The sequence below is a fragment of the Numida meleagris genome, chromosome 2, assembly GCF_002078875.1.
Source record: "Numida meleagris isolate 19003 breed g44 Domestic line chromosome 2, NumMel1.0, whole genome shotgun sequence".
NCBI lineage: Eukaryota > Metazoa > Chordata > Aves > Galliformes > Numididae > Numida > Numida meleagris.
Genome location: NC_034410.1, coordinates 14,646,244 through 14,718,332, shown reverse-complemented (window position 1 = coordinate 14,718,332; position 72,089 = coordinate 14,646,244). Strand labels below are relative to the sequence as shown.

Genomic DNA, 72,089 nt, shown 5'->3' with positions numbered 1-72,089 from the left:
CCTGTTCCCTGCTGCCCCACTTCTCTTTTGTTTAGATCGGCTATCAGCTGCCATGTTGGAAAGAAAAGCAGCTCCCAGCACTTTCATACTGATAACACAGCGTGGGCTGTGATGAAGTAATTTCCTCCCATATTTACTTTTATTTTTTGGCTGAATTATTTTTAATGTTTGTTGCTTTGTACATTCAATAACCTCTACATAATATGAGTCCATCTTTTTAATTTGTCCTTCCCATCCCTGGTCAGTATCTTTATCTTCTACAGTGCTCTTACATACCACTTGCTTAACCCACAAGCTCCTGGAGGCTTCTGGAGCGTCTTTAATCTCTGGTTTATCTCTTTTATCTTTGGTCTTTCTCATGAAAAGCATGTTCTTCTACCCAGCACTAAGCAGCAGAAATTCAATCAAATTTTTCACCCTGATCAAGACGGTGATTTATTGAAGACAGAGAAAGGGTTATTTTCTGGGACTCCAGATAAGCTTTGGGCCAGGAAACAGCTTGCAGTCATCTCTTCAGACTCATTTTGTCCTTACCATGGTGTTGCATGATTTCCTCCCATGCTATCTTCAAGTGTGCTGTCAGGAAGAGGCAGCTCAGTGTCCTCAAATTGGTCTGTTCCCATATCCTGATTGTGCCTGCTGAGCACAGCAAGCCAGGCTGCAGGCATCCTGCTTTCCCCACCCTGGCAGCACATGAAGACATTGTCCTTTTCTCCCACTCAGCCAGGAGGGCTCCAAGAGCTTTCTAATCAGCTCACTGTCAGCCTGCTTCCTCTCATCATTTAAAACAAGCCCATGATATGTTTACAGCTGCCAAAGCTTTTGCTTGGATTCAAAACATGGAAGTACTGGAGGGGTAGGTTTTAGCTGCCAGGACAGATTACCAAGGAGGCAGCAATCTGGGGAAGATGGCCCCTTTCCTCTTGCTGGAAGTACTCTGAGAGGATAAGAAATCATCAGCCTGGCTAGCCAGTTCTGCTTGCAATTGCTCATATTTCATTGACCTGTTTCTGCTGCTCCAAACATGAATACTGGCATGGCTATGATACACCCTGGCTATGAAAAGGCACAGTTCCAGCTTTTATTCACATGTGTTCAGGGTGCCTGTAAGGATTATGAAAGCCAGGCAAAAAAATGTCAAGAAAGGATTTGGGGAACTACTTGTTTTGTGTCAGCTCAATTTTTCAGAGGCTGTGCCTTTCTTCTCCACGTACAGCATGCAGCATAGATAGCAAAAAAAGAACAGTAACATGCAAAATCACCAATTTTCCTTTGAAAACCTTGACATAAACCACTAACTATTACTGCAAGCACATCTCCATAAAACTGAGCAATTTTTTTCATCTATGAGAGACTTCTTTCTAGATTAAACATGTTACTGAGAGTATACCAACTTCTGGTATTCAATAGTGAGCTTTCTTCTGCCTCCTCTCCACCCTTCCCTTCACATGAGGGTGGAGGTGGCCCGCATTGACAAAGAGCAAGAGCAGGTAACATGGTGGTGTAGCCCTTTGGAGAACCTTGGTGAAGAGTGAATGCCTGGAGTGGATGGGAATGGGACAGCAGACAAAAAATTCATTTTAGGTCTCCTGGTAGGAGACCAGGACCAGTCTGAAGGACAAGTTGGAGCCAAATGTGTTCTGCCCTTCTAACAGGTAAAGCTGCATCCATCCAATGCAAGATGTGATGCCTGACTTTTCTGGTGGTTCCCTACTCATCCTTAGTGTGGGAAGATGATTATATGCTGGAGGAGGGTGAAGTGCACCAAAGGGTTAGGGTCCTGATTTGGAGCACTGGAGATATGGACTATGAGGGTGGTGGAGGTTGTGCTGGCAAAGGGTTGAGTTTGGGGTGGGGGAATGTGGAATAAGGACTCCTGGAGGTAGGCTGCATGGGCTGGAGGGGGAAGGTGGGCAAGACTGGGGTCCTAGGTTAATGGATATGTGGAAATGCCACCTTTGAATAGTTTGGAGCCACATAGGATCTACATCCAAGTCTTTCTTGGGGCTGTGCACCCTCCTTACATGTTAGTGCATGCTTTTAGGGAAACTGTTGTGCTGCTAGAACCCTAAAACAAAACCCAAATGCCCTGAAGATCATAGCTATACAGAGTACACTGAAAATGACAAGATGTGGGCCCTTGTATTGCCCTATACTGCTTTCAGTATTTATAAGATGTATTCTGGAGTAATGGGCTTCATGTTGTGGGCAATGATATTATTCCCAACACATTCCATTCATACCATATTAATGTGGAAAAAAATTCCTTTCTGCTGGTATGTCACTGACATTTAGCATCAATTATTGAGGTTAGTTGATGTGTTAGGTAACAAAATTCATGAAAATCAAAGTAGATATCTTAGTCTTCTTAAAACCACTGGACAACTTCAAAATCATAAATTGCATGTATACACTATGACCTGGGGTTTACATAAGAAAATGCTGCAGCTGAAAATATGCCCTGATATAAACCTCTCTTCTTCTTTTGTCTCTCCTCTTTTGCTCTACTTTGTCTGTCTGAAAAATATATAGAATCTATAGTAACATGAATTTTAAAGTGATGATACCAACACTAATAGGACAAATTATGATGCAATATTTAGGCTTCATTAGTTACTTTAAAGCACTTCTTTCACATTACAAAATTTCATTTTGTAAAACTGGTTCTGGTTTTTGATGTGGGTTAATTCGCCTCCACCTGTGATTATTGAGTTTACTATGTAGAAAGAAACAACTGTTCTTTCTAACACCAGACTACTTACAGGATCAGCAAGTTGGCTTAATTTCTTCTGGTTCTAGAAATACATAAGCTTTAATCATGAATCAGATACACGCCCTCTGAAATGTGTTAGCTCATCAAAGCCAAGGGCCCACTAGCCTTTAAAGAGAAGACATTATTATACATGCTGCATACTACCTGATCTTTATATTATATAGTTTGGTTTTAGTTATACAGTTTGATGTGTATATACTTGTGTTTGATGTGTGTGTATGTATATACTCTGGTTTCAATCCAGGTGTAATGCTGACCTACAGAAGGTCAGGCTGGGCCTTCTGATGTTCCCTTTTAGCCTTCACTGCAAGTGTGGAGAAGTAACATGGATGCTCTGCTTATAACAATTTTTCAGGGATTTTATATTTTCTCAGTCTTAGTAGTGGCTTGAGTTTATTCAGGGCCATTTTTCACAGTGTCTATTCCACAGGCTGAAGAAAATATTCTTTGCTCCCCTTTGCTACGCTACTGTGTCAGGAAAACACTTTCCTCAGTTGCATTTGCAAAAAGCGCTGCAAAACATTGTCCATCTTGTCCCACTTTGTGCAAAAAGGAGAGTGAGGTTTACTTGTGCAATGGATTTATTTTCTATTTTTAAAAAAAAATTGGCCCATTGTTTGCTTCTACAGCAAATCATCAGAGCGTCTGAGTCCATCTGCTTTTAAGAATCCTTATTGTTCCTCAGGGAACAATAAACAGCATGCTACCAAGAGCCCATGAAGCTGGATTATAGTCTTTATGTATTTCTGTTCCCAAACACACAAGCAACTGAAATGTTTGAGTGCAGTGGAAGTGCTGCTCAGGGTTTGCCTGGAGCTGTTGGCTATCCCTGGCATTCTGTGCCTGGCAGGGAATGGAGTCTCTCACACAAGGCTGTACCTTTTGCAGGGAGCTCCTCCTCACATCATGGGCTGTGCATCAGTAACTCCACTGCTGGCCCTATTTGAGTGGCAAGGAGCTCCACTGGGCCTCTCAGGGCCCAAAGCACTTCTCCTGGGGCAGGGCCTTCTCTGGGCTTGCTTATCTCCAGACAATGTCCCTGTCTTTGACATCCTCACTCAGGGACCTCCAACACCAGACAAAACTAAAATGAGGTGAAGATTTACTTCACCAAAGTGGGGGGGGGGGGAGGGCTGTCTCATTGAAAAGTCATAAACAAAGGGTCAGAACCCCAAATATATGAATATTATTAATGGGTCAACGCTTAACCCCTAGGTTGTCTTGTGCTGCTTGCCCACAGCTTCTGAGACCTGCCCCAGCTCAGATCAAGCGCGGGTGGGGCTCCTTTTTCCCTGCTCTCACTAGCTACTGAATGAATGAAATCTACGTGATCCAAGGGACTGACAGATGCAGAGATGATTTCTTTTTTTCAAATAACTACACATTATTTAACCTCAAGGACTGATGGATGTGTGGAGTAGAAGGGCTGCTGCTGAAGGTCAGCACTCTCAGACATTCAATTAAAGTGTCTGAAGTCACAATAAATTTTCCAGGCAAGCAAAATGAGGTTCCAAATAAATCAAAAGCATCTTATCAACCACATCGTATCTCTTTATGCATCATAAGGAAGCAGAAATAGCTCAAACCTGTGAAATAATTCCCAGCTATTCGCAGTTACTTTGGGGGTCTTTGACTTGGTTCATTTGTGAATGTCACGAAATTGTGTCTGTAACGCTGCCAGCCACTAGTATGGGAGCAACTCTGCAGGCATAAATTGAAATGTGACCTAATCAGAGAGCTGTGGGAGAAGCAAGCTGATTAAGAAGGAAGCACACTGGGTCTGACAGAGATCAGAGCTGACAGGAAAGGAAAGGGCTACTGGTGGTCTCCTAAAGGTGGCTTAAAACCTGTCCTGTCCAGCTGGAAAAGCTGGAACAAATACAGCAGTAAATTCTGGAATGGGATGAGTGCTTTATGTCAAAATAATGTAACAAATTCCAGCCTCAAATAAATGTAGAAACCCAAATTCTATGCTGTGCCCGAGGCCCTGATCCTGAAGACGATTACATGCATGAAAAAGCCCAGTGAATGCAGGTCTATTCATGCATGCACAAACGCTCACGAGATTGGGGTTTTGTGGTGCACCCCCTGCAATCCACTGGACGGGATAGTCATCAGCCTCCACTGCAGCCCATGTTTTCTCAGGGAGAGCTAGAAATCTAAACAAAACACATAACAAACCTGAGGCACATTTCACATCTGAGTCACTGAGAGTTTGTACAGTAAACACATGTATACAAAACTGGACAAGTTTATTTTCCACAAGACAAGCTGGTTTTGTAATTTTTTTTTTACTTATATGGAAAGGGAGGAAATTCCTCCTCCCCCCTTCCCTGACCATACATTTTGTGAATCTTTGGAAGGCTATGAAACTGCACCAGAAGCAAACAAGGACTTTCTTTAATGAATAAATATTTACCACAGCCAACTTGGATACCTAGGGTTGAGGCTGATTTCCCTGAAACATGCACCAGGGACTCTCAGGGCTCGATCCTGCCCAGTCTGAGACATGCTTCCTGCAGCAGCAGCTGCTCCTCATAGTGCATGGATGAAACCCTGGGCAAGACCACAGAGCACTTTGATGGAGCTGGGTTGGCTGATGTGTGGTGGATAATTCAAACCTTTCTACAAGTGCCGTTTCACTTTACTTGGTATCCCTGATGAAATTCTGTATGTAAAGTTGTTAGTTTGTTTGGCCAGAGAAGCACACTGAGCAGGAGTCTGCAAATGGACTTCTCCATAGATGCCCTTAAAAGAACTCCTAGTACTAGAGGAAATCTCTCTGTGACGACAGAAAGAAAACACATATTCTTCCGTGCAGTTTTTCTTTCTTGCCTTTAGCAAGTCTAGGTCTAGGGAGGTGATCATCCTGCTGTACTGAGCTCTGACACGGCCCCATCTCGAGTACTGTGTTCAGTTTTGGGCCCCTCACTACAAGAAAGACACTGAGGCCATGAAGCACGTCCAGAGAAGGGCATCCAGAACTGAGAAGGGTCTGGAACACAAGTTTTGTGGGTAGCGGCTGAGGGAGCTGGGATTGATGAGTTTGGAGAAGAGGAGGCTCAGGGGAGACCTTATTGGTCTATACAGCTCCCTGACAGGAGGTTGTGGAGAGGTAGAGGTCAGCCTTGTCTTCCAGGTAACAGCAATAGGAAGAGAGGGAATGGCCTCAAGTTGTGCCAGGGCAGGTTCGTGCTGGATATTAGGAAAAGTTTCTTCTAAGAAAGCATGGTAATGCATTGGCACAGGCTGCCCAGGGAGGGGATAGAGTCACCATCCCTGGAGGTTTTCAAGAAAAGGGTAGACGTGGCACTGAGGTACATGGTTAGTAGGCATGGTGACGATGGGCTGATGGTTGGACTGGATGATCTTAGTGAACTTTTCCAACCATAATGATTCTATGCTTCTGTGAGTCTTTCCAAAACCAAATGTAACCACAAACCTGGTTCCCAAGAAAGGCTTGGGAGGAGGCTGCAGAACCAGAGTCCCTTACCCCTTTCCTTGGGAGGTCCCTGGTCAGGCACAAGGCAGAAACCCTTAAGCTGAGGCTGTGGGCTCTTAATGCTGAACTACAGGTGGTACCTCTGCTAGTCACCTGAGGAAAAATTCCAGGGTACATCAACGCTTTTCCTTACGTCCTTTGTCAGTTCTGAATTGTGGATGGTAGAAGCATTGAGATCAAGGGGCAAAATAAAATCTTTCATTTGAAGCAGTAGAAATGTCGAACAAATTAAGAACTTTAAATATGATTTTGATAAAAGGCTGCTGGTAATACACAAAAAACAGAAGATCATTTGGCAAGTCCAAAACTGCAATGTATTATGTTCCCAACTGAGGCATATTTGTAAGGCTACTGGAATGCCATTATATGAGGAGCCCTCCTTTTTATTTATGATTGTGACTCTCCACAGTGTACAATTTGAGGTCTCATCGAGTTGTGTAAAGGGCACAGGATCAGCATTCACAAGACATGAGATAACTTATTTGCTCCTGCAGCGGATGACCTTGTCAGCCAGCCCGTCACTTCCCACTGTTCACCCTCTGCTCCCTGAAGAGGAGGAGGGCAAGCACTGGGCTAGGGCTGGAGGGTCAGACTTTGCATGGAGCTTCATTTCAGTTCCCACAGCTAGATACAACTGCAACCCACTCAAAAAACTCGGATTCTATTTCCTATAGATGAGATACTAGCATCCTCAGACCCTCTAGATCTCAAGCCTAGGAATGAACCTGAGAAGATAATGCATAAAACTGCCCACATATGACCAGAGAAGAAATGGTGAGGGGGCTACCTGCCTGTGCTGTAGGCAGTCTTTGCAAAAATGACTAAGTGCCCTTGTCTGAAGGTTATCGTGTCATCATTTTTTTCCCTCTCTTTTTTTCTTTATCTCCTTGGAAAATTTTAGTTGCTTGATAGTTTAAACAACAAGGGCTTATGCAGAAGGTAGAACCCCTTACCTCAGTGTATTATGAGGAAAATAAATCACCCCAGGTTTATTTCCACCTTCACTCCTCAGCTGCCTCTACTCTGTGCACTCAGATGCTCTGACTGTCGCTCGGAAGCCCAGCCCTGCTGCCACATGGAAGCACAGGCAGCCAGGAAGGATCTCATCATGTTGAGAAGCCTAACTCATCACAGTGGAGCTGGAAAGGTCTCCTGGTTCTGACTCAAAACATTTCTAGATGGAGTTTCTGGGCTTATTCTGGAGTGTTTTGCTGCAGCCAGGCTCTGTCCGGGGTCGCCAAACTCCTCCTCACTCATTCCCTCAGTGCCAGCTCACAGACTCTTGTGCCACGATCTCAAACATCTCCATTTCTCTTTGGCTCTTTCTCTCCTCTGCTTGTCACTCAGCACTCTATTAGCCTAAGGGAAGGTGCCACATCTGCCCTTCTTAGTGCCCTTATGTCCTCCTCCCCACCCACTCTGGCAGCCAATGCCTTTGTGATCACACCAATTACAAAGGATGGAAATAATGCTGAAGAGACTTGTCCCTCCCAAGTTACCACTGTGAATGTGCCTGGATCCCTCTCCTTGTAGGCAGCCTACATCTCCTCAGTTCCCTCCCCTCCCACCCTTTCCTCCTGGTCCCCTCATGTCTGTGCAATCCCTTTTAGCCATGGCAAGCAACTGCTTCAAATGTGGCTTAAATATAGAACCTGCCACACTCCTGTTGCAGAGAGCTTCAGCAGCATCACATAGTTGTGTACACACAAATAAAGTCTACAAGTTTATTCTATACATTTAACGATTTTAATTCTCCCCCATGCTGATCTCAGAGGTGCAAGTACCAGCTCCCTGCTATGGGCTCTGCAGCTTCTGATTCTATCCCACTTGCCCATGCACTGCTGAGTTTGTAACAGGGCTGAAAAGCACCGTCAGACAACTTATTTCTCCAATAGCCACAGGAACATGGTAAAACAGTTAGTTAACCAAAAATCAGTCCAAACTTTAGAGCATGATAATTTAGTGCAGATGTACCCCTTGGATACCAAACACTGCTTCCCTCCCACAATGCAACATACTTTTAACCACATTTGTCATTGAAAAGCTTTCTTTAAAAAGGGAGAAAACAGATAGGTCAGTCCAAAATGTGTACTGAAGAGTTCTCCTTTAACTCTGAAATGGCAGCTAAGTGACACAAATGCCTTAAGAACAGGGAAAGAACACTGTAAATCGCCTTCTCACTCAGCAGGTTGTTACTATGGAGTGGTACAACTGCAGGATACAAGACTAAAATAAGAAAACAAAAAAGGCGGAAGATAGTAATGTGAGCCAGCTTGTTCTGTGTATTAGACTGTGTCCTGCTGTAACAACCTCTCCTGACATTTTCAAGCTGAAAAAAGCCAAAACTATACAGTATAATTAGATTATTAAAAGTATCTTATTATTCCAAGGGGGATCATTATCTCCCAACGTGAGTTTCATGACATAAATTGTCCCCTGTTTCTGCTCATCCTTTGGAAGCATGATTGTACTGAGAGTGCCTTGTTCTGCAGTTTGCAAAGCTTCATTTTCTTTCTTTCTTCACTTATTTTGTTATGCAGGTGCTGCATGCTGGGAGAAGGGTTGAACCTGGAGATAAGGATTTTTAGTTTGGGGGTACTCAGCCCTGCACAGGTGGAAGGGTCCATGTGCAGGAGCCACATGGCTTTCGTGTCATGGTTTGAGACACCTCCTGCATCTCACCACGCACTAGAGAAGCACTTGTGTTGACCCAGTGCTACTGGTTTACTTACTCACCCATGCAACTCAAATGACTTCAAAGAGGATGTGTGCGCAGCATTTGTTGCAAGCACAGAAAGCTACCTGATCAAGTGGCCCTTTTTCTCCTTTAAGATAACACATCAGAGAGAAATGTATGGTTAGCCTTGCTTTTTCTCAGCTTAAGTGCATACTTGCCTGGTGTCTGACTATCAGCCATGTCCAGCACGAAACATAAACCAGCTGTACTGCCACTCTGATAGGTAGCAGTCCAGGTTTGCCTCTGGGCAGATATTTACTGCTGCATCTGGCTTTGCTTTGCCATATCATTAACCTCCCTTTTCCTTTCTACATTTGTTTTGTTTTTATTAAATTTCCCGTCTGAATCTTCTAGTCTGTATTTCTAATGTCAACAATTGCTTTTATCACAGATAATCACTTCCTTTTACAAAGGCTGTACCATCCTACATGCATTTCAAATTACATTTTATGGACAAACACTGAAGTACAGTATTTGGCAGTACATGCAATTGTATATATTTATAGTAATCTAATTCTAAGGTATGAGAGCCAAGAAGTAAGTTAGTTGCCATTTTCTTAATCATGTATTTAGTTGACAATGTAGTTACTTTTACTAAAGCCTAATGAAGTTTGCATTGTGATAGTGATACTTATGAAGTAAATTATGTGGTATGGTTAAGAACACTATAAACAGTCATAAAAACACAAACCATTTGTTTAGCTCTCCACAAGTAAAATCTGAAGTCTTTAGAGAGGATAAACACCTATTGACAGATAGGTTGGAGAAAGAATCTGTACATCTCCAAATAAAGAAGAAAGATTACTTTGTTTTTGTTAACAATGATCCAGAAACCATTTCTTGTCCCATTTACCAATATTGCCACTGATTTCATACAATTCTTTTACCCTTTCAGGGCTTTATTTTCCATATGTACAATATGTGGGATGGAGTAGTACTCACAGGAAACATGCAGATTTTCAGAAAGGTACAAGAACAGGCTTTATTTCTGTTTCATTCATTCTGGTTGAGAATTTAAGGCGATAAAGCCATTTCTGGCAATCTTCCTGTGGGATTCTTCCTCTGAAATAGTACTGCCCTATCCTAAATGGTCTGAATCCACCCTGCCAACTTGTATTTGCTTCACAGGCACATGCCATAGTGAAAAAAAGTAGGATACCCATGATCCTGCGTGTAGTTACAATATGTTAGCACAGACAGATCGCGATGGTAAAGAGAGATGCCTGAGGTGAGCATTCAGTTTTCTTTCCACTTTACATGTCCTTGCTTCCCTTGCTTCAGAGGAACAGTTTCCTCATGTCACTCACATCAGCCTGACTTGACCTCTACTCTTCTGCAATCTGCAGTAAGGTTTATTGTCTTCTCTAAATCCACTGCTTGCTATAATAGTTAGTTCTTTTCTCAGACATTTTAATTGCTAACTGGCTTCCTTGTGCTCTTTGCAGAGCATTGTTCCATGTTGCTGATGAGGTCACCGTGCCTCCAAACAAAACCCCACCTAGCACTGAGGTTCCTGGCAGAGTTTAGGATATGTTGCCGGGGCCTCCCCTTGCTCAGAAACACTTTCAACAACATCTCATCCTCAGCAGCCTCCCCAGCAGTGTACCTGTGGGCAGACAGGGCTTCCCCATCAGACCCCTGTGTTCCGCAGCAGCTGACATATCTCCTCCTTGCTCATGTGTAGCTTAAAAGTTAAAGCTTTCAGCCTAAAAAATCATCTTGCCATTGCATGTTCTCCCCTCAGCTCCGTATAAATGGTGCTCTTTCCCATGTGCTGCTTTTTCTTGCAGGCATTTTTCACATGCTTTCTCAGATCACCTCTGGACACCTTCTTCTCTTCCTAATCTGCTTTGTGCTGTATCAGGTTTTCTGGGAACACCACAGTTTGTGAAATAGCTTAACATGAATAATGGTCCCACTAGCTTTCAGGCTGAATCCTTTTGTTGTCAGTATCTCAAGTATCTGTTGCTCTGGTGACTAATTCCTTGATGCTCTTCTAATACTACTCATATCGCTGCCCAAATATTAGACCCATCTGCCACTGTTTGGTGTTTCTTGTGGACTCTGATCTTGAGCTTGACACAATTTTATGTTTTGGTTCCCTTTCCTGGCTATTGCCTGGTTCTGATTGCAGAAGAAAGAGCAAGTCATTTTGGAGTGTCTGGGCAGTCTCCTGATTTGAGCATCTTCTCCTGGAATCAAGGCCATCTCCAAATGGTAAATGATTCTGCTCTGGTGGGATGTGTCTCACCCTGGTGTCATCTTTGGAAGGCCAGCAGAGGAGTGAGTGGTGAGGGTACCACACCGTTCTTGAGCTCCTTTCCCATTTACACACAGGCTGTATTTGTCACTCTACTGTACACTTTGTTGTGTTTCAAGACCAACAGCCACACAGCAGGGAGCTTCCCGTTAGTGCCAATGTCCTTGTACTTACCTTATACAAACCATGTAGTAGAGATGGCTTGGTTTCACTGTGACTGTGACAGTGCTGAATTACTTTTTCTGCAAGAGTTCTGCCTGTTTCCTCTAACCTTTACTTTCAGTCCTGCCGTGTACCTCTCACCATACGAGATGGTTCACCAATTTGGAGGCTGTGCTATGAAGATTTCAAGAGTAAATGTGGCCTTAGAAAGTTAGAAAAAAGATTTTTTTCCTATATTTTTAAGGCTGATTGGGATCAATCTGCATTAAATCTTGTCCCATGAACAGTGGTGCTGGCTGAAAGTCAGGGGCAGTACAATACAGAGCCAGATGGAAATGAGAATGGACATCACATTTGGGATGCAACCCAGGACAGGTAGCAATGTGCCCTGCTCTCTGCCACTATGCCATCAGTGTCGTGGCTCTTCCCCACCTAGCAGCACGACCTGGCCCTGGGTATGCACCCATCACTCAGCAGCAACTGGAACTCTGGCCAAGGCAATTCCTCTTCACTCAATGCAGTAAGCCAAAAGGTTGGACATCCGTGTTTTATATCATGGACCCACAGCTGATGCCAAGCTGATCTGCACTGTCTCTTGTAAGGTGAAGAAAAGTCTCCATCCCATTGGGAGCATCCATAGCATTCCTGACCACATCATGCAGTGGGATCTGAGGATTTGTTGACATCACTGGGAAAAAATGAATCCTCCCTTCTGGTGCTTTCTGCGTCTCTGTTTTTGTGCTCTCAGAGGTCACTGATGCTGCTGTATATGCTCTGCCTGGCAACACATGAGAAGTTTACAAGAGGGACAAACTCTGCATTGTGCTGATGAGCTCAGGGAAATGGGAGTGGAGGGCAGGTTGCTGCTCATCGCCAGAGATCTCCCGAGTCCCTCCCTGGGGTGGGGACCTGGAAGGGAATAGCCTCTGTGTATTAGGCTTTGCTTAGAATAAATGTGTGATAGATGTTTTGGGAGTCTGAGATGGGCAGACTAAAAGCTCAGAGCTCTGGAAAAGGTTTGTCAGTTTAAGTCCATATATAAAACCGAGCAAAACAAGTGCAAAATGGTTTGTTTGACAAGTAGGCTTCCTGGGCATTCAGACTTGCAGTGACAGGGAAATTCTGCCCTCAGGACTCCACCAGTCCTTACCTGAGCCACACTGGGTGTGACACGAGGCCAGGACTTTGGCTGCCCTGTTGGCATGTCTTCTGTAGACCCTTACTCTCTACAACTCAGATCTTAAAATTTGGGTTGCAGGGCTGGCCCAAGCAGTGGCATTTTGATTACTTTTAATTTTAAGGACACATTCATATTATTTCCCAGATGTTGCTGTTTGTGTTTGAATAACAGCACATTCATTTGACTTGGCTGACATGTGGTTCTATATTTCAGTCTGTGCTGTGTTTGCTGATACAGTTGATTTTCTTATCTGGTTCCCAGACCAGCTGAAAGATGCTCCTGAGGTCTCCAGTAGCCAGGGAAAGATAACTATTTAGAGAGTAGATCAGCAACTCAATGAAACTGAAGAGTTTTAGCAAATGCTTAAAATTTGATTTTCTCAGCCACCTATATCTGGCTTTGGTATCCTCAGAAACCATTAGGCAGTCATGAAATATATTGGCTGAGTGTAAAGTTCAGATTGTACTCTGTCGTTTCAGATTCACATTAAGAAACCTAGTGGCTAGGTCTTTTCTGCACGATCTGCAGAGACACTTTCTCCCTCACTTAGTTGCCTCTGGCTCAAGAACATCAAAAGACTGGCTCCTAGCACTTCCAGGAGCCTCTCTTTTCATACGGAATGTATCATGTGTGGGGAAGTGCAGGGGTTTAAAATCAGGTTTCCACAATTGTGTGGAGGAGGAACACAGAGGACGCAAAGAGCCAAGAACATGACTGAAGCAGTATCGCTTCGAATCCAGAGGGAATATCCACATTGTTGGCTCAGTTTTAGTTTGGAGCCCATCTGACAAAGCTTGTCTCTCACTCTTGATATAAGTTTAATGTTTGCTTTCAACCCAATTAATTTATTCTGCAGGTTGCAAGTGCATCAGCCAAGCTGTCTTCATTATGGAAGCAAATTCTTGACACATCCTAGCTGATGATGGCAAAGAGACAAATCCTTTGCTGTTTTGTTTATTCATAAGAATGTTTGAGAAATTCAATTCCTGTCCCTAACGAGGAGCTAGTTTTTAAACATATCTCAGCCTATCTCAGAGCATTGCAGCTCAGGAATTGGGGAAAATGTGTACACTTTAGAAGTGTAGAAATTGTGCTCTTTTTTGGTGCTTTTCTATTGTGTTTTCCTTGTGGGAGTTGAATGTTTTCCTGCTAATCTGACTAGCTGAGCCTGGAAAAGCAAAGCAGGGGCAGTGAAGTTTCACTCACTCAACTTAGCTCTGGCATCTGGAAGTGTCTGAAGCACAGGAACCGCAGGCACTGGCCAGGTCAGTGCCTCTTGCTGCCACTGTCCCTCAAGCAGCTACATGGGCTGAAATCTACATTGACCAGCATGTAGCTTGGCTGTGTTTCAGGGATTCCTGGGTTTGGCAAACATGTTTTATGGGCTTGCTGCTGCAGCTGTTATTGCTAACAGATTTCCCACCACTGCATTCAAGCAGGGTTATTTCATACCTCTCTTTGCAACTTGGCATGATATGTCCTCTTGTAAGAATGGCGTTTTATGTTGAGACACTTCCAGGCTGCAGATTAGAAAGTAGGGATATACTTAAATCTTCTTGTTAGAATAATGGCAGTGGGCAGCTGAAAAGATGAGAGACGGAAAAAGACTTTCTGGCCAAAGGGTCCAGGTCAGCTATACTACTGCTGTCACAAACAGTCACACACAACCACAAGCTGACTTCAGCAGATAAGAAACCAAACCATGGCTCTCTTCATAACCTAAGCCTTCACATCACCCATTAATGCCAGTGAACTATGTGCAGGTGTGAGGAGCTCATTGAGAAAGGGCTGTGCCTTGAGAACCATCACAGTGCCCTCCCCACCCACTGCAGAGCTGTTCTCTGCCCTCTGATGCAGGATTATGACCCCACTTCATGGCATCTGAGCCCAGGCACTGCCTCGTGGTTTCCCTGAGAGATCTGATCAGCTAACTAAAAATGGTGGGAACCCTCTTAGTTTTGGATAAGTGCACTGTCAAAGCTTACACCTGAGGTAGGTAGCCCAGATTCTCTTTATCATCCACCAGAGAAACAGGTGCTTCTTGGGAGGTAGGTATTTTAGGTACCTGCTTTGAGAGGAGATAGCTTATGCCTGAGATGTCATGGCTATGCTGATGAAATCTTCACTGCCTGTGGAAGAACCTTGATGCTGCTAGTTCAGATGCAGACATCTACGCTGGGACTGAGTCCTGACTAATTGGGAGTGAGCTATCCATGTATTTCAGGAGAGGAAGACTAGTGACTCCAGGGGATGTCACCCCACTGCCTCACAGATCTTCTGTGTGTTGCCCACAGAGGTGACTATGGTGGCCCCAGCAGGCTGAGTACTCAGCCTTTAGATGTCAGCTGAGTTGTCACCGCATCAAGCGATCCCTGGATCCTTTGCAGTAAGGCAGTGTTGGACACAAGGGTAATTCCATACTGGAAATGGTAGCGGTTCATATTAAATTAGATGTGAACTTAACTCTGTACAAGAGACTCCCTCATGCCTTACTTCTGCAGTCAGGAGAGGGCTTGAACCTTTTCCCGTCGTGTTACGAAGCAGCACTGGGAGACATGTCTGCTCTCTGAAGCTGAGGGAATCACTTAAGGGCTGTTGGTGGGAGTAAAAGCTGAGGGAATACAAAAAGCTGGGTTCATGCCTCTGGATAGAGCTTCCTGTGTGTACCATGGGAGAAGGCTGTGTGTTCAACTTGCCCTTCTGCTTTAATGAAAAATGCATTAGGGAGGCCAAAACATGAGGAGCTCTGTAAATAAAGGGCTAACAGATAAGATGGAGTTTCCTATGATCTCTCCAGAGCCACATTGTCTCATCTTCATCATTTAATTACAGATGCAAAGTTGAGCAAGTTGCCAAAGTAAACTGTCCTGGAACAGAGCAAATATTCTGGGTACAGAAGCAGTCTTTTGATAAGATTTCTTTCTTTTTTTTTGATAAGGTCTGTGAAAAGAAATGAGAAGAGAGTTGCTGGCAGCACTTGTGCTTTTTGTAAACTATGTGCGCTTCTTTTGGGGTTTGTTTACCAGCTTGGGTCCGCTATCTGTGTCTGAAGAGCCCTTAGCACTATTATTATATTTTGACGGAGCCCTTGTAACACCATAATGTATTTGTTGCTGTATTTCAAATCACCTTGACTGTTAACTAAACAATTCAGAATGTATTTCTCACAGCTTGCAAACATTTCTGTAAACAGTTGACTTAATTTCTGTTCACTTAAAACCACATTCAGGAACCTTGCTCATTATTTTTGTCTAAAACTCAGCTTGAAAGATTTGCTCTGAATTAGATGTTGGGGGAATAGGTTTGAAACTTTTTCCTGCTAGTTCATTAACCTAGTTTAATAGATTCCGTGGGAGATTATTTTCTCTATACGGTGGTTATTTAAGCAATAGTTTCTATTTTTTCCAAATATTTATAAACCAGTTAGTTCCTCTGATATATTTATTGGTACCTTGGAGCAACTTATTGCACATATTATGGAGAGGAATGGATAAAGTTACATCTACTATAAAACTAGGGCATTTTTATTTGTACTTTAAATACTTTTGTGCAACTTCTGAAGCTGGTGTACAAAGGAGAGGGTTGTGCTCTTGTACTTGTTTATCTTTGCTTTGTTGTTAGTGAATTCTTTCTGGTGTCATGCTTTGTGCATGGCTGAAAAAAGTCATTAGGATTAGAGTCAAACATTAACCTTGTGACCTTCTTGTTTATATACCTACTGTAAGTCTGTTCTGCTTGTATTTCTGCAGTCAGTAAAAGCAAACTTGTGTGCACAGTCCCTGGATGGCAGTGGGCAAACTGAGATGTTTGTCAAGATCACTGATAGCACATCCCTCCAAACCCAAAGCTTCAAAGGCATGCCCGTGGCTGAGATTAACCCAGAAGGTGGCTTTTAAAATGTGTGTCTCTGTCCTTTTAAAAATAGGAAGCTGACAAAAACAGCATCTTAGCCCACAGTGGTGATGCATAGTGCAGCGAATGGAAGGCAAATACATGTTTTAAGATCAGCCCAGCTTGGTAAATGAATCCAGGCCATAAAATTCAAAGGAAACAGATATATCATCTGTCCCTGCAACAGTCCCCTAGACAATGTACCTGGGAAAAGACTGAAAAGGGTTAGAAACCCCAGATATCCCTGTATTTCTTTGGAAAGAACAAGTTATTGTTCTTTCCATTCCTGAAGGCTTCTTGGAATGTGTTCTCCATAAGGACAGCATGTGGGAGAGGGAAATCACTGACCTCTCGTAGGGTGGAAAAATGTTTGCAAGTAACTACAGTGGATAAAACCAAAGGATGGTGCCTTGGCACCATCTCCAGGTAGGGGTGTCAGGTCCCCTGAAAAGGAATACGTTCAGAGAGTTGTGTGTGCATGTTTACCAGCACAAAAGGACAGCCCCAACAGGAAAAGCTCACTGTGCTCACAGAGCCGTTCTGTGAAAGCAGGCAGTGGCTGAATGCAGATGCTGCTGCAGTGGAAAGGTAAAAGACGAAAGTCAGACTTCAGTTGGAACTAATGTATTACTACTCACACTGTGACAGGCAGTACCAAGCTTTCCCACTTGATCAGAGGTGGCTGAGGAGGTGCTGAGTGCAAGCAGCTGCTTGCTCAGGGACATCCCACAGACCTGCCCTGATGGTGCTGGCAGTCTGGCTGCAGGTCAGCATCTCTGTGCATACCTTGAATGGGTACCAATGGACATAATTCTACTTCTTGTGCCAGATGCTGCATCTTATCTCTGTGAGAATGAGAGCAGGTGCTCTCCTCTGAGAGGCTGTCATCAGAATGAGGATTGCTACAGCCCCATGGCCAGCCAAAGCCCACCAGGCCTCCCTTTTCCCCTATACCACTCATCATACATCTGACTGGGCCACCCTGTCCCCACAAGACCTGCTGTCAAGGCCACAGCTGCCTTCTTTGCTGGCTTCCCCTCTGGTCCCAAGTCAAACTCATCTCGCTCTCCCCCTCCCCCTGCCTCATGTGTAGGCTCACATGTCAGCTGTGCCAGATACAGAAGAGAATATTTGATTGTAGCAACGTCTTTATAAGAGCAGAGTGTTCTGTAATTCCATTATCAAGTACATCATGTGTTTTGATCACATCAGAAATTAATTCAGTCTATCAGTGCCTTTTTATTGTCGGTACAAATCTCAGCAAGACTTTTTGAGAAAAATCCCTAACAAAGCAATTTCTTTTTAAATCAGGACATTTTAAAATTGATGGGCTTTTTTCAGTCTGTGAAAGTCAGCACTGTTAGTGCTCCCCAAGCACTTCACAATCCTTGAAGATACCGCTGAAGGCATAGCAAATTTTGAACATGTCCTTGGTGGATATGCAATACAGTTACGAATGCAGAAAGTGTTTGAGCAGAGCCCCTCCATGGAAAAGCAGTGTCAAGCAGAGGTAACTTGCCAGTAAAACAGAATCTTTCTAAATAACGGTTGTGCTTTTTAGTGGATCAAGGATGTTGTTTCCAGTGTAGGGCCTCCTTTCAAAGAGCAAACAGGCACAGGCCCAGCCTGTTCTGAACTGGGAAGAGACCTTGGAAAGCATGGGGGCTGTAAAATCAAATTAAATTCTTGCTCCAGTGGAAACTAAGTGATGATTTTATATTTCTTTAATGTTTTATAGAGCAAGATCCTGAGACACAGAGCTTGTTTAATTTCTGCTCGATCCCCAGCAGATGTGAGAGTGACAGATGGAGAAGTATTCAGTGACTCCTGGAAGTCTTTAAGAGACAACAGATGCCTCCTAACTGTAGATGAACTTCTCAGAGGTACAAAACAAAAGGACAAAACAGAACAAGGAGCCAGCCCTGCTTTATCAAAGTACTGATGCAAAATGGAGCTGCGATGGCAGAGCAGGCTGTGCTTGGGACGCCTGCAAACATAAAAGGGGATGCAGAGATGGAACAGACAAAGAAGTAAACCCGGGGACACAATGTGCCTCGGGAAATGCTGCCAGCTGTCTGCCCCTGTCCTATTCTGTCCTGCCAGAGTCCTCCTCCCTATTCTCAAGTGCTCATTTGACCCATGCAAAAACTTTTGTCTTTACCTCTTGTGACTATTTAAGACATTAATGATGAGCTCCAGTTCTGGGTCAGATATTTACCTTCTCAGTTAGAAAACAGGAATACTTGCTGTGTAGAGAAAAGGTTTAGGTTATATAGGCAGTCCTTCTGTTTGTGTAAAAACACGAAGAATGCTGGATAAAGAATAGCTGTTAATCATGTAAATGAGATAATGTAGAGAGATAATCTAGGTGTGTGTGTATGTACATTTGTGTGTAATCCCACTGCAGCCCTCCACTGGGACCAGACTCCTTTGCAGTCTTACAGTAACTCTATTGGAATGAGAAAACAAAGGGAAGTATTGTTTTCTAGCAATATTTTAGCATTGTAAAGTAAATACTTGAGCAAGTATTTACTAGCAGGAATACTATTACCATGTTTAATGAAACTGTAATCAGTAAATGGAGCCAGCTATAAACATCTTGGTTTTTTTTTCCTGAAAATATCTGAACATCTTGATATATGTTTTCATCCTTCAGCAAAAAATATCTATTTTTAAGGCTATAAAGAGCTGGGGGGCATAGGAGACCCTGAGGGCTGTGCTACAATAAAAAATGCTATATAAAATGTTAGTGAAAAGTATAAAACTTCGCTTCCAGCATGGAGGTCTAATATTTTCTAAGTGCTTTGAGGTGTTAAAAAGGAGTGCGAATCTCAGAAATGCTAACTATCAAGAATATTTAGGATATGTGGTAAATGTCTGTTGTATGTTAACAATAAGTGGGCTGTTGAATAATTGGCCTAAACTCTAATGGTATTCTATGCTGGACTGAAGGGCTGAGGGATGTTCATCGAGGGATGCTCATCAAGGGATGCTGATCGAGGAATGCACATTCAAGGATGATAAGGGGCCCCAGTGCCCAGCTCCTCCACCACCAAGGATGGTTTTCTGCCTGCTCAGGGATAAATGGCGCAGAGAGGATTTTCTCCACCTTCTTTCTAACACGAAACTGTCCAGTGGCCAGGTGTGGAAGTGGCCTTTGGAACAGGGGCCTACATGTCCCAGCACTGTAGGAGAAATACCCCTGGGAACTCCAGATGTCTAACACTAATGCTCTCTGGAGTAGCAAACCTCTCTCTGTTGACTGCGGAGGGAAATCAGGATCTCCAGTGCAGGGGCTTTAAGCTGTACTTTAGTTGAACTTCTCTGGTCAGTGGCTTGAATAGCTCCTCCTGTAAAAAATGTCCTAGACATCTCCAAACACATCTCCCTCTGGTGCTGCTTCCATTACATGCAGATAATTTGGTGCTACATTATCAACTTATTAATGGTTTTGGGGAAGGAGAAGAAACTTTGCAGCCAAGAGTAGTTTTCTTAAGTTTGTTTTCCCACTGAAGCTCCCCACGTCCTCAGTTGTGTTTATGAAAAAGTATTTTTGTTTGCATGGAAAAACAAACCACAGGAGTTTTCTCATCTGTCGTCCCTCTGTTTCTGCAAGAACACACATGTCCTTGGTGAGAGCCCTGATCACCAGCTGGCTGGGCTTCAACGGCAGTGCCATATGTCTGAGAGGAGCAGGCTGCAGACTGCGAACAGTCAGTGCAAACGGTTAACAAATGATCCATAGGACTGCTTTGCCTCACCCATGGTGAATCCAGCACCCAGCTAGGACACTCTACTGGTATGGGGAGGGTTGATTCAAGTTCATAAATTACTTGCAATTAGTTCAGTGATAATTAGATGTCAGTCCAAAAGTGGAACTAACAAAAACAGGTTTTCCCCTGCTATGCACGAGCCTTTCAAGTAGGGTAGCAAAGCTAGTGCTGTATTTTCCATTTTGAATTCCATGGTGAAATCTGTGGCTCAGACCTTTTCATATACATCAATGAGACATCACATCACCATTGCAGCTAAAGGAGCTCGTTTCCCTGCATTGCCCAGCAAGGTCTGCAGGAAAAGCCCCACAGTGAGCAATGCAGAGCTCTTGGGCAATGGATGCGAAGGGGATGGTTGTGTGCAAAGAGTGAAGGGCTTGGGGTCAGGGCTGGTCTCAGCTGTGGCAGGCCATGTAGAAGTAGGTCTTGCCTGTTAAATTCAGCTACCACAGAACTCAGAAAATACGGCTCTTTTGGCTAGAAATTCTATTGTAAGTTGTTTCAAATCAGAGGCTGGTTTTGGTCCAGTTCCAAGCTGCAGAATATGGTTTAAAGTGTCATATTCTTATAAAAAGGTTTAAAAGGCATTATTCTAATGTCATATATTTCTTCCAGTGGAGTAACATGCATCTCTTTGCGATCTCCAGGGATGTTGCAAGAGGGCATTTCTGAATGCCAGACAGGCATGTAACTTAATAAAATCTTTTCTTTTTTTAGAGCTAATTTGTATTTCATGCTATTGGTTCCTCAAGCACATACTGGAGGTGAAATCAACTATGTGCCTTTAGCTCCCCCAGATCATGGAGAAATTAAGAAACAAGTGAGCAAAATGAAGAGAAGAAGGAAATACTGCTAACAACAAAACAAGAAGAGGAGATGGAAAATGCCAGGAAAAACAAAGAGAAGGGAGAAGTAAAGGGAGATATCTAAATGTTCCTGCCCACGAGAGGGATGCTGCTTCCCGTCATAGCAAAGAGCACTGGCAGACGACCAAGGGAGTCAGTGCGCTCACGTGGGTGCAAATAGCTTTTTTTAAAAAATATTTTTTAAATTAAATTTTTAAGTATCACAAGGAGTTGTACCAGTCTGGGACCTTTGCTGGGTTAACTCTGAACTTTCCATACCTTCTGGCTGTACAGTTGCTGCTGGATTTGATTGTGTCCCGTGCTGGTGGGTGCTCTATCCTTGGGGCCTCCCCTTCTGTCACCCCAGACACCCTGCCTCGGGGCTAGCCTCCTCCTAGCAGCATGCAGTAGGCCTGCACAGATGGGGAAAGGAGTTGGAGAGATGGTGAGACAGATCTAGGTGAACACATTTGGATTTTGCTGCGCAAACAAGTCCTGCAATGAAGCTTTTGCTTTTTATGCCGATCCATCAATGGTGCTGCGAGGGGACAGTGCTGGCAGTAGCTCCATACCCCTCCACACCAGCATCTGCAGAGCTTGCTTTTCGTGCTGTCTAAAACTTGGTAGCTCCCTAACAATGAGCTTTGTCCTTGTGGAGGACTTTCTCCAGTTTAATTGCGCAGCCTCCTCCCTCCCTCCTGCCTCCAGCCCTGCCTGCCATGCGGCCTGCTCCTCAGAAAGGCGGAATGCTGTGGCCTGTGTGTTGCGGGGACAGTGGGGAGCCTCAAAAGGAGGGGCCCCCATTTGTGTGGAAGAATGGCAAGAGCTTCAAAACACACAGGAACACTGGGTGTCCTGGTGCTAACAGGATTGCAATTCAATATGGACTCAGTGAGAGCAGTGACCACTAAGGGTCGGTTCTCCTCTGGGATGCAGCAGTTCAGACACAGAGCTTTGAAAGTACAGATAATTTGAGGCTCAAAAGGACTGCTGAAGGCAAAAGCTCAGAACAGCCTTTGAATTGCTGTCATCGCTCTTCCTGTGTCTTTTGTGCTGAATCCGAAGCATTGGTGCTACATGAAAGAGCCACGTCCTGGCATCGTGCGGGGCGCTTTTGTTCATGCCAGTAAGATGCATTTTCCAAGCACAGGATTTGCTGTCAGGGCTGCCCGATGGCACCATGGTGGTGGCAGAGGTCACTGTCACCTCATTCCCCAGCGCCCCAGCCCAGGTACCAGCAAAGAAGCATTGTCTGCATCACATGCTCCATTTTCCATCTCACTTCTTTCTCTCTTTCCCTCTCCTGCTGTTCCCTGGTTTCATCAAATCTCAGAGGGCCATCCAGCGAGCAGTGCCACAGCAGTGCCAGCGCCGTGTGGTCTGAACTCTTGGAGCTCACTGGAAAGCCTATGGCTTTAGTTTGGCACAGTGGTTCTGCCTTTTGCACCAATAACACATGGAGCTGATGGCTGGGGACATCCACCAAGGGAAGGTGAATGTGGAGAAGAGGTGTCCCTTGCCCAAGAGCCTGGGTGATGGCTGCGATCCCCACGGCCACAGGAGTTAAGCAGGAGGACACAGTTAAGTGCTAGCAGGGACGTGTGAGCACATGGAAGCATTTATGCCCATTCTTTAAAAAGAAATAAAATAAAAACACAACCCAAACTCAGCTCTCAGTTCACAAAGTAATACCAGATTTTTCCTATGGCAGTGTTTTATTCAGGACATTTACAGTTAAAATGCTGTTGGAAGTTGGACAGGAAAATCAAATTGAAGATAACTAACTTAATTATGAAGGGAAAAATGCTTCTTTTGAAAATGTAAACATATTATCCTATTTCCTTCTTACTGGGACAAACTCACGTTTCATGGTCTATGTACATTTTCCCTTAATGTGTTGTAACCACTGGTCATTTTCCTGAAGTTCACTGCTACCTGAAGAGCTGTCTTCATCTTACTTCCCTAAGTTATTATACAAGTCTATAGTGACACATTCACCATTTCAGTTGCATCTCTCCTTATTTTTGCCATTTCAAACCACTGAAGAACATACTCATTTTAAATAATGAAAACTAATTAAGGAGAATCTAAAACATACAAATTATCTCCTTTCCTGACATGAGCTACAAAATATTTCTTCCGCTGTGAGTTTAAAGTAACATGTCCTCTTACAATGCCAGAAGTTGTTACTGATTTGCAAGAGATTACTTCATGAGCTGCTTTACAGTTCTAGCTTCCGCATTTCACATGTATGACTGCGTAACAAAACAGTCCACGTTATCTCTTTACAGCATCCCAAGCAGAGTTTGGCAGGGCTTACCCAGTACCAAACAACTCTCATTCATGATAACAGAGCATACATAAACTAGTAAGGTGATCCCTTAATCCCACCTAGTAATTTAGATGTGAGCTTCCTGGTAGGCCCAACAGCATTCACACAATAGCTTACATCTCCTGTGGAGATCTAAAATCCAGGAAGAATTTTAAAAGTTGATTACTACAGTACATGTATGAGAAGTGATCTGCCTCAACGCAGGGTCTGCTACAAGATCATGACGCGTTGCTCAGTGATCCATCTAAGTTCTGAAAACCTCCTTACTATGAGAAAACTTTCCTTATGTTCAGTCAAAACCATTTCTGTTTCAGCCTCTGCCCGTTGCCTCTCATCCTATTGCCGTGCACCCCAGAGAAGAGCCTGGATTCATATTCTAGACAAGATCCTCACACTCTAATGCATCATTTGTCAGGTTGATGAGGGAGCTGTTTCTCCAGTCTTTTTTGCATGGATGAGGGCTACTCAAGAAATTTCCCTCTCCAGAGTGACTCAGGCAATTAAGATGATCCAAAGTGAGGTAGAAGAGAGATATGAATATTTGGGATCAAAAGAAAAGCACTCAAAGTCTTCTATGAATAACATTTTGGGGCGGTTCTATTGCAGAAATAACACTTTAGCTGGCTCACTGCAGCCTTAATTTTGTGCAGAGGCTTGCAATGCAATCATACTGTAAACAAATGCGAAGGTATTACAGGGTCAAATTGCCCCATAGTTTGAATAAAAGGACTTTTGAAAACATCTGTGGACTTTTTTACTGTAAAGCTTTCAGTGAGATGCTTTGCTTTTTGTCACTTTTATATTGGTTATGAGTTAATCCTGTGAGGAATGGAGGGAGAAAAAGCAGAACACTTTTACTGCTCCATAGCAACACTGAAGACTGAGCTCTCCGCTGCTCTCTCATCTGAGCTTTCCTCCACATCTGAGCTATATCCAGCAACCAAACCCATAACACCTGAAAAGACTCAGCTACCTAAACTACTCCTAGCTACATTCTTCTCTGTTCACATTTGTGGAGAAGACCTAATCTCATTGGAGTAAAAGGACTAGCCAAACTGCAAGGCTGCATGTGCTGGTACACAAGTGCTTATGTTTTTGTCAATTGAGATGATAAGTAGCCTTGCTGTAGCTCATTTTCTTTTGGGGTAAGTTTGTAAAGGAATCAGGTGTGGTAACTCAAGAAGTCACAGTGAATTTACAAGCTCAGCAAATAGTGGGAGTTAAATGCAGAAAGCTTAGTAAATCAGGTGCAGTCTCACTGAGTATTGGTACAAGATGCAGGCCTCTGTTGAGGAACCAGGCTCTTATGTTAAATTCATGTACCCTCAGGACTGTATTTAAGAAGGTATACTTGGCTTAGAGCCCTCAGTGAGCACTGTCTGGAACATGGGTTAAGTCCAGGTGCTGCTTGAACTCTGGCATACTCAGTGCTGTGACCACTTAAATAGGTCTGCAGCCTATGACTCCTTGACAACAAAGTGATTCAGACTATGAATTGTTCCAGGTTGTTTCTTTCAGTGCAAAATGAGAAATACTTGGATGGCTCCAGTCTTTTTTAGGACCCAGAAAATAAGAGGTATGTATTGCCTGAGTATGTGGACTTTTCTGCTAAAACTGTACTTTTTAGTGATCCAGAAATACTCACTGGAAAAGAAATCTTTCATATTATCTCTTTGGTGTTCACAAAGTCTTTGTCCTTCTTTTTGTTTGTTTGTTTTCTTATAAAACTAAGGCTTGAGGGAACAAGATAAGGAAATCTATAAAAAGAGGAATTGTTTTCAATTAAATTAAAATGAGAGAATTTTCTGCCCCAGTGTATTCTTCTTGTTGGTACCACAAAAATCTCCTGGTTGGGGAGAAGGTGGAGGAAAAATAGCTGCAAGTGCTACTATTTTTACATTTTCTTAATATAAATTCATTTCCTACTTTCTACTTTTACTTTTTCTCAGTCTTTCACTTTCCTGCTAACATCTTAACAGATCTTAATGACTGGCAAATCTGAAAAGGTTTGGGTATGTTTCAGATCCATTTCTCAAGGGCAGGATTTCTTAGAAAACTTTATCCTTTACAGTCTGGGGGATTCAGCTGGAAGTCTTGTGAAGGCATGGATTTCTTGTGGGACTTTTCTGGTGTTTCCTTTGGTTAGAGAAGTGAAAGGAATGAACGTTTCTCACTGCAAACCGTAGGGAAGCTGCTCCCAGTCCTGGCAGAATCAAAGGAGACAGAAATGACTAAAATTGAGAAAAGTGAGGAAAATAAAGCTTAGCGGGCTTTCCATTGTTGAAGGGTTATTGTAGGACATATGCTTAGATCTCTTTAATCCACCCTGCTTCTTGGTTAGTGATTTTAAAACTTGGATTAATTATTTTTTCTTGCAGTTTTCATATGATTGTTTTCCTGATAATTTTTGAAAGGATAAATCAGGTTATCCTTATTAATAAAATAGCTCTATCTTCTTGTTGCTGAGATAAATAACATAATTCTCTGTCTTTAACCTGGAAGTATTTGTGGAGCCTGTTCCCAAGACTTCAAGAAAAAGAAGACTAAAGATAATAAAAACATATGTCAGCATCTCGGGCTTTCTTTCTGCTGCTTTGTTGCCACTTCAGTGATCAAAAGGAGAAAAGTCATTATTAATATTTAATCTAGCTAATATTCTGTTAATATTCCAGTATGACTTGGCTCAGTTTATCCCACTTGCTTTGTCTGCGGTAGGCTGATGTTTACCACGAATCTGTAGTCTCAGAAAGCAAAATTATTTATTGGTTGTGATGGATAAAACTCAAGTGACACCAAAACAGGGTGAGGTGAAGAATTTCATTAATCTGGACATGTTGAAAATAAAATGATGACCTGAGGAAAGAAACTAAACAAGAGCAAGCAGGACTTCTGTTACAGAGCTTTGATTTTTATATTATTTGAAAAGCAGCTCTGCTTTCAAAAAAAAAACATGAGCAGGGTTCAGCACAGCCATTGTTCTGGGAGGTATCTTCTAGTCCGGATTTGGATGCTTGTCACTTATTTTGAAACACTGCATTGTTCCTAATGGTGAGGTTATGATTGTTCTGGGCTAGGAAAATCTCTTGTGGTTATGGAGTTTCAAACTGAGGAAATGGAAAGTGTTCCCAAATGCATGTTACAAGGGATGGGCCCCTGACACAAAGGCTATTCTGACCTTCGTGAAATCCAGGAAAGGGTACGTCACTGGTGGTCGCTTGTGCATGTGAGATGAGAGGTTCATTGCCTCTGCGGCGCTTTCATAAAATTGTAGAATATCCTGAGTTGGAAGCAACCTACAAGGATCATCAGTCCAACTCCTGGCTTTTGGGAGATATGGGTTGAGATTCACTTGGCCTACAAGCATGGCCCAAACTACACTTCTGGGATCCCCATGCATTTGTGTGAGTGAGACTGGCATCTCCAAAAGACAATCCCTCCCAGCTGGAATAGGCACCTTCCCAGGGCAGGAATAAATAAATAAGCTGCTTTCCAGAGGCTTTCTGTTCTTCCTGGCTGAAGATGAAACCTAGATGGTTAACATAGGTAAGGACCGAAATATGTTTGCTTCATCTATGGGTGTCTTGTGTATGTGCACCTGCAAAAAAACCTTTATTATTGGACAAGGAGTAGCAAATCAGTGTCTGAGATCTTTGAAAATTGAGGCATGAGATGAAATTTTCTCATGAGGTGTCTGTGGTGGCCCACTCCGTTGATGGCCTGTTGATGATGCTGTGTGGGCATGCTGTGATGGCCAGCACCAGGGACAACTTCTTCCAGACAATGGAGCTAGCTCCAGTCTCGGTCAGACAATATGTTCTAACAGCAGGAAAGGCTTCTTTATCTCTGTGGAAATGGAAGACAGCAGAAATTTGCTGAGTGCCCAGCACCATGGGTTGCACTGGGGATGATGGATACTCAGCACGGCTCAGGATTTGACCCTCATTGTGGAGCAGTCTGATGGCTTTGGCATTCATTCTGCCATGTGAGACGATGCATCTGTCCTTCCTGCTAGGCTGCAAAATACTTAGTGTTTTCATTAAGATGAAATGTATAGGGAGCAGTGGGAGGGAGTGTCTGTGCTCACAGTGGATTAGGCTAATAGCCTTGTACACTGCTGAGGTATTTAGTGTGCTTGTGGTGCTTGTGATATTAGCTGGAAGTCCAGACAGCAAAGCCCCATGATTACATTTTGCACTTTAGCTAAGTATTTCATCAGAAATGTTAATAATCTCTCGATTAAGCACTTTAACAGCAGATTAGGTTTAACAATGGGGCTTTTGCAGCCACAGTCCTATCATACTACAGCTGCAAGACTTGTGTCTAAGGGAAAGCACTTCTGATTAACCCTTGCAGCAGAGCTATTTGGGAGTGCAGCTATACCAGTAAAATGTTGTTCCAAATTGTTTTGCGACTATATGGAATGACCACGATATTTTAACCACATGGTGCCCAGAAGGCTGAAGAATCTGACCTATGATTGGGGTCCCAATTATGAAGAATTGGGATGCTATATATTTTTTGTAGAATTTTTGAAGAATTTGTATGTTATATATCTTCAGATTTTTGTCTATGGGAGTAGAAATTAGTGAGTACAGGCCCAGTTGTCATCAGTGGCTGTAGTAACTTGTAGTTCTGTAGGATCTCAAAGCAGAAAAGTCAACGTCTCTTTTGTCAGATAGGAGTGGCAACTGCTGTTCCACTCAGGGAGTGGGACACAAAAGGCTGAAATGGCACTGAAGGTCCTTGGCTCAGAGATGCACTGCTGTATGGAGGGATGTGCTATAGGATGTGCATTGAAGTGTATATCCTGAAACACCCATAAATTTCCGTTTGGCACTAGCTAAGACCTCAATGACAGCACTGTGTGCTAATGTAGGACATCTGGGAAAGAGCCGGGAGAATTATCTCAGGTCTACAGAAGTGGCCCATACAAAGGATTAAAACAGTTAGTGTTGTTCAGCCTCATGAAGAAAACAAGAAATGTTAAATGAGAAGAGGAAATAACCTCTCTGTGCCCATGCTAAGTAAGATAAGATATAATCAGCCTGAATTATAGCAAGGGAGAGGTGGCTTAGATGTTGGAGAACTTCTTCAAAGCTGTGGTAGTGAAGTCTGTGTGGTGAAGTCAGCTGGCTGTCTGGTGTGATGGGCTCCTGTCTGGCATGGAGGGTTGGCTCAGCGGGTGCCTGCAGCGTGGGTGCCCCACAAGGCCGCTGCCTTTGTCCCCGTGCTGCTCTCCCACTGCAGCCTTCAATGAACCGTGCTGATGAAATCAAGTAGAAAGAAAAATGGATGTCTTTTAAAAGTTTCAGAAGTCACTGACACTTCTTACAATATTTAGCAAGCAGCAGACCTAGATGTCAGAGAAATCAGACATAATGCTACGCTGTGATCTTTTTCCCAGAATGTGTTCATAATGCATTGAGAAGCACTTCAAAATAAGGAATGAAAAAAAGAAGTATTTTTGAAAAAGAAACAACCTTCCACCTATTTCTTCTACAGAATGGAGGTTCCATGTATGCCTTGGGATTTTTCCTAGCTCTGTGTGGGACTGAAGGAAATGACCTACATTTTAGGAAGGCACAAGATTTTCTTCATGCTGTCTGACCTCTGTCCTCAGGGACCTTTTGAACTTATAGTTGTGTGTCACATTCGGTGTACTCCTTGACATATTTTTTCATTTTTTTTAAAAGTGTGGAGGGGAAGTAATGTTAGCTAATGCCCTTGTTATAATGACCAAGAGACAAACTTCATTAATGGATGGGCATCAGATTCATTTGCTGTTAGCATGCATGAGAGAAAAGATTTAATATTTCAAACCTCTAAGCTCTACAAGAGAATGTGTCATTAAAACATGGTTCACTGATCATGGATTGCTTAGAGCTCTGTAGGAGGACTGTGAATGTTTTAGACTATAGAGAATTGTCTGATATTATTAGTTTAAACAGGCCAACACTTACTGTGACTTGAACTGTTAACGCTTTCTTTTCTCTTTGTTTCCATGTTCTGCCCTCCCTCCATGATTGTTAGGGGTAGAACAGGAGACCAGAGCTGTAACCTGCTCCCTGTCTCTGGGCATTAATCAGTTTGGGGCAATAATTTCAGAAATCTATCTGAAAATAAAGGAACCAAGAACCAGCAAGAGCTATTGACATTAATTCTTTACCTAGCTGTTGCCTTGGAACTAACACCCAACTTGGCTGCTGCTTGTTAAACTGCAGTGCAAAAAAACATGAGATAATAATAAAAAAAAGAAATCTTATTACGTGGACAGGTCTTCAGCAAGTAGTCGAATGATTTAGTTGGAGTGTTGTGCCTTGATGTGGCTAAAAGGAAAATAATGAAGCTAAGCGGGGGGTCAAGAGCAACGCGAAACAGTGATTAAAGCTGTTTATATCTCTTTGTTGGCATGGATACAATCAAATAAGCTCATTAGACATTCTGAATTGCAGAAACATAACTCGGAAAGTGGCCTGAAATAAAGCCTGCTATTGCACTTGTGCGTAGCTTCCCTCTGCGCTGTGCCAGCTAGCTGTAGCCTTCCGATACTTGATATGTTCTTTAAAAGAAATAAATGAAGTGAATGCAGATATGAAGGTTTTTTGAGGAATTCACACTGGGCATGAACCTGATGTTGAATGAAAAGCATTTCAGATGTTAAGATACTAGAGGAAAAATGCTGAGAATTACTTTCAGAACAAGTTGTTTTTAATGGAGCTTTTTCAAGGTAACCTAAAGAAATGAGATCTTCCACATGCATGCTTGTGTATGCCAAACTCCTATGCCTCACTGGCAACTTTGCCCTTAAGGGGTTCTAAATTAAACTAAGTTGGTGCTGGAGTAGTCATTGTGACCAAAGGTTTCCTAAGTTGTCCCCAGGACTGCTGAAATACAGGGGGAGGACAGAGCTGTGCTCATGTGCCAATAAGCTTAGTGCTGAAAGTAGATGGCTTTTGTGCTATATCCTTTAACTGCACCATAATTTTTGTGCCCCTCTTAATTATACTTCCTCCCCTGTCCTTCACATGCTCTGTGTGTAGGACTGGATCTCATTTGTGACTGTTTTTTGGAGGGGTGGTGAGACTTATGCCAGCAGTAATGTAAATGAGTAACTTGAAGGTTAAGCTATTGACTGTAAGGCCCATAAAGCTCAAACAACGCGTTCTCTCTCTCCATGCTAAGCCTTGCACCCATCCGAGCTCACTCACAATTACAGTGGGGCCTTTGCTCGTTTCCTTTAGCAGCTGGGGCAGAGAAATATGAATGCCAGCAGCGCTGTGCAGCCATGCATCGGGCAGGAGGTGTGCTGCACTCTGAGTGTGGCTTTGTTGAAATCTGAGTGAAGCCACAGGACTTGCTGGGTGAAATCTGTGACTGCCTGCAGGTTGTGCTGACTTCAGAACTGTCCTCAGCATTTTGGAGAGCAAGATGTGAGCTTGCTGCCTTTTGACAGATTTACCTGCTCTACTTTCATCTACCAGAGCTGATCTGAAACAAAGATTTGAAAAGGTCATGCGAAGTGATGCTTATAAGGAACACTGCATGGGCTTCCCTTGAAGGAAGCCCCTAAGCTCCCATGCACCAAAGGAGATCCACAGCTTTAGACTATCCAGAAGTGGATTAAAGCTGATTTGGACTAGTAGCTACAAAGTGGTACAAGGAGGGATTCTGTGCACCCAGGCAGCAATATGCTGGACACAGGACTTAAATTGGTTCCTTTCACCACAAAGACCTATGAGCTCTACCTGAGATCTGACTTCCTTGATCAGCTGCTTGAGATCAGACAGCGGCCCACATGTACTGTTTCGAATGAGACAACCATTACGAAGGAACAGCCTCCACCTCTCTCAGAAAATCTGAGATTCTTATGTTTCCAAAGCTCTGAGAAACTTTCTGAGGTTAATGCAGCTGCTTCCAAGGAAAGCTCAGGACTGCTGCCTCTGCAGCACAGTTTCTGTTGTGCAGAGTGACAAACACCATGTTCTGAGCATCAGTTGCCTCCTGGCTCACCTCCCCACACCAGTGCTCCATGCTGCACTCTTCTATTTGGCGGACTATGAATCCCTTTGGTCACAATGCAATATCTCCCTGCCTTGCAACATGTGTGTAAGCCACAGTTGTGAACGTGGGTCTTTGATAGGCTCAAAAGACATCCAACTGAAATGAAAAAGTCCAATCTTGGGATATGGAATATGGGAGAGCTGTGAAATTCTTTGGTTCAGTTGCCTCTGCAGAAGGACTTGTTGGTCATTACACCATACTGATGAAATTAAAGAAGGGCCCCTTTGAATGGGTTGAGGTCTCTGCTCCAGCCCTTATGCAAGGGACGCAATATGCTGTTAAACTGCTGTTCCTGAAACGCACTGCAGCCTTACTTTGATGCCCTGTAGAGGCATCAGGCAGATAGGAGCAGGAACAGATAATGCAAGTGAAAAAAGGCACAGTACAGATAGGAACTGGGCTGGGAATGTCCTAGAAACCGAAGCTATGCCTGTAAAGTTTCCAATTAATTCAAGCTTTTTTTTTTTACAACTGATGTGGTAACTTGTTTCCCCGCTGTAACTCAGTTTGGATTTTCCTAAACTTGACAGTGTGGCTTATGTGGTCACAGATTTTATACGCCACTGTAAGTGTGTGCATTTAATGCCCCAGCAATCAAACAGGGCTCTGCCGATGGCAAGCACAGCAGTGAGCTGTGTCACTGATGGCATGTGCTAGTGCACTGAGCAGAGTGCCTGTGTTATATGCTGCAGAAATAAAAGGGGCTAGGGGACAAATCAGAGGACTGTGGGACACAAGCAGCGTATGGAAACTGCTGCTTCAAGGCAGCTTGACTTTGATGTGTGCTCCTTGTATCATTAACTTGTTAGCGAGCTGACAGGAAAATGCTGTGGTAGGGAGATGGAATGACTCAAAAACAAAACGTTTATATCATGGAGAGCAGAACTCAACCATGGATTGAACAGCCAGAAAGGCCTGAGGCACTGAATGCAGCCCAGGAAGCCTGGAAAAGGAAATCCCTGAAGGGACAATCCATCAGTACAGGGCTGCCTTTGAGCAGTGGTTGCTGGTGGTGGGAGCATGGCTTTTGCCCTACTTACACTAGCCAGGTTGGGGCCAAGGCAGGGACGTGGGGACTGTTCAGGGCAGAAGTGGGAGGATGAGGCTGGCACATGGTGATGCTGTGCTCTTTCTTGAGATGTGCCCTGTAACATTTCTGCCCCTGAGGTCACACATGTTATTGCTTGGGCAGTGTGTCCCATCCCTGTGGCCACCATGACATTCCCACCTACTTTGGGAAGCGTCCTGCCTCATTTGGTCTCAGCTGCAGCTGGGAACAAGTATCCCCTGCCCTTCTAACTAATACTATGTGCCCATAGTTATTAAAGTATATCTAATGCTTGCCAGAAATAAAAGCAATTACAAGCTTCAGGCTGGCACCTTTCTGACTACCTCCTGCAAATATTTTAATCGGGATTTTGTTACCCAGTGCTTTTGGTAATTAGTTGTTCGGTAGTATTTTTCCACTGCTAACATGTAGCTGCAGATTATGAAGTCCAAATCTCCCAGTTCAGTGCCCAGAGGGGCAGATCTGAGTGATGCTCTTAGTTCTGGTCCCTGTTCCAGGAGCTCCTTGCAGATTTTGTGTGGCTGCCCGTGCTGGAAGGAGATGTGTTTGCATGTGGGACTATTCTGGACTTTGTTTTTTCCTTTTGCACTGCATTGTCATAAAGGACTTTGTCTTTTCAAGATTTTCTGATTTTCCTATGCACGCATACGCTTTTTCTGTAACATGCTATGATCACAAGTTTCACACAACATTTTTATTTAGCAGGAAATGCTTTTGGCCAGCAATTTATGGATAAGCAGTCAGTGGCAGGGAGTTTTATATGCATATTTTTAACATAACTTTCCAGCCATTCCACAGTAGGGAAGTTTTCTTTGTCTCCTGACCTGTAGCAGTCCATCTCAGTCCTCCTGGGCGGTGGTAACCCCACAAGGGAAACCAGTGGTGCCTCCTTCAAATGAAACATTTCTGGAGGCTCTGCTCTGGTTCTGCTCCAGCTTTCTCTGAGCCCTTGGTATTTTAAAAAGTGTTGGCTTTGGCCATGTAATCATGGATCAGATTTTGGTCTTACCCTTGGGTGAATCAGATCCTCTTCTCACATGCTAATCTTCTGCCATTAAACATCTCATTGAGACTAATTAGCCTGTACTTTCTTTGCTGTGCAGGGTACAAGATGAGTGTCAACTACCACTGATGATGATTTCTTATAACTCTGCAGCAGAATTTGCTTTCTAGAACGTATACGTGGAGAGTGAAGGGGAGGTGACTGTTGTGCAACTTCCCTGGCCAGTGTGGATGCTGGCAGCAGATCTGGGGCTGTTGCCTTGTGCCTACCTACAGCAAAGTGGTGCCTTCTGTGAAAAACACACAAAGTGCAGCCTTATTCTGGCTTGTGATGCTAACTGCCAGGTGCAGCAGCTGTGCTATGAAGTGGGCTGCATTCAGTGGCCCTGCAGAAGCATCAGGCTCATCCTGGCTACGTGAACGTGACGTGATGGATGGCAGATCTGCCTCCTCATTGCAATAATTCTGAGCTTGCTGATGCCTGTTGGAAAGTGGAGATTTTACAAGTGTCAGACTTTGTATCTCTCACCTCTCCCTTACAGAGAACTGTATTAAAAAAAAAAAAATCATCCTGCAGATCCCCAAGAAGATGTGAATAACATACCTTGGCAGCAAAGCGCTTCAAGAAATGAAAACTTAGAGAAATCTTGCCAACTCCAGAGTTATTTCTAACTTGGTTTCCATCATAGTGTGGAAAAGGTCTCAGCAAGGCGGCTCCTAACAGGAGCTGAGCTCTGCAGGCACAGGCTGCCAGCAGTGACAGTGGGTCACTTGGCACCCATGGTGCGTTGTGCAAATACGGTGCTTGGAGCAGAAGGAGAAACGGGCTGCAGACATGGTGAGAACAAGTGCAGGTGGGATGGAACAGCAGGACCAAGTTAATGAGACTTTCAGTCTTCACAGATGCTTGTGCATCTCTCCTGTGTTTTTATGTGATTGGTTTTGGTCACTCTCTCCAGGAAGCCACCAACAGCCTGCATAATGTTGTATATAAATTTTTGAAGGGCCCTTGGGATGGCAAAGGGAAGAGAAAGCTTTGGAAATCCGTAGAGGATTACTGGAGCTGTGATGGGTAGTATATTTATTCAAACACTTTTATATTTGCTTAAGAAAAGCTGTTTTTCCTCAGGATGGCCACAAAAGGATCTATTAGCAATAGAAGTCCAAGGTGGCTGTGCAGCTTCCAAATGCTTTCCTAATAAACCCTAATGGGCAGCGTGCACTTTCCAGGCTCTCATTATCTTCACTGGGATAGGAAATGCAATAAAAATTATAATTTTAAGTCTTGTAGTTTATTAAAATGGAATAGCTTTTGGTTCATTTCAGAATTTCAAGGTGCAGTAGAGACCCCAAAATAAGACACTTCAAAGTACAGCTGCTTTAAAAGCTGCTGGGGAAACAAAGACACTATTCATAACATCTAATGTTGACACTTATCTACACTGAGTCAATTTATTCTTCCTCCTGATATCCTGGCTCTGAAACTCATGGGTCTTACATTTGTCTCTTCATACAGTATGTGGTTGGTAATTAACAACTTAGGTATGTTTGAGGCATGATTTAAAACAAAACAGTTTTTGTGAAAGCAGCTTGATGTCTGCGTGTATTGATCTTATTTCACTGTGTCCCACATGAAGGTTCTGTTATCTTTGATTGATGCTGCTGGGCTCTGTTTACTCTGCTGTGCATGGGTGGCTGACGGAGCTTTGCTTGGGCAGTGGGGTGAACTTCCCCTTTTGGCAGGGGTCCTCATGTAAGGCTTCTCAGTGCAAACTAAGTGGCTAATAAGAACATTGGCAAGGACTGTGCTGGTAGTTGTGCAGTGAGGGAACAAAACTAGACTTGTCTCCAGCACCCAGGGAGATGCAGCCCCTGTCAGCCCCAGTGTGAGCTCCTCCTACAGCAACTTCTCTGCAGCAGAGTGAGTTACCTACATGAATGGGCAAAATGGACGGACCGGCCCTGAATTTCAGCTATCAGTTGACTACAGTAAGCTGCTTGTAATGGGTACAGAGGCCAAGGATTACTCATGGAAATAATTCCACAATGAGTTTTGAATAAGCAATAACTATAGGAAAACTGTAAGCTGTTCAAACCGCTCAGAAAAAGGGCCTTATGGCATGCTATTGACTCAGCTTCTGCCCAGGGGTTAATTTCATGCTTTGATTACTGTAATCTCCAGCTCTGGGGATTTGACGACTCCAAACATGCACGAAGAAAGGGAAGGCTTCATGATGCTGTTTTCTGAAAGTGCTCTTTTGCTCCAGTCTAGCTGATACTGTCCTTGCAGGCTTTGTCCCATCACCAGCCACATGTGCATGTGCCATACTGACATACATGGGAGCAGGCCTTCCCTTGCACTGACATTGGAGGGCAAAGTCCCATCTGGTAGACTGGTGAGGATACCTTCCTCTGTGAGCTAAGTGAGGCTGCATGATCCAGCTGTTGCTTGTCACCATGTTCTCCTTCACTACCCACTGCATGGGGAGAGAGCTGTGTTACCCCAAAAGCTCTGCTGTTGCTATTTTCCTGGGAAGCCCTGTAATATCCCAGTGGTCTTCTGGGGCAATGCGATTCTTTTTTGTTACGATTTATCTTGGTCAGCACCTAAGGGCGTGTTTAGAGTAGGCGAAAAGTTGTTTTAACTTGTATGGGGAAAAACCCTATCTGGGCCAACTAATGGGGAAAGCTAACCCTGAAGTTACCTCACACCAGCAGTAAAACAGCTAGAGGCTGAGTGAAAACTGAAGTATTCTTGTTAAGAGTGTCTAAATCCATTTGCCAGACCTGTACACCATCAGACGTTGGAGTATCCTGAGATTTAGCTTCGAGTGCCCCCTTTCCCCTCTTAAATGTCATATAATCTATACAAGACAAGAGGTTCTATTATGAGGGTAGTTTGACCTGCTGCATTAAAACGCAGATTGTAACTGAGGAATTTCTGCATGAAGCCTATAACCTCTGGCTGAACTGGAGTGTGCCTTTCAGAAAGGAATCCAGGCTGTTGCTGAAAGACCCTCCGGCCCACACAGTCCACATCCGCTGGAGGTATGCTGCTGAAGTGCTCAGCTCGACTCTTTGTGTGTTTAGAAACAAAAGCCACCAGAGATACTCTGGGCTAGATTTCTGTGGAGGACTATCAGTTTACACAGTGTCTGTTACATGCTTAAGATCTGCAGATGCTGGTGCTTCCAGAACAGCTGTCTATTGCTTCCTAAGCGTGTATATACATATGGCATTATTGGTAGAGAAGGTTCATGTGAATGAACCCTCATATCATGGGCAACAGGATCAGCAGACTCATGTCAAAGCATAGGTAGACACGTGCACCACGTATTTCTCATTCTCGTCTCTAGACTTGCCTGAAACATGCACGATCATACAAAATCAGGGAGACCTTTACCTGGAAGTGTGTTAGTGCCCTCATGGGGAGGGTGTTGGGTTGGTGCTCCTCTCCCACTCCACCTGGAGCAGAGGTTTGAGCTGGGATCTCTTGGAGGTGCCATAACCACAGAATTTTCAGTCAGCTCTTGTAACTTCTGGTTAAGCATTTGTGGGCCAGAGAGTGTTAGGAATTCCCCTAAAATTCAACTATTTTGTATAACGTAGAGCTGTTTAACTGGGAGAGGATGTTGCTTGGTGCAGAATACTTAGATTGCTGCAGTGAACCTAGCACTACTCTCAACCTGAATTTGAACCAAATTCCACCTTGCTGTCTTTCATCATGTTTCTGATGTCCAGATTAAAGAGCAATTAACGGCTTACTTTTAACCTCATGTAAGTACCTGGCCCGTGGTTCTCCAGTTGCTTTAATCTGACAAATGCAAGTCAGAGTTCTGTGTCCTCCAGACCTGAACGATGGTGTGCGCAACCTCAGTGCTGCCTTTGTAGGTCTTGTGGTGAACTGATCTGAACACAGCAGATATTTCCCAGCCAGACTGGTTCTCCACAAATAACAAAGAGCAGAGGTAAGGGAAGGGAATGCCAGGACTGAGAAGGAGAGGGGAATGGAGGACCTTACAGGGACAGTGAAGACAAATTTCTTTGGTCCATGGCACTGCTGAAGGCATGCTTGCAGTTACAGCTAAAGAGAAACTTTAGCCTCTGCTTTAAATGGATTAACATGCACACTGCAGCACCTCATGAGAATTGGGCTACCCATGAGTTGCACTATCTCAGCCTTCTTAAATTCTGTTCTGGAAAGGGGATGAATAATCCTTCACTCTTCTTTTGAAGATAACTAGAAGTATTTTGAGATGCTAAAGGAAAACAACCAAAATTTGAGGCATCGCTTTTTACAGTGTCCTACTGCTGCAGGTAGGACAGATTTTGAAGGATTTTCATTGGTTTCTTCTGTTGCTTTTCTGTGCCAGCCAGGCTTGGACTCACCTGGCACTGTACCAAATTGGCTTGTGCTGTGACTGACAGGTGAACACCTACTGCTTTATTTCTCTCTTTTCTGCTCTCCCATCTGCCTTCAGTTAACACCACTGACCTGTAGAAGATGTTTCTGAAAAGGTCATGTCTGTGTGTGGGAGGGTTTGGACATGGGTAGAAAGACTCTTTGTGTAGTGAAATTCAGATAGATTTGGTGAAACCTCAGATTTTCTGCAGTTGTTCTGACCTTCTCCAAACCTTTTCAGTTAAGATGTACCTTGCTATGTGATTCATTTTCATAAAAGAGAGCAATTCCTTCAAAAGTCCTTTCAGGCTACGTCAGAGACATGTTGTGGATTTTATGCTCCAAAATGCTCTGAAGGGCTCTAGGTACACTTTTATTGGAGCTGGGGCATACCTCCTCCTTGCCTGCCATCCAAATCCATGCTGTAAATCTGCAGAGACAGGAGGACGTGGTTAAATTTTCAGGCATTTGATCTAATATCTTGCTGCAAACAAAAGGCATGCTCACACTGTTGCCCTTGCTTGTGAGAGTCCTCTGGTTCTGGCTTGTCATACAGCCTGGTGAGCTGATGCAATGTGCCATCTGCTAGGGAGCTAACTCAGCAGAAGGAATTGATTAGTTTTCTGCTGGGCTGGTGAGCTGAACTGGTCCCACTGTGACCTGCCAGGTGCTGCAGACGATGCCAGGAGAGTAGGAGAAGGTGTGGGAGGCATGGTGCTGGGACAGCCCTGCTGTCCTGGGGGTACTCAGACAAACACAACCCCTCTCCACATTTTCTTTTCCCAATGTATCCCTGAAGTTGTGCTGGAAACAACAGCCATGTGAGTGTAGCCAGGTCACTAAGAGGAAACTTTTGAGCAAGGTAGCCAGATGGGGCACATGAAAGTACTTTGCAAACCCAAATCATGTAAGGTACTAAGAATGTGTTGTCCAGTAACTTCTGTAGGAACTAATTTTCTTGCAGAAAATTCTGTAGAACTTCTGATTTTTGACCAGCTAGTTACATTTTCTCTTCCAAGAGCATCTTTTCAGATCTCTGCGCATCATTCAGATTCCAACATTAAGCACTTGATTCTTTGATATATTTTTAACTCTCCCCCAGTGAGATGAACTTTCTTGTTAATCAGCCCTCACCCCAAAATCAATTCCTCTTCTTAATAAAATCAGCAAACCAGCTACATCCAATGACAACAATATCTGAGCTTTACTATGTCACCAAAAGTAGTGGATAATATTTAGAGAGCTGAGCTTAGCTGAGCCCCCATGCTGAGCTTCACTCCAGAGGCAGTCTCTGCAGCGCAGCTATAAATCCCTGGACAAAGCAGAGCAGTGCTAATGGACCTGCAGCTCCAGTGCCACTACAGGCAATAATATCTGTAATAACAGCCAACAAAGATACAACCAACCAAGCTCTTTAGGGTTCAGTGACTGCTCCCAGGGTTGGAGCAGAGCTCATTCATTTTCTTCTCTTCATTCCACTAGAGCAGCTCCAAGCCATGACAGCACATGGGGATAATTGAAGAGAAAGTGCTCAACCCTGACTGCCCAATCTTCTCATAAAACAATCCCAGGATTGTTCCGGGGACCGTTGGCACAACAAACCTTGCACTGCAAATTTTGCTCCGTAATTAGCAAGCGGTTGCTGTCATGCCTGTCAAATGGGTTTATGTGATGAAGTGAATAGAACAACAATTGACTGTCTTCCCTTGCAACCCAGGAGAAGAAACCGCTTTGAGCAAAGCTGACAATTATGTAAAAGGAACTAAATGAATTTGGCTTATAGTTCACACTTACCCCTCACAGATGGAAGGCAGGACCTCTGAGGCTTGTTTCTGAGTGCTTGTCCCTTTGTACCTGACTAGTCACTGGCTAAGTGCCTAATGAGACTCACAGGAAACAAAAGTAGAGAGAACCAGAGCCGAGGGCTTTTTATTGTCTTTCTTGTCCTTTATAGAGCAGGAGATTACCATGTGGTTCTGTGTAGCGCATCCAAGTTCAAAATCTGATCTTATCACCCAAAGATGATGACAGACACAACTGTGCTTTCAGAAGAACACAGAGAGTAGTGATACCATAACTTGGACAACAAAGGTAGATAGAAAACTGAAGAAGCTACAAAAATTTGAAGTATTCCATTGAAATATATGCTTTTCTGAGCTATCTCTATACAAGGCAATCATGTTAGGTGTTTCCCACTCTGGTGCAGGAGACGTTTACATCTCTAACATGGCCAATCCTAGGACATAGGGAGCAAAAATGGTTCTGTAAAACCAGAGTATGGTGTTGGGCCGTGAGTCAGCAGACATTCAAGACTAGAGATAATTCAGGCCTCTGCATATGGCATCTCATCAGCCCCTGCATATTGGCTTTTCTTCCCAGCAGTCCTTGTGGTCTCATGAGGAACTTCCCATTTCTTAAGGGTCTTCCTGGCTCACTTGCTGCTCTGCCAGCTTGCAGCAATATCCTTCTTCTTTGTGAAGGTTTGTCTTGTTTATAATTAAAACATCACTCAGTTTGATGCCAGATAGAAAATATTTGGGTAAGGATAGGACAGAACTCTACCAGTGCTAACTTTGTGTTTTTCTTCTACATTCAATGGGAGCTGTTGCACAGAGCCTCAGATCCTACCTGTCAGTCAAATAGACTGGCAGGTTATAAGCATATTCTGCAAAATAAGGACCTTACATATGCACGACCACATAATCTTACCCTCTTCTTATGAACCCTCCATCCTGCATGCCTCTGTATGCTGACACACTGAAGTTAACCAGAACCGATCCACAGCCTGTGTCAATGAAACCCCAAAGCAGATCCTCCTCCCATCCCACACTCACCAAACCTGTAAGACTTTGAAATACCTGGTTATAAAAAGCTGGTGAAATTCAGGCCCAAATATCTGGGCAAAATCCAGGTGCTTGTGGTGCAAAATTTAGTTGTCTGTTCCAGCTATATCTCTGTCAGTGTGATGTGACCTTTTTCTAACTGTAAAACTAGCTTTTTTTATAAGTTGCAGTTTTAAAAGCTGGCTCTAGATTTTGGAACTAAAACTGGCTTTTTTTTTTTTTTAAATTGCAAAGGGATCGAGAACAGAGGATTGGACTTGAGAAATATTTCATGTAGTGCAAAAAAAAAAAAAAAAAAAAAAAAAAAAAAAAAAAAAAAAAAAAAAACACCAAAAAAAACGCTGGCAGACCTGAGTGATTCTGTTCTGCAGCTTTACAGAAGTGTTTACCAGAAACTTTCATAAAAGAAAAACCCAAGAGGACCTGGGGAGAGGGGGCTACAAACGGTGTTTGTCTTTCTTGCTTGCAACAGCTAATACACACCAGCTCCCCTGAGGCAGCAATACAGCGAAGACAAGACACATTATTTTTGTCATAAAGTAAATTCAGTGAGGAGTTCAGGACTGACCCATCACATTTACTTCATGATAAAATGAAAGTGCTTTTATTTTCCCTATTCACTTCGACTTCATTAATAGGTATTGGCTACATCCAGGCAGAAAGAACAGCTTTAGCACGAAAACCCTCTGTCAAGCCAGAGGGTCTTGCTAAACTCACTGGAGAATAGAGTGTGACACACTGTTTACTTTCTCTTCCAAATGCATTATTTATATGAACATTGTAGCAATTACATGATTATACAGAAGTTAACACACAACAATAAACCAAAGGATCATCAAAGAAATGCTAATGGCAGGGAATGGTTTTTGTTTAAATTGTGGATTCACATTTCTTTTTCCCTTTTCCTTCAGGGCTACAAGAAGAGCAGATTTGCAAACCTAATAAAAGATTCTGCAAATGTCAAATATTTGCGTATAGGAAAGGAAATGAAATCCATCTTCCCATCCCTCTGTCACTCTTCTGCCTCCCTTAAAATTCAAACAACTTCAGAAAACTGACTTTGTTTCATCTTTCTGGTTTGGTCTAATTGGTGATGAGCAATGTAACAAGAGTGACTGTGTGGTTCTAGCATAGAGGCCAAGGACCTAGTGCCCATGTGGGTTTCTTCTCAATCCTGGCAGGAAGAGTGAAGGGCTAGAGGAGGACTAGATGGATCCTGCAGGTTAACGCTTGGTTGTGCAGATGGTGTTGGCAAGAGGGATTTGATGCTTATGACCATGGCACTCTCTAAGAATTGAGAACTGCTAATGAGAGATGGGATGCACCTGATCAAGTAGGGTAAAATGTCTTTGCCAGTAGGTTGGCAAACCTGGAGAGGAGAGATTTAAACCAGGAATGACAGGAAAGGGAGATAACAACCTACAAACAAGTGAGGAAGTGGTAGACCTGGACGGCAAGCAAAGGGTGGTGTGAACAGAAGAGACCTCAAAGCCAACAAAAAAGTCAGGTGGAACCCCACCCCAAGTATACGCACACAGATAAGGTAGAGAAGTCCATGAGAGCTGGTTGCTTTGTAAGAATCATCTCCTTCAAACTCAAGAATGATCAGTGCTGACATGCAAAACATCAAAGGCAAAAGGAGGCCTGCATAGATGAACAAGGTGCTCCTGACAAAACTCAGACATAAAAAAGATGTCACACAAGTGGAAGTGGAGCCAATTAACTCAGAGAGGATGTAATACATGTATGCAAAGGTAGTGTTAGGAAAGCAAAGCCTTTTTTTGTTGAAACTGGTGAGGAAGGTGTATCTGCTACAGTTACATCAGCAACAAGATGAAGAGTAGGGAAAATGTAAATCCATTGCTGAACAGGAGCTGGTGACAAAAGACATGGGAAAAAACCTGAAGTACTTAATGCCTTCTTCTTCTCAAACTTTACTGACAATGTCTTCTGGAATCCCAGGTCTCTGATTCCAGGCAGAAAATCTGGAGCAAAGAAGACTTAGCTCAGTGGAGGTGGATCAGGTTAAGGAACATATACACAAATCCATGGGGCCTGATGCATCTGCAGGTGCTGAGGGAGCTGGCTGATTGTGAGGCTACTTTCCATAATCTCTGAAAGATCACAAAAATTGGGAGAGGTTCCTGAGGACTGCAAGGAAGGAGGAAGGAGGACCAAGAGCACTACATTTCGGTTAGTCTCACTTCTATGCCTGGGAAGATGATGAAATAACTAAACCTGAATACAGTTTCCAGACATTTCCAGAACAAGAAGGTGATCAGCAGCAGTTTGTGTAGCTTTATGAAGGTGAAATAATTCCTGACCTTCTAAAATCAAATTGCTAGCTTAGTGAACAAGGGGAGAGAATCTGGCAGTTTTTATGTTGACATTAGCAAGACTTTCAGCTCTGGTTTCTACACATCCTTATTAGAGAAAATGAAGAAGAATGGGCTAGATGAATGGACAGCAAGGTGGAGTGAAAGCTGGCTGAACTACTTGGCTCAGAATGTCATGTCCAAAAGCATAAAGTCCAGTTCATGACCAGTCAGTGTGGTGAGCCGCAAAGGTCTATACTGTAGCCAGTGTTTAACATTTTCATTAGTGGCCTGGACAGCAGGGCATAATGTCCTTTCTGCAGGTTTGCACCAGGAATAAAGTAAAATGAGTGGCAGGAGAAAAGGCTGTGACAGGGAAGCTTTGTGTACCCCGGGGCCTTAGCAGGAACTTTTATGGAACTTGTGTTATGATCAGCTGGTCTCAGTTATGCTTCAGCAAGGGGAACCTCAACCTGCTTGTCTTCCTAAAGCTTCACAGGAGGCAGCACCAGTACAAAATGTTCCCTGCAGAGCTTTCCAGTCCCTTTGTCTGCAAAGGTTGTGGTACAGAACTGGGACCCTCAGGAGAGATGGGAAGTAGGGCCAGCACAGTCATACTGTCTGCTTCAGGTCCAAGGAGAAAAAACAGAGCACAGTCACCCTCTCAGAGGTGCCAACGCAAATGCAATTTGAATTACACCATCAATTAGGAGCCTTGAGAATGCAGCCAAAGCTGTAAAATCTGAACCAATTTTCAGATTAGTGGGCACAAAAGTTAAAGCATGAATGAGCTGGTTGAGAAAACTTCCTGTACTCATGGAAGTATTCTCCATTAAAAGAACATTAATTGCATACTTTTCAGCCAAACCTTTCCTGCATAAGAAATATGATAAGCAAGCCTTGCAGATCTCTAGAAATGCCAGTTTTTAGCAGAAGTACTTAGGTGTGCAGCACCCAGGAAACCCAGCCTTGCATCACAAACCTCCTGCTCACAATGGAAATGTTAGATCCACCTGATAAAGTGTTGCACTGCAGTACTGGGCACAGGCACAGTGGGAGATTTTTAAGTGGTTTTTAAAGTCAGTGAGAGTCTGAAATCAATGACAAGGGTTTTAATCTGGAAATATTCTGCTGCTTAGTGGGAAGTGGAAATGACGGTGATGGCTCTGAAAGAGTGGTTCTGCTTCAGGCTCTGTACTCCTTGTACTGTGGTCGTGTCCACCAGATTGGAGAGAGCACCAGAGCACCCCGGCTGACCTGCACCCTCCTCACACCTGACACAAGGTAGCCATGGGGCAGCAGGCACAGGCTGATGGCTGCAAAGCAGGTTCTGTGGTTTCTTTGCACTTTTTGAATTAAGTGAGTCCAGGTTAGCTGGGGAAATCCAATTTAGTGCAGGGTTTTTCAGTGGTGACTCAGAGCTGACTTATTTCTAAACAATAAAAAACATCATGCCCTGCAAATCATAGAAGATAAGTAACTGAAATGTTATGCGTGTTGGAATGTGTTGTCTCTGGCCCTGAAATATCACAAATTTTGCATTTTGAATGGTATCAATGAATGTTGCAGGCTGAAATTCTGCTCCTATTTTGAACAGTACAACCCCAGAGAGGTTGCTCTTAGCTGCGTGCCATAAATTTTTGATTAAGAGTTTGCTTTGTTTCTGTTTTATATCCTACTACTGTTAACTCTTTGGGGCCCATTTGAGTTTCCACTGAAGTTAATTAGGATTTTCACATTGAGTTCAGGGGAAGCAGGATTTGACCTTTACTGAATGTCAATTGGAAGTGGAAGCTAAGCTTGTGTTCTGGATATGATTATTCAGTTTGCTGTTGGAGACTACTCCTGAGTAATATGAATACTAAAATCTTGGCAAGCGTACACCCTAATAGATTACTTTTCGACTCTGAGAAGAGTTCAGTGAATATCACTACAATGCTACCCCTAGCCTTTTTGTCTCTGGCTTCACATTGGTGCCTCATTCTCTGCGGGCATCAGAGCAAGACCTGGAGACCTTCAGCAACTGGATAAAATAGGCTCAATTCTGTAAACTAGCACAAGACTTCCAGTGACTTGGAAACGTGTCAGAGAGGAGATAATGTTGCTACCTGGTGAGCCGGGGAAGTATGAAAGCCTGTGCATACAGCTAATGCTCAGCCTGCTAGAAAGAGCTCTTCTAAAGGTGTACATCCCTGTTTTGGCTTCACTCTGCTCTCCATCATTAAAGACAGAGGTTTAAATATCCATTTTGCTGGAGCACCAGTTTTGTGGGTGAGCTGAATTCAGAATTTTCTGCTTTGCTGAACAAATGCAGATAAGGAAGCTGAAAGAGATCCAAGAAAATCCCAAAACTATGAAATTAAATTAATTTTACCATTTAGGCAGTATAGAGAATATACAGATAGAGGCAAAATAATAAACATATCTATATGAATTTCTTTTTCTTGGCTCCCTCACTGAGCTTGAACACTTCTTTTTCCTGAGTACAAAGGAGTCCTTGTTTTTGCTTCCCCTCCTCCAGATTAAAGATCCTTCCTCAGGTGAATCCAGATTACTTTTTCCTCTCTAAGCTACAATGTCTGTAATGTAAGATGTCTCGGAGTGTGCCACAGTGATGAAGAAAGGCCAGGGAGAACAAACAGAAACAGAGGGAGTACTGCTCTATCCTCTTCCTCCCCACCACTGCCCCTGTTTCCTCCCTGCTCTGTCAGCTCTGGTTGTCCAGTTGTGTCAGCACTCATCAGCTGTGTCAGGCATCTTGGCTCAAATCCCAAACCAACCTGGAGGGACTTGAACCCATTTCAGACATTTTCTGGGAAAACTCTCAGATACTCTAACTTTTCCTAGGCAGAGATCTCCTTTGGATAGCTGATTTAGACTGAACAGACCAAGGTAGTACTTGATTCTAGAGAATGACTGTTTCAGTACTTGGATGAGAGGGAAAGGAAACATGGCATCCAAAACCTTCTCCAGGACAAGGTTATCTGCTTTAGTCTATGCGAGAGGCACAATTTGAGAAGCAGAAACTGGGATCCTCAGACATGCATGCCCAGAAAAATTGTATTTATTCATACAAAGCACTTTACTCTTGGATGCCTGCATAAAGCTGAGTGAGGGCTTTGAGAATCTCAATTTTTGACTTTGCCAACTGAAGGAGCACTTAGGCAGCAGTTAGGTATTTAGCTTATTCTGTAGATAGAGCCTATTATGAGCTAAACTTGGAGTTGTGGAGTTTGGGGTTGAGGTTATAGGGAGCAATGTATTCTAAATTTGAACTGAAATATTTTCTAACTTCACCACTAAACATAAAACCTCAAATCTATGTTAGGCTTGAAACACTTCATATATAATGTGAAGCCACAGCAGATTTATTTTTTCTTTTGGAATGTTTGAGGCAAATCATTTAAGTCTTTTTAAATTTAAAATGCAAAGAAAAACAGGCACGTTTTTTACTTCCTAAAATACACTCTAAAGAGAGAAGTGTCAGTAGGTTCAAGACAAACTCAGTGATCCTGTACAAAGGAGATGTAGGTCCTGACAGCGAGTCTAACGAGTAGTGTTACTCTGGGTAAACCGAAACTTGTGTGTACAGGGTGCTTTAAAACAAAACCTCTTCCAGAGGGATATGGGACAACTTTGCAGTTCATAAACCTTCCCTACTAGGAGTAGCTCCACTTTGTAGGGAGTGTGTTTGTTTTCAATTTATGGGCACATTCCTATTTTTCTTTTGGCAGCTCTCCCACTTTTGCCTCACAACATTGCTTCATACTTGTCAACTTCTCTTTGTACCTGTGTGCCCTCCACTTCCCCTTGGTCATCTTGACCAGATGTCTTGACCAGATGTCATCTCTGTTTAAATGGCAGGCAAGAAGCCATGGAATACTCCTTTGCAAAACCAGAGAAAATAATAGCGAATTCACAGCCACCACAATAACCCTATGTATATGTCTTTGGAGAACCTGAAGTTGTCCCCCCTCCACCAATGCTGGTATGTTCCGTTCTGTCTGCAGGAGAGTCACCAAAATCCTAGTGCACACCTCTGGGCAGTCAATGGAAAGGGTGCTGCTGACTGAGTCAAGGGAAAGGAATTGATGGGGAAATGGAACACATGCAAACCCCAAGCATCTTACGGACAGAGGCAGTAATAAATACATCCTGCGTGGCCATCCAACTGCATGGGGAGATGTGCACTAGAATGCTTGCTTATTTTGGGAAGAGCTGAGAGCTTTTCTTTTTCTGCTTGGCCAATTGTAAAAATGTTAATTTTCCTGTGATATCAAATCCCATAATCATCAATCACCCGGATAACCTTGATAATTTCTTTCCAGAGTTATTTCCCTTTCTTTCTCATCCTGTCATGGTCCCCTTCAAGAAATGGGCACCAGAGAAGCCAAGAAGTTCACCAGGTTTCATGTCAGACGTGTTTATCGTAGCAGAACAATTACCACAAAATCCTATTTGTTTTATAATGTGTTTTTATGCTAATTTGTAGACACCAGACAAGAGTATAATGCAACAGTAAGTTTGATATGGGCCATGAAGGGGGAAATTGTTCACTAGAGGTTACCCTTTGAGGCCCACCTCACATCACCTGGTACAGCAGCAATATTGCTCTTCCTCTCACCTTCCCATTGCTTTCTGGAATCCAACTCCTCTTTGGGTGCCACAGGCTTGCAAAGAGCTGACACTGACTGAGCTGGACAACTGGGAAGTTAGACAAGAGCAAATGATTGCTGGCTGATTGTGTCCATGTAACACTAAGGTGCTTTGCTCCTGTGATTATACAAGAACAGAAGTGTTTTCAAAGCCTCCTCCTGTCCTGACGGATACCTCAGAAGAAGAGGGGAAACCGGTATCTCAAAAGGAAGGAGGAAAATCAACATTTATCATTGTCTGGTTCATTTTCTCTAATTTAATCTATCTTCAAGGCAATTTATCTAAACTACTTGTGCAGGATCCCTATACAACCAGTGGGGAAAGACTGGCATGTCCAGAGAGCTCAGGATCTTGTCACTGTTAAACATTTTTCTTAGTCTAGGAAGTCAAGCTGAGCAAAACCATTCCAAATCAAAGTCTGCTCACTTTCTGCCTCTGTCTCCGATTTGTCCTCTAATCAAAATCTCCAGCAAGCTGCCATGAAAGCCTGTCCACCCACATGGCCACAAATATGCAGGCATTACTGTGCTTAAATTAATCATTACCCTTATCACCGTCATGGCATTTGTGCTGAGCAGATCAGAGCATGGCACAAAAGCTGATGTTCTACACACACTTTCTTTGGTAGCAAAGTCCGCTTTGGAAGTGATTCTGTTTGTTCTTTACCACTGAAGCAGAAACAAGGATTTTTGCCTATTAAAACACACAGTTTTAATATTTTCTCATCTTACAGCATTAGGGATCACTTTCCTAGATGTCCAAAGTTGAAATGACAGATCTTTAATTCATATGATCCTTGAATAAAAAACACAACAATCTTCAGCAACAAATGCTTGGACAATGAGAGCCTTTCTGCTGTAGTCTGAATGACAGAACACTGGATCAGAGTGGCAAAATTCCAGCACTGGGCAATTTTAACAGCAGATTTGATTCACATCAGTCACGGAAGCTCAAGTTTTGCTTGATGCAGGCACTGCACAAGAGGTTAGAATAAACAAACAACCTCTTGCAGTCTCTTCCAGTCCTTCTTCTTCCAAATAGCATCTGTAAACTGATGTGGGGCTATGCAGCCTGAAAAATAGGAAGTCAGGCAATGGTCACTGTGAAACTGTGGTCATGAGGTCTTAGGTAGTGACTGATAAGCAGCTGGATATCAGATTAATAAGTCTGCAGTCCATTAAAAGTCCTGCAGTGGCCTACATAAATACTTGTGGTGTCCTAAGATGATGTGCAGACCAAGAAACATCCATGCACATTATTTAAGCATGATTGGCATAAAATGAACATGCAGCAGTGAATACAAGTGGAGAGACAAGATGCATCTCTTGTGTATAAAGAGAATAACATACCAACTCAGAAGATGCATAACAGAGGATGACTAACGAAACCCAAATGCGTAAGGCAGCACACAAACTGACTGCATGTATTTCAAGTGATGTAGTTTGAGTTCTTTGGTTTATGATCAGTTGAGAATCTCCTCCTCCTCTATAGGTGTTTGATGAGATTTAGCTCCCCATCTGCTCAGAGACCCATGTGCATACACAGGGAGATACAAGTGTGTGATGAATCCAGTGTTGAGCTTTATGGATGGGAAAGGTTTAATCCCTACTACGGATTAATTCTTTAATCCATGAAGAAGGGAGGATTAGAAACAGAGTCAGGAGCAGCCATGGTCCGAAAGTGGTACTGAAGGACTAGCTAGAGGAAAACCAACAAGGATGCTCCAGTCTGAGGTGCCAGGACTTGCCCTACTGGAGTGGGCCAAACTTTGACTAGTTGCTCAGTTGGGCCCAAGTTATTCACTTAATGACTATCCACAAATTTTTTGCACAAAAGGCTGGGATGCTCGCTTGCGCAAACTATTTGGAATAGTTAATCTTCAGTCAGTAAATCATGGTTTGGGAGCAAAATTAAAATAGTGACTAGCAAGTAGGCAGTGACACAGAACTCTGCTCAGCTGTGCCAGCAGATGGGCTGAAACCTGTGTGTTCTCCTGCGGCAGTGGCGGATACGGGCAGATAATCTCCTACCTCCTGGCCTGTAACACAGCTCCTCCTGGTCATGTTCAGGCACGGGAACATTTTCTTATAAGGGTGGATAACTGTTGCAACTACAATTATAGATAGTAAATGCATTAGAAAAGATAAAGTGTCCTGGTGAGTGACTCATAAACATGAAAAAGGACACAGCTTGTCAAAGGCATCCACAACAAATGGCCAGCTCTGTTCTTTCCTCTGGTTCAGCAGTGCTGTGATTTGTAGCTCCCGAGTTGTGCTTGGACTCAGTAGTAATCTGACTGTGGAAACGCAGCTCAAGGGATACTGGCAGAAAACTGTAACCCGAGAAAAGATCCCTCAAAAAACACTGTCAGGCACTACGGTGCTATTTCTTGTTTGTCCCCCCTCGGTGATTTGTTTACACTGGAATGGAAAGGTAAAATAATATTCACTTTTGTAAACAGACCATCAGTAAAAAAGCTTTTGTTAATATTAATAAATAGCTTTCTTAAGAACCCCCAAGTCCCTGTGGTAGGTATTAGCCTTTGGTTTCCAGTTACTCAACCTCTTTACAAGTCTTAGAGATCTCATAAACTTTGAATGTTGTAGTAAAAATATTTATAGGGTAAGTCAAAGAAAAACATAAAATTGCATTCAAGTTTTGACATGAGTAAAACTACTTATCCTGCTTATTTTTTATTATGAAAAGCTGGATGCTGTGACCTCACTAAAAAATGATAGCTATTTAAGCAGAAAGGTTGGAAAGGATTTTGTACATGTTAGTATTTCCTTTCTAAAGTATTAATATTTACCTTGGGAAACTCTTAAGTGCTTAATTGGAAAAGGCAGACAAGCAGTGCTGGTGGTGTCACAGGCTGTTTATGGAGTTACGACAAAACTCTGCGTGATAATTCCAGATGATACTTGAGTAAGAAGCTAGGCCGACCTGTTTTTTCACTATGCTTGATAAAGGCTAGATCCACTAAGAAATTCTGAGTTCCACATTAAGGGCTTAAATTCATCAGTCAAATCCTAGAAAGCCTACTTTCAACTTGTCCAGCTCTGTGGATGCTTAAAGTCCCTACAGTATCTCCGTTTCCACTGGCAGCATGTTGACAGCCACCGCACCCTGCTCTAGACCTCACCAGGATGCAGGGAGCTCCAGATAAGGCCTGGTATACCTTGCCACCGTCTTATCTTACTCGTCAAGTGGCAGCCAGCTGGCAGGCTCAGAGGATGCTTGATGTATCACACTTTGCACGGCAAGCAGCACAGGGCACAATTTCTAGGACAGGGCTGTGTGTCTGCTGGTCTGTACTGTATCCAGTAGTGCTGCAAAAGGGAGACCTGCTTTTGAATTCTCACCTGATTCCAGGCCCTCTCACATCCCAGGGAAGTGTTTGAGACAGTCTGAGATGTGTTCTCCTCCACCTCTTAGCTGATCTGGTTCTGAGTTATAGAAGTAATTAGAATTTTTGGGAGGCTGCAAGTTAGAAAGAGGCATTGATTCACCTCTAGGTTATAAAGATATTTACATAATGTACAGAAAAGCTGCAGTCAAGCCAGACCCAGGCTAAGAGAAATAAAAGGTGTTAGATTCTTGCTCTCCAGTAGGAAGGTTCTTTGGGAAAGCTGATAATAAGTGTCTTAAATCAGTAATCTGTCTTGAAAATTCACACTGAAGTTGCGTAAAAGAGAGCTGCTGTTCAGGCACTAAAGCAAGGGCTAGATTTATTTTTAAGAGCCAAAGTAACAAATTTGATCTTCTTATCACAGAGCACTTGGGCTGGTGGCACTACTGAGCACCCAGCTTACATCTGGCCTCCTCCACCTGGTAAGGGGCTTGTGTGCTGGAAAGACCTTCCTACAAACATTTTCAACAAGAAGTTCCTGTTAATAATTTCCCTAATGAATGTTGATTAATGTCCCTGGAGGGTTTTGGGGATAGCTTACAGTGCACAGCAATAGGAACCTCCATGGAAGTCCTCTCCTGTGAAAAATGTTGTGTTCCTGCTTCATCTCAGATTTTGTGTTTAAGATATTGTTAGAAAAAGTGAAGGATTCCTCTGGGCCAAACGGCAGAAAAACCCTTCTCTTCAGTCCTGTCCAGGCATCCCTGTGCCGCAGATGGGCCAGGAGCGGAGATGCTCTGCGGGGAACCAGGTCAGGGCTGTGTGGGAGGGAGGGAGTGGCAGCTTGTACCACTGCAGTTAACACCAGCAGCTCTGACAGTGTTAACACACACCTGGAGCTTTTTACTGCTATTATAAAACAGGAGTTCAGTTAACTTACTGTCCCACGATGTTTAGACAGAACATATACAAAAGTTTCAAGACCACAAGCCAAAACGTTAGGAAAAAATATGTGCTATAATAAGAAGTCACTGCTTCTGTTTTGAAGCAGTCACGAGGTGACCAATACGTGACTGTCCTTTCTCTTCCTTTGTCTTTTGTAGGTGAGGCATTATGACTTGTCTTAGGGATGGTCCGTAAGGATAACAACACAGAAATAATTTCATAAGAACTTTCACTTCTTGCAGCATCCACTACAAGTTACAACATAAAACCACCAAACCCTTGAAGATTATGTGAGAGTTATAGCTTGATGAGCCATTAAATCAGGTAACCATTATTCAGGGTATTTCAGTAACAAAAAAGAAATGTTTTCATGCTGTCTTTTTATTGCCCTGCTTACTTTGCATGATCTTGTTTTTAATCAGCTTCCTCAGTAAAAACTGGGGATAAATACCAAGTTCACATGCGCACACAAGTTCTGAACTTTGAACAAATGCAGTATGTTAATACATACTAATCTGTTTACTTAGCCCATGACTGGTCACAGCCAATAAGTCCATAAATTCAAGCTCTGCTGATTGTGTGGCTGGCATATAAGCATGCAGCACACAAAGGAAAACCTGAAAATTTGTCAGCTGAAGGACCTCGCTTTGTGAAGTGGGAAGGTGCCTACGCTGAAGATGTGCCTTCAGAGGCAAGTTGAGATTCACCACATGGTGACAGCTTGTTTGGGTTTGCACACAGTAAAGAGCAGGATGCTGCTCTCACCTCGAGGATGTGATCCTGAATTCGCTGACTTGCTGAATGCTACCCATGAGCATAGCCTCGGAGAGCACACTGAAGTGTCATGCAAGACATCCAAATGGATATTACAGGGTCTGTGTTGTGTGATTTTTGACCTTGATAGAACAGGCTGGGTAAGACTCCTGTATTTTACATGGACATAGAATTGGTTTCTTTGCAGAATAGACACATAGATGTTAATTCAAAGCTATTGTGCAACCTCACCGCAGAGGCATGCAGTGCTGCCTTGCATTGGGTGTGTTAGCGCTGAGCTTGATGTTGTAATGACTGCGTGCCTCATTTGAGGGCTTAGGGGTAACTGGCCTCCAGGGATATTGCACTTTGAGTTCGAATCCTTTACTAAAATCATCTGACTGCTTGTTTGGAAATTGAAAAAAAGACTCTCTGCTGTATTTTACATGACCTTTTGAACAGGATGCAAGGCTGAGTGAGAGCCCAGCTCTGGGCTCCTGCTGGCTGCATCTTCCTGGCTCTCCCCATTTTGTTATCTTCGGTACCAGAGGCTCACAGCCAGCAGTTCTGCAGCACAGCCTTCTGGAACAAAGCCGTGACTTGATGTGACTGAAAAAGCACTGCTGTCCAGGGGCATGGGGCAAGGTTCCCCCAGCTCTGCTGTCTGTAATTGGCTCCGGAGTGTGCTGTGCTGAGGGTGCTGGGGTCTGTCCCCGTTTAGTGAAGACAGATGCGAGTGCTGAGCGAGCAGCAGCTAACAGACTTGCAGAGCAACCTTGGCAGGGTGCCCTGCTTTTCAGATTTCAGTGCACCTACAAAAACTCACAAAAACTCACCAAAAAAAAAAAAAAAAAAAAAAAGCCTCCTCTACATTTTGGCCTAGAGCAAGGCTCTGGTGTAAGCAGTTCATCAAGACACACTCTCTTTAGCTCCTTAAACACACAGCTAGATCAAAATAAAGTATGAAGAGCATAAAGTAACTCACAGACACCGTTTATTAACACTGAGGCCTGCTGCAGGAAGAAAGTGACCCAGTAAATATCCTCTCTGAGTAGTAAAATAGCTGCTGTAAGGAGTTATAAGAACTTTTGTGAGCTGTAATTCCCTTAGGAAAAAAAAAAGAGGTTTTTACGATCTTTCATCTCTGCTTGAAAGCAGAAGTAAAAAGTCTGCCCCTAAACAACTAGGTGCTTGTGAGCAGCCTGCTAATAATATCATCTTCTGTCTGGTCTTAAAGCAAGAGAGATATGGAAGGAAAACAAACTCACAAACAGTGCTGCTCAGCTTTATGAGTGCTGTGACTTCAAAGCTGGGAAGACTAGCTCCTCAGGCTGGCTGCCCGGGGGACTGAGTTCAGCAGCTTTCAGAGTATATTCTGCATTTGAAATTCACAGTGTTTGATAAAGCTGCAAATGGATACCTCACACTGGATGTCCTGTACACAACAAACCCTGGTGAGGTATTGGAACAGGTTGCCCAGGGAAGTGGTGGAGTCACCATCCCTGGAGGTGTTTAAAAAAAAGGTAGATGTAATACTAAGGGACATGGTTTGGTAGGCAATATTGGTGGTAGGTGGGCAGCTGGACTAGATGATCTTAGAGGTCTTTTCCTTTTGGAAGGAATTTAAGGAATCATTCCTTAATGATTCCATGATTCTACTCTGGCTCACTGGAAAAACCAGCAATAGGCACATACTTACATTTTGCTTTACATGTTGTATTTTAATGAGGTTTATTTTACAAAAGGCAGTGGTATGATGATGTGTGTGAATACCATCTTCCTTTACTGGTGACTAAACCAAGGCAGAAATATTGCACTGAGCTAAACCCAATTCAATGTATTCCTGTTTATCTCCCTTCTGTATCCCTATTTCCCCATGGCAACTGTTGGTCTGGGTCTAGCTGCTCAGTGTCTAAGAAAGTTTACAGCAAATGTTGTAGCAATCAGAAACGTGATTGTCCTCCCAGGGTTTGGGACAGCAATGGCAGCACATATCAAAGCAGTTGGAAGGAGAACAGCCAGGACGATTTCCTTGTTTGCTGTAGAAACGGCAGTGAAGGACACTAAAAAGAAATGCAGCTGATAGCATGATCCCTGCCAGTGTTGTGCTTGCAAATAATGAGTTAAACAGTGAGTTGAGTGAAATAAATGCTTTTTTTTTTTCTTCTGTGGACAACTGAGTCTCTAACAAGAACCACGTCTGTAATAAAAGTTATGATGTCTCTAGCAGGAACTGGTAGTGCAAATCAAACATACCATTAGCTTGTCAGGCTCAGCCAAGTGAAATAACAAGCAGCTGGGTAGTGCTGTACACTGAAATGGAAAACTGTTGCCCCTTAACAGAAGATTTCCTCAGAGAAAATTAAGCACGAGGGGCAGCAACAGACCTAGTTATTCATGAGCGCAGTGTCACGGGAAGGTCAGGGGAAGGACCTCACTTAAACCATCATTCTGGCTCAGAAAATGCTGCCTAACTACTGAAGTCAGCAGCACAAACCCTCCCCAACACCTCGATGTGCACATCAGTGGGGCAGGGACATGCCTGGCCCTGTGCCTGGCTGCTGCCACCAGGAGAAGCAGAGGCAGCAGGGGTAGCCATGTCACCTCCCTCTGACTGGCCAGACAGGCCAGCAGGCCTGGACTGAGGGGTCAGACTGTGCCTGGGAAATGGGGAGCAGGTGGGTGTCTCATTTCTGAAGAATAATCACAGAATCATAGAAACATAGAATAGTTTGGCTTGGAAAGGACTTAAAGATCGTCTAGTTACAACACTCTTTTAGTTTAAAACCACTCTTCTCTGTCCTATCACTACCAGGCCGTGTAAAATGACGGTTCCTCTCCTGATTATAAGCTCCCTTTAAGTACTAGAAGGCCACAATGAGGTGTCCCCGGATCCTTCTCTTCTCCAGGTTGAACAGTCCCAGGTCCCTCAGCCTGTCTCCATAGGAGAGGTGCTCCAGCCCTCTGAGCATCCTTGTGACCCCTCTGGACCCACCCCAACAGCTCCACATCTTTCTTGTCCCAGGCATGATTCTCCAACACAACATGGAAAGTGAAGCATTCTGCTGCACCAGAAGTGGAATTGGATGCAGACTGTGCTGGGCTAGATGAGATCTTGTATTTTCAAACAATTGGGTTACATGAGTTTTTGTACTTTCAAACAATTGGGTTAGAATGAGTTTTTGTACTTCGGGGCTTTCAGCTAAAACCAAGCTGTTTGTGTTGTCGTGTTCTCTTTTACAAGTGTTTGGCTAATGGAGCCTGGGTGGCAGAGTGGAAAATCATTTGGGAGGTTTGAGTAGCCCTGTGTGTGTTCCGCAGCCCAGCAGCCAGACATTGTTTATTGAGTCCTGTGAGGGATCCTGGTAATCACAGCTGATTTGCAAAAGCATATCTGTTGCCCATGTGCATCAATTAGATTACAGCATTTGCGTACAAATCACAGACTTGATATCGATCCCACAGCTTACAGCCAGCTGAGAACATTCTGATGCTTGTCCGGAGGGAGGCCATAGGAGACCATTTCCAAAAAGTCTGCTGCAGAAGCACATCCAGTTTTCAAGTGCACATCCACACTTAGCAGCTCCCTGTTGCTGAATGCCAGCCCATGGCACATCCACAGACTGCCCTCATCACTGCCACAAGCTTACAACACAAGTCTCTTGTGCCCTGTCTGGAAAAAAAAAAAATCCCCCATACATTTTTGGGTTAGTAGCCTGGGCGGGAGGAAGTTGGACTGCATTTCCCAGAAGCCAGCTCCTTAAAGAGGGAATTTTAAGGAGATAAATGTTTTATCTGGGTCTGGGTGTTGCCAGTTCCTGTCCATTTCTTCACGCTGGAATATGCCCAAGTCTGAATAGAAAACAAGGGAAACAGCATTTTGAACAAAACCTTTCTTTTTACAACGCAGTTCTAAACCACTTCCACATGCTCCTGGTACATGTAGGCACTGCTTTCACCTGTGTCTAACCCGAATCCAAGGGAGGGTAACAGCAGTTTACTTGATGAAGAGATTTCTGGGCCCGCAGATGTGCCCTCAGTTGCTGTCAGACACTCTGCTGGTCAGGCGGGGGGCACGGCTGCAACTCCACTTTTTCAGAACAGCATCTGGTGTGTAAAAGGCACAGGAAGCTTTTGCCCCAGCTCTAATACTTAGAACTGGTTAGAAAAATGCTTCAAGAATATTGCAAAAGAAAATTCCCAAATGCCTTTCTCTGCAACTCTTTCCACTTTCTCATTTAATAATACAGCTGTCTTAATTTTTTCATTCAGTGACAAGGGAGGAAAACTCCCTCTTCCCTTCATCCTTCTCTGCCTCAGGAAAAAGAAAAAAAAGGGAAGGAGGAAGAAAAGAAGGTTTCAAGAGGGCTTCTGGAATGATAATGTCTTGAATTTTTTTTTTTTTTTAAGTTAAAACATTTTGGAAAGAACTTTTCCACATTTCTTCTTATTTTTGAAAGATTCTTTTTTTTCGGAAAAAAATGCTTTAAACTACAAATATTGGCTAACTTTATAAACAAAATTCTTTCCCCATTTTATTAAGAGAATTAAACAAGGCGCAAGTGATGGCTGAAGAAACAATTTCCAGGATGACTGACACACAGGAACTTTTATCTTTTCAACTATAAACTTTGATTGGTTTTTGCACCCCCCCGCCTCACTTCCTCCTTTCCTCTTTCGAAAAATTATTGCCTTTCAGTTTGTTTTAATGGTGTTTATGTAATGTCATAAATATTCTTGTTTAGAACTATAATTATTCCCTATGATTAATTCTGCTCATTCTAAGAGGTTGTGCAAGATTTTCACTGGAGGGTATGTCTTTTATGTTTATATGTTACTCCATGTAAAGTGGAATTTGTTCATTACCAAAGCTGCATCAGTGAAGGCAGGGTTAACATTTTTTCTTTCTCCCGTGGCAATGTTTGGAAGCATTTTTGTAGAGTGTTTAGTATCATTCCTCTTCGGGTTAGGATTAAGGTAATTGACAGGACTCTGGGCCAGGGGTCCCTTAGCTGCCCAGCCTCGGCTCTGTGCGGTGGAAGCGTGCCATGTCCAAAAGTCACTTCCTTTCTCTTTCTTTTATACCTCATTAGGCTGCCTGTGTTTTCGATTTCAGAGGAATTCCTATAAATACATTGATTGTAGCTGCTAATTGTGGGTAAAACATCTACTGCATGGTGGCAGTGGGAATTTTCCCAAAATAAGGGACTTAGCCCTCTGTATTCTCTGAAAAGTATTTGCAGGACTTGGAGATAATGATCAGAATTTTTGTGACAACCATTCTGTGTTACGTGAGGGCAAACACATGAAATCAGACAACATTGCAGCAGTGACTGACAGTACATAAAGACCAGATGCCTTCAAATGGTTCCCAGCATGTTTGCCTTTGTGTTACAACTTACGTACCTGGTTAAAAGAAGACAAATAGTAAGACTTGAATACCCCAGAACAAAGGAAGGAAACTTGGAGGAGAGAGGAAAGAGTTATACTTTAAAGAATATATAGATTGTATACTCAAAACGGACAGTTTTTCTGCTCGAATACATTTCAAACACTTTTCCTACCAACTGATGGAAATAGTATAATTTTTTTAGCAGCTCAAAAAGTGTAATCTAGAAATGTTTTTCTGTCATCCTCTTAGAAAATTTTTGCAAACAACGATTTTACTGCCCAGAAGAAGTGACTTTGATTGTTCTGCATAAAATGAGTAAGTTAGGTGATTTTTGGGGAACATGCAGGCTTTAATTGTGTTCACTGTTTGTGTGCAGAAACCCTTTGCCAGTAGTTTCTGGGGCTGATGGGAAACGATTTGCAGCACTGGGTTTTCCTTTCTTGTTCAGTCATACCTGCACCTAAAAAAACAGACTATATAAAGAGTGGGAAGCCTTTGGGAGACCTGGGTGAAAAATTCCAGGAGTGAGGGTGTCCCTGCACAGCCCTGCCCAGGCCCCTGGCAGAGCTCGTTAGGTCATGTTTGCTGAAGGTGCTTGTTTTCTGTCTCCTGGAGCAGCCAGCAATGGGACAGCAGGAGGACAAAGCATGTCCTCAGTGACCACGGATGGAGCCAGCCCCATTCATGGATTAGCGCTGCCATGGAAACTCGGTTTGCAGAGCTCCCCATAGCAAACAGGGAATGAATGCCAGGTCAGCACCTGGGATCTGAAGGGAGGGAAGGAAGGGTTGAGCAACTGTTTGTTGAACTCATTTAGGAGCTTTCTTGGAATATTCCAATATTCCAAATATTGGAGTGAAGAGTTTTTAGTCAAAGCTAGGACAAGGATTCTCTTTGTTTGAGAAAAGGGTTGTGTCCTTTGGATGCGTTCAATGAAGGACAGCAGCAGAGCTGAGCTAAGCATTGATTTAATTTCAAACTAACCTTGAAAGACCTAAAAGAGATTTGATGATCAGCTGTAAGCTGAAAAGGAATCCCAGGAGGCTTATTGTTCAACATAATGATTTACAAGATGTGTTATCAGCCATTAGCTTAGGAGTTCTGCTTGTAATTCTGATTTTGATCCTTGTGAGACAAAATTCACATCTGTATTTTGTCTGTAGAGATCTGCTGGCTATCTAGTCCCAGATATATTGAAAGCACGACTGACTGTTTCACCACTTGGAAAACATAACCTTTCTTACAGTATCAAACAATGAACTTTCAGTAAAATATATAACAAACATCTCTGCTTCTTCCTTCCTCCCTTCTTCCTATCCTCCCTTCCTTCTATCTTTCCTGCCTCCTTCCCTCCCATCCTTTCTCCCTCCCTTCCTCCCTTCCTTCCTTCCTTCATCCTTTTTTCAAGTATGCAAAATGATGTATTTTTTCCCCCACAAGTGGGGAACAACTTGTGATTTGGGAGATTTAGTTCTACACTACATTCCCTTATAGACTTCTTTATGACCAACTTCTCTGTCTCAGGAATATGGAGAGATGCATTGTGCTCTCCATAGCCTGGCCATGCCTGCCCTGAGGGTCACCTGTTAAATGGAACATGCAGCCTGGTGCCAGCTCTGCTCGAAGCCCAGCACGGATGCATTGCAGCAGCCTTAAGGCACAGATGAGGAGCTTGACACAACAGCTTGAAGTTTATGCAGTGAAACCTTATCATAGAATCATAGAATCACAGAATCATGGAATGGCTTAGGTTGGAAGGGACCTTAAAGACCATCCAGTTCCAACCCCCTACCATGGACAGGGCTGCCACCTAGCAGATCAGGCTGTCCAGTACCCCATCCAATCTGGTCTTGAACGTCTCCAGGGATGGGGCATCCACAGCTTCTCTGGGTGCCTGTGTCCATGCCTGAGCTAACAGTTCTGCTTGTGTGAGGCTGTTGTAGGTATCTCCATGCACACCTCTAATAGCAGAAATGCCATTTGTCACCTCAAATTTCAGACCTGGAGGGAGCAGAGCTGGCTAAAAGTCTAGTACATGAAAGCCTAGGAGATACCTGCAGTGCTCTAAAAAGTGTGTTTTCTGAGACTGATGCCCTGAATATTATTACTTGACTGCATGTTTTACAGCCAGCTGTGTACCCATTTGGAGAAAGTTTTGTTTAAAACTTATGTCCACAGCAAGGGAAATGTCAGAAAACACATTATTAAACACAAAATTGAACCGATGAATTCTTCCCAGACAGTAAAACATTTTCTCTCTCAGTGGAAGAGACTGTGGTTTGACATTCTTTGTTCTTCATAAATCCAAATTAACCAGTTATTTTTATCAGAGAGTTATTCCCATTTGCTATGAAGCAGTTGCTTAAAACTTTGTTGAAGTATTTTGCCAAGGTTAAACTGGTTGGTTGTTCCCCATATTTTCCATTTCTGCATAAGATAGCACATCAACCTTTCTCTAGTGCCTAGGGGCCTTATAAACCCACATGAGTTTCTAATGGCTCAGCAGTTGTCTTGCTTAAGCTGAAAACTGAATTTCCTCATTCCTTCCTGTGTTTGTCTTATACAGAGAAGTTTGAGGATTTAAGACTGAGCTGAATGTAAAACCAGAAGTATGGGAAAAGTGCTGGAAATTGAGAGAAGTCAGTGGCAAAATTTCCACAGCTTTTATTGGAAGGAAGATTTGGATCTATGGGCATGAATCTGAAGAGGGAAAGACTGGGTTATGTAAAACTCGAGACTAGCAGTAAATATGAGAAAACACCCAACTCATACAATGCACACTAAATTATCTGTTTTTGGCAGATCATTGCAAAAACATGAACAAGAAGGAGGGAAACTGCAGAAGCTGAGTACCCTGGTGTTAGTATTGGGGCTGTGGCTTTGCAGGTTCTGGTTGGCAGCGCTCATTTCTGCAGAGCTACTGTGGGATCCTGCTGCCCACAGGTACGTGAGAACATCAGCCACCCTTGTTGTCCAGTGCCCCTGGGAGAAATGACCTGAACGTATGTTTCCCTTTGTTCAGAACCAGAGGGAAAGTTTCTCTCGCAGACTATGTGTCAGTACGTGAAAGTCCACGTGTCCGTATCTGGCTCATTCCAGCTGTGATGCCTCAAAGCTGCCTTTTCTGCCTATTGAAGTGTTAATAGTTTCATGCTAAGTATGCTAAAGAGGTTCCTTAGATCCTCATTTACATATGTTTTATATTACCCATGTTTTTGCTTTTCATGGTTTATTGTTCCCTCCCACAACTTGCCACTATCCCCTTCATTAATCCATCTAATTGAAACCTGACATTTTCTGATTTATTGTTCCAAGTCCTCTTAAAATCACCAGTCAGAAGAAGTTGTACCCCTGTGTAGTTAAAAGAAGACATTCAACAGCAAATTTTGTCTTTCCTGTGCATAAAGATTTCTTTTTTCATCTGCCCTCAGTAAGAGATTGAAAGATAACCCTGCAAAGCATGAATTTCCATTAAATCAGCCAGCTGAGAGAGCAGGCAGGCTGAATTTTTCATTTGAATTTGTTTTGTTTTGTGCTTGAATATATTTTCTTAATATGTGTTGGAAAAAAGAAGAGGGAGCTGCTAAAAGAAGGACAACGGCATCCTCTCCCTGGAGCTCAGTCTGTGAGTTACCCTTTCATGGGAGCTGACTTGACTTCCCTTGGGTTTTGCTTCTGCAAGAAGGGTGTTTTATCTGCCTTTAGCCTCTGACCCATAGGTGTGACCTTACCACCTCTATCTCTTTTGGAGCAAAGCCTGGGCCTCGTCAAAGCTCCCCTGGAGACCAATGGTGAGCATGGAGCCAGAAGAGCAGCTCCTGGTAGTGGAAAGGATGGAGCTGGTGGAGGCAGTTGGTGTACTGCCTCCTGCAATCCCACGTAGCCATGGTCTGGGGGCAGGCAGCCAAGGGCTCATTCCTGCCAAATCTGCCGTGCCTCTCACCCCAGAAATGCAGCAGCATTAATAAGGGTATAATCAGATTCAGAGGAGATGCTTGTTTATTTCTTATTGCTTAAAGTAGACTAAATAGTGTACAAGAACTCACAGAAAAAACATTCAGTTGTCTCTATTAAACTTAATATTAACTCTCCCTTCTTTCCATGAAAAATCTTCTCTATGTCCTTTAATGCAAGATATATTGAGCTTTAAAAAGCATATTCAACTGTTACATTTTACAGGTTAACTGACAGATTTTGGGGTGCTTTATAGCAACAACATCAGCAACAGCATCTACCAAACTGTCCAGAGGGAACAGGGAAAATCAGCACCAGAAAAATGTATCCATGATGCAGAGCTATTGCAGAAGCCTCATGCTGAGTGCCATTCTGATGCTGGAGCAGGAAGAGAAGCCAAAAAGTGGTGTGATCATGTTGGCACTACTGCCTGCTGCGATGAGTCCTGCTCATCCCACCTGAGCATTCAGGGAGAACAACCACGGTGGAGCTGCCAGCCTCACCCTGCCTTCATTGTGCACCCCCATGGACATGGCAATGGCACAGGACACGGGATAGGCAAGCCTGCAGGCTGCCATGTTTCCTGACATCACTGAGAAAGGGGAAAAGGTGAATAACAGCTCCCTGCTTTGGATTCCCTCCTGTTTTGGAAAAGGAAGTACAGCAGGGAGTCGGGGAGCCAGGGAAAATGAGTGAGGTGGTTTTTGTGCTTTGGATTCAGAGCCCTGCAGTCTGTCTGTGTAGTTCCACTTGGTTTCAGTTTATGTGAATTTGGACCAGAAATTGTTTTGAAAAAAATGGAGCGAGAGGTGGGCAGAAAATACATTTACAACAGCAGGTCACACACCATGGGGAAACATCCATGTGATACATTGTGGGGAGTGAAGTCTGGCTGCAGATCCCACTGCAGGGAAGCATTAGGGAAACACTTTTATTAAAACAAATTCCCATGTACATTTTCTGTGGAAAGGAAGCATTTCGTACAGAATTTCCCCACAAACAAAGAATAAAGCTACTCCCTATAAAAACCTTTCACATTTTACATGGAAACATTTCTATCCAGCCTGTTTTAGAGGCAAGGACTCTGACCCTCAGGTGTTCTCTGGAGTGGGATGAAGATGAGGAGCACTGTTCTTGCAGGAGGATAGACAAAGCTACAAAATGGGACACAGCATGTGTTCCATACCTTCTAAGAAACATGGGGTAACGAGGATGAGAGTTCTCCCCTCTCCAGTTCTCCTGTGTCCAAAAGCCACTTTGTGCGTGAGCAGAAGCTCTACTTCACCAGAGCCCACAGGAACAAACCCATCCATCCTCATTAGCAACACAGCCCCCCAAAAGACAAGATGCTTTACTGTAAAGAATGCTTTTGCTTTTTTTTTTCTACAGTGCATTCGTTCCTAAGTACAAAACTAGCTCACCTACATGGCTGATTTTTTCACTGTATTTCCAGTGTGTGCAGGCTGTTGGAACAAAAAAAAAAAACCCAAACTCATGGAAACTAGTGGACAGAGAATTCATTTGGTTCACACTGATGCTCTCCTTCCAGCTAATGGCTAATCTTGGCTTTAAAAAGACTGCATTATCGTGAGGAGTTTGTATTGCTTCTCAGTGATCTGAAATCACTGTGATAACAGGTCATAAATCAGTGTAAAGAATAATATCAAATAATAAAAATAATATTTTCCCACTACAGTGGATCTCAAAACTTTCAGATGTTTCATGTTGATGTTATCATCTCTTCCCTGAAAGAAAAAACTTCTTGATTTCCATGGAAGCTGCTCTTCACTGGAGCCAGCCAAAGAATCATGGAATCTCCTGAGTTGGAAGGGACCCACTAGGACCATTGAATCCAACTCCCAGCTCCACTCAGCACCACCCAAAATCCAAACCCAATGTCTGAAAGCTTTGTCCAAACACTCCTTGAACTCCGGCAGTCAGGGCCATGCCCACCACCCTCTGGGGCAGAGCCTTTCCCTCACCCACACCTGCCCCTCCCCTGACATGGCTCCATGCCGTTCCCTTGGGCCCTGTCGCTGTCCCCAGAGAGCAGAGCTCAGCGCTGCCCCTCCGCTCCCTGTGGGCAGCTGCAGCCACCATGAGGCCTCCCCTCAGCTCCTCTGCTCTGTGCTGAGCAAACCCAGGCACCTCAGCTGCTCCTCACATAATGCCTCCTTGTACCTCTTGTGTCTTCCTCACTTGTGGCTTTTATCTGTCACCAAACCACAGTAACTTCTGGGAAGGCTTTTAGTGCCATTCCCTTTAGTCAGGATACAAAGTCAGGTATCTATTTTTGTTTTCTAGCTGTGCATATGTATCTTTCTGATGGGCCTACGCGCCAGCCCCATAAGACCACAGTTTCTTAAAGCACAGAGGCTCTTCCAATCCATGATCATTCCAGCTTTGTTATAGACAAATATCCTGGCTTCACATGCATTTTTGCAATCCCTGAATCAGGGCACTTTAAGTGGCCAAATTTCCCTACACTGTCAAAGAAGAGAGGTTTCTCCAAGGGTGTTTCAGAGCACGGCTATTGGCTGCCCAATGCTGGACAGTATGACTGTCTTCTTCCCAAATAATTCAGCCTCTCACAAATGAATAAATAAATAAATAAATAAATAAATGATGAATCAGGCTGAAAAATTGCAGGGCTTCTTAAAAATAGAAAGGATAAGTTGTTTGCTTTTGTGAGTGCACTTGTGTAGTGTTTCCATGCTGCTCCTCACATTTATTTGTATTTGCGCTGTGTGGACTCCTCATTCCTGACCGAAACTCTGGGCCTCATGCAGTAAAAAGAGTAATAAATCAAGACAGAAAGACTTGAAAAACAGCTGATGGAGGGGCCTTCCTGCTGTCCTGCAGGCTGCTCACCTGGCAGCTCAGCAGCCTGATGGCTGGGCTGGCCCAGAGCCGTGCGGGCCTCTGGTTTGGGGTCCCTCATGGAGCAGGAGCCATGGGGCTGGGTCTCACTGGGACCGTGTCCCCAAAGTTGGTGTGAAATGGGATTTTTTTTTCACAGCATGGAGGAGAATCTCATTCCTGTACAGCTTTGAAGGGACCCTGCAGGGCTGTACCTTGCCGGGCTTTGTGGGGAGATGAGGTGAGATCCAACTGTCCAGTGCTGGCAGAGAATAGTGTCAAATTTGGTTTTAAGCTCATTGTAATTAAGATTTTCATCTGTAGTTAGCACACCACTTCCTTGTTCTTTCCCAAGGCAGATTTCACTGCAGTTGTGCCAACCACAGCTTTAGGATTACAGATTTTCAGATCCTGTCTTGGGAACTGGGTGTCATAGTTTTGGAACTGCAAGTTTGCAACATTGCCTATTCTAAGCCATGTATTATTTTCTCTTTATGATATTCAGTGTGGTGATTATCATGAGGATTTTATTTCCTGGGGTATGCAATGATTTCAGGCCAACAAAAAAAAACAGTGGAAAAATATGGTTCTGGAAACATTCATTCTAGTGCTTGAATGTAAAAGGTGGCAAGAGGCACATGAAATTTTTCATTAGCATGTGGGAGAGAAACAAAGGTTTGGATTATATGGACCTATTACTATTTCAGATTACATAAGGCTAAAGAGAAACCCTTTACAAGACTTTCTGGATGTGATCATGTATTCCCTCCCCATGTTACAAACTTCACTGTCTCTCTCTTTGATGTGAATAGATCTGTAACCTGGCTTCTGTAACTCACATCAAGCCTCCTTATAATATTGTTAATTCTAACAATGCAACTGATAATGCTAAAAACAGCCAGTTCCCTAGGATACCATACAATCAATGTTTTATATAGCATCCTCCCCATAAAGTGCCCTTAGGAAAATTTGACAGCGACAAGCGGAGTAGACAGGAAAAAACTGGGGTAACTTAGCTTTCACATGGGCACAAGCAGAAATGTTTATTATTGATAACAGAAAGGTTACATATAAGCTGAGCGATGACAAGAGAGTCAGTTGTGGAAGAAGTGGGAAATGTGCAACGGAGTAATGGGGAATGTATTCTGAGATTCAGGTTCAGAAAGGTGGTAAATGAAGAAGGAAATAAGTAGTGAAAGAACAGATCAGGGAACTGGACCAGCAGGACTGCAGGACTGGAAACAACAACAACAAGTTAAATACCAGTCTCTGCAGTCTCAAAAGATAAGGCGACCCCAAGATCAAAATTTCGGAAAATGAGGAGGATTTTTGCATCTGAGACAAGCACACGGAATGGCAGCAAAATATTCAGGTTCCGGAGGCAGCGCTCAGGTAGTGCATAGGCCACTTTCCTGTGATAAAGGATGACAGAAGAGTTACTGAGCCTACCTCCACCAGCACAAGTAACTCACTGAATGCGTGAATGTAAGGGATTTGATCTGGTTCATTTTAGATGGAGGAGGCTTAGGGGACTCAAGATGGGAAGAACCAGCTGACATTTGTTGGTATGTGTAACCACATTGTTCTCCTAAAGCTGAAGCTCCCCTCACTACAGGAGCTTTTAGCAGTTCCCTTGAAGAGCACTGAGTGTTGTGTTAGAGGAAAACCCAAGGTCTTCCAAAATGCACTATGTTACCACACTGAACACAAGGCTCAGCAGACGTGATGTAGGCATTGTGCAGTAAAGTAAGAGAAAAGGTGGCCATGAAAAGCCATGGGCTCTGGGACCTGGTTTCCAAAGTGCAGACAGCCTCTGAAGCCCAGTTTTATGGGCTAAAAAGGCAGTCTGGGCATCTGACATTATGACTGTCTCAGAAAATACTGCAGTGAGAACTGAAACGCTGAGCAAGCCTCTGTCCCGGTAGGGATGCAACCACCCCAGCACTGAGCTCCCCACCATGCCCTCCTCACACCCTGAGTGCTCAGTGCCAGCAGATCCCATCTGAAAGGCAGCCTGGTCCTCAGGAGAGAAACAAAGCGCCGGTTGAGAGGTGCTCTTCATCTCATAGTGAAGTTAATTTACAATTTCCTTTTGTCTCATTTAGTTCCTGAAAGAATTCAAGTGACCTCCTCCTCTAAGCATTACACATTTCCATTTTCATTCTAGCATCTCCATGTCAAAGCCAGAATCAAGCTTTCAAGGGAAATCTGAGAAACAGAAGCAAAAGAGATAATGGAGGCTTCTGAAGTAGTGGTGGTGACAGCCCAACGAGCTTCAGTTCATTTGAGTCCCCCTATTGAGAATTTTTCTCACCTTCACATAAAAGGCAGTATCTGTTACAGCCGCATATGTCTGCTCTACAGATGGACCTTGGTGATTAGGTGAACTTTGTGCACCTGATCTGTATGCTGTTCAGGAGCCCAGACACAGACAAGATGCTCCTATTATTCATGCTCCCACTGCTCAGGTGCTTGCATTGCTGCTGTAACCCAGTCCCTGAAGATTCAGTGCTGAAGACCCCATCCCTCGCATACCCACTGCTGGCTGTAGTGCTAGTGGTTGTAGGTTTCTCTGTGGCTACAATGGGGCTGCCTATAGGCATGCTCTGTTGCTGGTTGGGCCCACTTTAAAACAAAAATGCGGTCATAGGGACAGAGAATACAGTAAATATTTTGAAGGGTTCTTTCTATGGATAAACACTGTGAGTACAACAGGAACGGGAAATATGATATTTCCACATCCCTTATGAACTGTTTTGTATTTTCTGGTTTTGCTGGAGGGATGGGGAAAGGTTGGGGCTAATCATGATCTCTGGTTGAAGGCATGGCTGCTTCTGTTATGAAACTGAGAAACAGGATAAATTCTGCTGTCAGACTGTCATAGTACTTGAATCATAATGCACTGCTGTATTTAAAAACAATTTGGAGAAATGGGCTGAGACTGAGATGACGAAGTTCATTGTGGGGATCATCTCAGAAGAATTAAACTTGATTGACAAGATGCAGAGGAATCTCACAGTGCTAAGTGGCTGGGTGACCAAATGATATCAGAACTTTTCAGTCCTGACAAGTAAAAAGAAATATGCAAGAGGCCGGGTGTATAAATAGTTGTATAAATCATCAGTGCAGTACAGCCAACAAATAAAGGGTTCTCCCAATTATTTATTAGACCTGACCTGGAATATTGTATCTAGTTTTGGGTGCTCCATGTAAGGGAGATGCTGATAGCTGTAAGTGAGTCCTTTGGAGGGCCACCAGGATGGTGGAGGCTGGAGCACTCAGCTTGCACGGAGAAGTTGGAGATCAGCCTGGAGGAGAGATGGCTTTGGGAGTATTGCAGTTCCTTGTAGCTTTGAGCAGGAGGTTGGGTTTGATGTTCTCGCAGGCACTGAGCAGGAGGTTAGATTAGATGACCTCTCCAAATCTCTTGCACCCTGAGTCCTTCCATCATTCTTTAGGAAATCTAGTGCCAGTAAATAGTTTTTTTCTGAACATCCACATACTGCATGCTTGCATGGCAGCAGTCACAAACAGTGAACAGAACATTAGGAATTATTATCAAAGGAGCAGAGAAAGAACAGGAATTATCAGCATCAAATAGTATAAATACCAGGTGTGCCTGGATCATGAACTTCATGTGTGAATGTGTTCTCCCACTGATTAACAAGGATAGGATAGAACTAGAAGGCACAGGTGGAGGGGGAAAAAGAGTAATTAAAACTTTGAAAAAGAGAAACTAATTCAGCTAGGACTATTCCTTTTGGACAGATGTAATGGAGGAGGAATAATACAGTTAATAATATCATGAGAACATGGAGAGTTAGCCAACTGGTAGGTTCAAAACTTGAGAAACAAACCATATCTAAGCTGTGGAGCTAATTGTCACACATTGTAGATAGGATATCTTGGGAAATCAGCTGGCTTGTGACTGGATAGCAGAAAAGGGCTGGGCTTTGTAGAGAACACATAGTTAATATTTCCAGGTAAAGTCTGCAGAAAATGAAGGAAGTCTAAATAAGAATATGTGACAGGAATATTGCTATTCAAATGGACAGTATCATTATTCACAAGGATCTGGATGATGCATGTATTTAGCAGTTTGCAGGCTTATTAAAGAATGGTTTCACCTTCGCTTATTGTTAGTCATAACATTATTCCAGTACAGCTTTTTGTAAATAGCTTGTAAAATGTATTACAGAATCACAGAATCGTAGGGCTTGGAAGGGATCCAAGAGATCATCAAGTCCAACTCCCCTGCTGAAGCAGGTACAATGGGTCACAGAGGTAGATGTCCTGACGGTTCTCGAGTATCGCCAAAGAAGGAGATTCCACAATCTCTCTGGGCAACCTGTTCTATTGCTCTGTTGCCCTTATCATAAAGAAGTTCTTCTGCATGTTATTACAGAACTTCCTATATGCTAGTTTTAGGCCATTACTCCTATATAGCACCGAGAAGAGCCTGGCCTCTTCCATTTGCCTCCCACCTCCCTTTAGATATTTATAAACATTTATCAGATCCCCTCTCAGTCTTCTTTTCCCCAGGGTGAATGGACCCAGGTTACTCAGCCTTTCTTCATATGGGAGATGCTCCAGGCTCTTTATCATCTTTGCGGCCCTCTGCTGGACTCCTTCTAGGAGATGTCTGTCTTTTTTGAACAGGGGAGCCCAGAACTGCACACAGTAGTCTAAATGTGGCCTCACTAGGGTAGAGTAGAGGAGGAGGATCACCTCCCTTGACATGCTGGCCATGCTGTTTTCAATGCACTCCAGGATCCCATTGGCCTTCTTGGCCACAAGGGTACTGCTGGCTCATGGCCAACCTGTTGTCCACCAGGCCCCCCAGGTCCTTCTCTTATTCTGTAACAGCTTTGCTGCAGAACTCAGGACTAATATATAGGTGTGTACAGCTTATGCCCACCATTATGCAGATGCTGATGTATCTTTTAAAGGTGTTCTGCATTTCCCAGGTGCACGTGGAGGTGGCTGCATCAGACATGTTTGTCCATACCACAAGCAACGATGGTCAAAGCAAATGTAAGCCTAAATTCTATGATTTCTATCATTTGTTCTTTATTCATTTGCTCAGGGTTGGATTTTTAAATTTTTTTTTCAGTCCACACCAAATCAATTTTTAAGTCCACTCAAAATTTTATCCTTTTTTTTTTCTGAAGATTTCCACTTTATACCATTTAAAAATATCTCAGAATGAATTTACTGACAAATTTTTTTCTCAATATTTTGAAGTAAGCAGATCAGACCCAGAATAAAATATAACATTTTTTTCTGAAATCCAGCTCCATCCTCTTTTTTCCATGCATTTCCCCACTGTACACTTCACATACCAATGTGAAATAATCAACTGTACTTTGTTAAAAGTCTTGTTAAAATCTCTGATGTTAGCAGCCATAGGAACACCCATAAAGGAAACAAAACTGATCTAGGAGGGTTGTGCGAAAGCCTTTGGACTCTGACCCATTTGGTTGCTCCGGTATGGGGAGTATTCCCAGTCCCATCCAGGGCAAGGATTAGATGGGTTTATAAACAAGAATGCCCAATTACTCACACATTCTCACTTCTAAAGACAGGTCAGAATTCAGCTCTCTTTGGTGCTACACCCAAGATTGAACCCCTCAGTGTGAAGGCAAGTTCTGCTTCTTAACTCAGCGCTGGGAAACTGACATTAAGGAAAAAAAATCCCCATTACAATCAGACTCTTCATTTCATTCCACATCTTAAAAGTTCCTTTTCCAGCCCTGAACAGGCTCAGTCTCAGATAGAGCTGATCTTCTCATTATTACTGGAAACTCTGAAGCTGTTTATCCCCAGACAGAGAGCTGAAGGTAGAGCGCCTGTAAAATTTTCCACAGAGCACAGGAATACAGGGAGAGAAGAATGTAGAGAGGAGACACGGGGCCTTTCTCACGAATTTGCAATTCTGGCGAGCCTCTCCTCGGGGCTGTAACTGAAAATCAATCTGATATATAATTAAATTCTAGTCATCACATATGCACCAGCCCGTCTCTCTGGCTCTTAGCGAGCAGCCGGGCCCGGCGCTATCGACCAGCGGGGCTCTGCCGGCAGCACTCAGCGCCCGGCCTGCTGCAGGACCAACAGCTGACTCCAGCCAGGTGGCCGATGGGCCCTAATCATTTAAGTGCATCCACGGCGAGCCCGGGTGAGCCCCACAGTCTCAGCGCTGCCATCAGTCTTTCCAATAAATGAGCCCTGAGCAGGCTCCAGAGGGGAGAGCAGAGGAGGCTGATCAATTCTTTCCAATATTAGGTCTTCATTTTAACTTCTCCCCTCAGCTGCTGCTCAGGGTAGGTGCTCTGTAATTGTATTCGTCAAGGTCTGTCAAGATAAATGGGCTGCCCTGGTTTAAGGGCACAGCTCTAGTTTCTTTACTAAGTCAGAGACAGAGAACATTGATCATTTCTTTAAAGGAGAGGAGCTAGAATGATTTTTTTCAATAGTTAGAGTTTTTAAAGCCAAGTCATGCAATCTATACTTGGACATAGCTGCTCTCCCTTTATACCTGACAATGAGAAAAATTATCTTGTCTGCTGCTCTAGACAGCTTTGATATTAGCATTAATATTAACTGACTTGTGCGCCTCTTTGGTGCTACATTATTAATTTGTCTAGGTATTTACAATGCCCTCATTGCCATGTGAATCGAACCCTGCCAAGCACGCATGCTCGCACTGCCAACTCAAAAAACTTTGTAGCTTATAGGTAAAATAGCTTAGTAAATAGCACCCTTATACAGGAATATTATATCTAAATGGAAAGCTAATAATGTCTAATGAAGCTAATGGAATTCTTCAAAATACACCGCTAAATAGCTGGGCAGGGGAGCTGATGGACATAATTTATTTGACTTTGCAAAGGAGCTGTAGATGGAGCCCCAGAAGGTGGTAGAAATGTGGACAGGGAGCAGCCCCCATGTGGAGCTGCCAGAGGGGCTGTCGGGGAGCAGCCCCTCGAGACAGGCTGCAGGCTCTTGCCTGCTAAATAGATGGCTCCCAGTCCTAA

The 72,089-nt window shown here is 43.4% G+C and overlaps 1 long non-coding RNA gene across 5 annotated transcripts; it reads left to right on the top strand.

Annotated features, from left to right (window-relative positions):
- On the top strand, positions 24,519-63,668 carry LOC110394453. Of its 5 annotated transcripts, none has more exons than XR_002435632.1 (3): positions 24,519-24,800; positions 24,960-25,031; positions 61,045-63,668. It is a non-coding gene; the product is annotated as an uncharacterized LOC110394453 (long non-coding RNA). The 5 variants fall into 5 exon arrangements; XR_002435633.1 differs by having other exon boundaries at positions 24,519-24,856; XR_002435634.1 differs by lacking the exon at positions 24,519-24,800 and having other exon boundaries at positions 24,818-25,031; positions 61,045-61,185; positions 62,422-63,668.